Here is a 71,340-nt window from a genome sequence, read left to right as displayed (position 1 = left end):
GCTGGGTGCTCCCCAGTTTGAAACCGGTAATGATCCGTTCGTGTACTTGGAGCGGGTCAAGGCAATTACAGATGAGATAGGGGCGGATGACAGTAGAGCCATTCAGATGGCCGGGTTCACACTTAAGTGCAAAAAGGCACGGGAGTGGTTCAAAAATTATGTGAACCCGAGAGTGGACAGCATGACTTGGGAAGAGTTTGCAAACGAGTTTGCAGGATGGGCTTTTCCTGATAGTTCAAGGGAATTGAAGATGATAGAATTCGAGCAGTTGAGGCAGACTGATGACATGAGTGTAGACGAATATACTGACAGGTTTATGGAGTTGCTGCCATTTGCAGGGCAAGACCTTAGCACAGACCAGAAGAAGTCGAGGAGGTATATCATGAAGCTCCATCCCAGGTATTCCTCCTTGGTACAGTCAGCAGATAGAGAGAGTTTTCACGCCATAGTAGACATGGCTAGGAGAATGGAGGCTAGTGCCATCGTACAGGGGACAGTTAAGCAGACAGTGGCACAAGCTTCTGGTTCTAAAACTCCGGGAGGGGGAAGGGTAGATCCCTCTACCTTGAGTGCAGCAGCTTCAGGCAGTAAGAGATGGGGTAAACCCAAGGGTAAAAAGAACAAGTTCTGGAACAAGGTCAAATCTAGTCTGGGATTTGGGAGTGGCTCAAGCTCTGGTGCGGATAATGCTTTATGTGCGAGGTGTGGAAGGCCACACAGGGGAGTATGTCGGTTTGGGACAAACACTTGCTTCAGATGTGGTCAGGAGGGGCATATGGCTCGAGATTGTCCAAGAGCGGCCCCGATGGCTCAGTCCCAGCAGACAGCTTCAGGCAGTGTAGCACAGCCAGCAGCTCCAGCCATGACTCAGGCCAGTGGCAGAGGCAGAGGGAGAGGAGCAGCCTCTTCTTCAGCGGGTTTCAGAGGTGAAGGTCCGTCAGCCCCAGCACGGATCTTCACAATGACACAGCAGGAGGCAGACGCATCCAACACCGTGGTGGCAGGTAATCTCGTCATTGGATGTTCGGATGTATATGCATTGATGGACCCTGGTGCATCTCATTCATTTATTGCTCCGAGAGCCGTACAGAGGTTGGGGTTGATGATCTCTGAGTTAGAGTGTCCTCTCTGGGTCAGTGGACCCAAGTGTGATCCATCAGTGGCAGAGTCAGTCTGTCAATGTAGTCCTGTGTTTGTTGAGGGGAGATGCATGTCCGCCGACCTTGTGGTTCTAGATTTGACAGATTTTGACGTCATTCTAGGGATGGACTGGTTATCTACCCATGGTGCTACCTTGGACTGCAGGGACAAGGTAGTCAGGTTCAGAGGTCAGGATGGATCAGAGGTTGTCTTCAGAGGAGACAGGAGGGGTACACCTAGAGGTATGATCTCAGCTCTTCAGGCTCGTAGGTTGCTTAGGAAGGGATGTCAGGGGTATTTGGCTCACGTGAGAGAGCTAAATAGTCAGGTTAGAGAGCCCGCCTCGGTGCCAGTGGTTAGAGAGTTCTTAAATGTGTTCCCAGACGAGCTGCCAGGTTTACCACCTGCTAGGGAAATAGAGTTCGAGATAGAACTGATGCCTGGAACCCGACCGATCTCTATCCCTCCCTACAGGATGGCGCCAGCAGAATTGAAAGAGTTGAAGGAGCAGTTACAGGAGCTGGTAGACAAGGGCTTCATCCGACCGAGTACCTCACCCTGGGGTGCTCCAGTTCTGTTTGTGAAAAAGAAGGATGGATCTCTTAGACTTTGTATCGACTACAGGCAGTTGAACAAAGTCACTACCAAGAACAAGTACCCATTGCCAAGGATCGACGATCTATTCGACCAGCTAGCAGGAGCGGGTTGTTTCTCCAAAATAGATCTGAGATCGGGGTACCATCAGTTGAGGATCAGGGAAGAGGATGTGCCAAAGACGGCTTTCAGGACCAGATATGGGCATTTTGAGTTCCTTGTGATGCCGTTCGGGTTAACTAACGCCCCTGCAGCATTCATGGACCTCATGAACAGAGTGTTTAGCCAGTACCTGGATCACTTCGTTATTGTCTTCATAGATGATATCTTAGTGTATTCCAGGAATGCAGAGGAGCATGCCCATCATCTGCGGTTGGTTTTACAGACCTTGAGGGAACATGGCTTGTATGCCAAGTTCTCCAAATGTGAGTTCTGGCTGAGGAGTATTTCATTCTTGGGGCATGTAGTGTCAGAGAATGGGATTGAGGTAGACCCCAAGAAGACAGAAACTGTGGCTAACTGGCCTAGACCCACTTCAGTGACAGAGATCAGGAGTTTCTTGGGTTTGGCAGGTTACTACAGGAGGTTCGTTCAGGACTTCTCAAAGATAGCAGCTCCTCTGACCAGACTAACCAGGAAAAATCAGAAATTTCTGTGGACCGACCAGTGCGAGGAGAGCTTCGAAGAGCTTAAGAAGAGGTTGACTTCAGCACCAGTTTTAACTCTGCCATCTAGTGGAGAGGACTTTACAGTCTTTTGTGATGCGTCCCGTGTGGGACTGGGTTGTGTGCTTATGCAGAACGAACGGGTGATTGCTTATGCTTCTAGGCAGCTAAAGAAGCATGAGTTGAATTACCCCACACATGACCTTGAGATGGCAGCAGTAATCTTTGCACTCAAGATGTGGAGGCATTACCTCTATGGGGTAAAATGTGAGATCTTCACCGATCATAAAAGCCTGCAGTACATCCTGAGTCAAAGAGATTTGAATTTGAGACAGAGGAGATGGGTAGAGTTGCTGAGTGACTATGATTGCAAGATTCAGTATCATCCGGGTAAGGCGAATGTCGTGGCAGACGCCCTAAGCCGGAAGTCACTAGGCAGTCTATCCCACATCACGGCAGAGAGGAGACCAGTGGTGAAGGAGTTTTACAAGCTCATTGAGGAAGGTCTACAGTTGGAGTTGTCTGGTACAGGTGCCTTGGTTGCTCAGATGAAAGTGACACCCGTGTTTCTGGAGCAGGTGGCTCAGAAACAGCATGAGGACCCAGAATTAGTGAAGATTGCCAGGACTGTTCAGTCAGGCAAGGACAGTGAGTTCAGATTCGACAATAAGGGGATCCTCCGCTATGGGAGTCGATTGTGTGTACCAGATGACATTGGGCTAAAAGGAGACATTATGAGAGAGGCTCATAATGCGAGATACAGCATTCACCCCGGAGCCACCAAGATGTATCAGGATCTAAAGAAGGTCTATTGGTGGCCAGCTATGAAGAGAGAAGTGGCACAGTTTGTGTCAGCCTGCGAAGTATGTCAGAGGGTGAAGCTGGAACATCAGAAGCCGGCTGGAATGCTTAACCCGCTACCTATTCCAGAGTGGAAATGGGAAAATATAGCTATGGACTTTGTAGTGGGGTTACCGGCGACGTCCAACAGATTGGACTCCATATGGGTGATTGTGGACAGACTCACCAAATCTGCTCACTTTATCCCTGTCAGGAGTGGCTATTCTGTGGACAAGTTGGCACAGGTGTACGTTGACGAGATAGTCAGACTGCATGGGGTTCCTGTTTCAATAGTGTCAGATAGAGGGCCCCAGTTCACCTCCAGGTTTTGGCGGAGTCTGCAGGATGCCATGGGTACTAGACTGGATTTTAGCACTGCCTTCCATCCACAGACAGACGGACAGTCAGAGAGGACCATCCAGACCATAGAAGATATGCTAAGAATGTGTGCGCTGGACTTTGGCGGTTCTTGGAGGCAGCATCTACCTTTGGTGGAGTTTGCCTACAATAACAGTCATCATGCTAGCATCGGGATGGCTCCATATGAAGCTTTATATGGAAGGAAGTGCAGATCACCTGTTTGCTGGGAAGAGGTAGGAGAGAGGTCCTTAGCAGGACCCGAGCTAGTAGAGATCACCAGCAGGGTGGTGCCCATGATCAGAGAAAGAATCAAGACAGCTGCAAGCAGACAGAAGAGTTATGCAGACATCCGCAGAAGACTAGTAGAATTTCAGGAGGGGGATCTGGTATTGCTCAAGGTGTCTCCAATGAAAGGAGTGGTTCGGTTCGGGAAGAAGGGTAAGCTGGCTCCGCGGTACATCGGACCCTTTGAAGTCTTGCAAAAGATTGGGAATGTATCGTACAAGCTAGATTTGCCTGCTTCAATGGGGAGAATCCATCCGGTTTTCCACGTTTCTATGTTGAGAAAGTTCGTGTCAGATCCGGGCAAGGTTCTTAGTGAGCCTGATGTGGAGATCCAAGAGGATCTCACCTATGTTGAGCAGCCAGTACGGATCCTAGACACCCAGATCAGAAAGCTAAGGAACAAGGAAATCCCGATGGTGAAAGTCCTTTGGAACCACCACAATATTGAGGAGTGTACCTGGGAGACACGGGAGTCCATGCTCCGGCAATATCCTCATCTCTTTTAAGGTTAGTCTCTATGTGTTGTATGTATGTTATGTTGATTGCTATGCATGTGCTAGTTGAGGAACATTCGGGGACGAATGTTCTTAAGGGGGGGAGAATGTAATACCCGGCTAGACTCCGGTATCGGAATTCATACCGTCCGGTGGAATCTCGGATGTTGGAGACCTCTAGAAGGGTAGAGTCATGTTTTTATGAAATGTTTTTATATTTTTAATGGTTTTGAGCATGAAATTTAATGAGTTTTTACATGAAAGGTCTTTGGAGGAAAACCCAGGTTCGGCCGCCGAAAGTCAAGTTCGGCCGCCGAACATGCATGCGTTTTGGAGGCACGTTAGGCCCCCGAAAGCATGAGTTAGGGAAGCAAAGGTTCGGCCGCCGAAAGTCAAGTTCGGCCGCCGAACATTTGCATGGATGCGGAGGCACATTCGGCCCCCGAACGTGGCCTGGCCAGCCACATATAAAAGGGTCCCTTTGGTCCACACGGGCGAGCTTTTCTCTCCCATTGTCGGCCAAGGTGAGTCTCCGCTGCTCCTCCCTCAATCTTGAGTGTTTTCCCTAGGTCTTTCATGGTTTTCACGAGTTTTAACTTCTATTTTAAAGATTTGTGAGCGAAGAGCAAGTTTTGGGTGCTTGGAGGTTCAAGGAGCTCAATCTCTTCATCTCCAAGCTAGGATCGTCTTCCCTCTCATTTCTTCAAGAGGTAAGCTCGGATCCACCCTTATTATGTGTTTTAAATAAGTTTTATGCAAGATCTAAGGGTAGAAATGCATGCTAGGGTATATGTTGATGTTATGGATATATATATTGATGTTTGAAACAATGTAGCTTGTTTGTGTGTGATTGAAGTGTTGTAGATGGGGTATATGTATGTTTGAGGCCCCTAGGAACTTGTATGCATGCTTTGGTTGAAAATATGCATGTTTGGATAGGATTGGAGGCGAGATGTGTTAAGGGAGCCAAGTTTCTGCCCTTTGGCAGAAACCAGGTTCGGCAGCCGAAGGTACTTTCGGCCGCCGAACATGGCTGGGAAGGCAGGCCTTTCGGCTGCCGAAGTTGCCCCCGAAAAGAGACTTTCGTCTCTGTCTGGCACTTTCGGCCGCCGAAGGTGCCGCCGAACCTAGCTGAGTTTCGTCTCTGTCCAGGACTTTCGGCCGCCGAAGGTGCCGCCGAAAGTGCCCTGTTCAGCCATTTCATGCATATTTTCTGTGATGTTTTCAGGATGTTTTAGGGGGTTTTTGGGGAGTAGTTTAGAGTTATGTTCTAGTATGTTTGGTCCCTCATTTGAGTCCACCTGTGTAGGTTCGGACCCGAGGAACCGAGGACCCCAGCAGTGAGTTCAGCTGCGGTGTTGTCAGCGTCAGCCAGAGGTGAGTGGAACTAAACTGAATCCTTTAAATTAAATGTTTTATCATGTTTCATGCATCATGATTATGCAATAGGATGATTGCATTAGTTTTCACGAATATGCCGCATTGCATAAATTGTTGTTGATGTGGGTGAATGTTGGATGACCCAATTAGTCCAAGACAGGAAGACCAGGACCCCATGCTACGGCCTGGCACAGAGTAAGAAAGACCAGGCCCCAGTCTACAGGCCTGGCACAGAGTAATGCACGGTTATGGGACTCGAAGACCAGGAGCCCAGAGGAGGCCCTGGAAAATGGTAAGTAATGTATGTTATGACAGGAAGACCAGGCCCCATTCTACAGGCCTGGCACAGAGTTAACTTGGACTATTTGGTGACAAGTTCACCCAACCCTTATGTGAATTGTCTGTGTTATGATGCATTCCATTTGAGCATAGTATTAATGTGTTTTACTAGCTCTACTCACTGGGCTTTTAGCTCACCCCTCTCCCTTTTCCCCCAGGCTTTCAGGTACAGGATATAGTGCGGGAGTCCGGATAGAGTAAAGAAGTCATGTTTATGTAATAGCTAGCAATGGACATGATCAGATTGTAATGTAAAAGTACAGCATAGTTATGTAATGAGTTTTATGGATGTTAGTATGTGCTTGACCATAGAATGTTGTATCCCTCTTTATACATGATCTTAAAGATTTTGATGATGTTTATGTAAACCAGCTCAACACAGGTTATGTTACCCCTTTGAGGGCACAGATGAGATCCCACAGGGGGATCAAAGTTATGTTAATGTTATGCACAGGTTGAGTTTGGTTGATGTTCACAGGAAAGAAAAGTTTTAAATTTTTATGCTTATTGTTGATCATGTATGGGATTGTACAGGTTTACAGGTCATATGTCAGGCTTGCTACGGGTCCCGGCGGCCTTAAGTCGACCCGGATCCTAGCGCCGGTAGCGGTCCGATTTTCGGGTCGTTACAGCAGGTTCATAATCAGAAGTGCAGTTCACGCCAATCCACCCACATGGTGTATGATCAATGGATTTCCAGTTATTCAAAAGACCAAGTTCATCATGAAGGCCATTCTTTAGATTTGAGAGGTATTGCCCCTCAGAATTCAACCCATCAGAAGTACGAACCAATAGCAAAGTGACAATCCAAAGTCCTGTAAACCCTGCTTCAAAAGTTCTCCTTGCCGACAAGGCATACGCTCATTTCCCCTCCATCTCTCTGAATGTACACTTTTCTTTCTGATTCTCTCTCTTCATGCCCAATATATATAGTAATCAGGTAATGGTATGTTTTTGTTTGCTCTTGCTTGCTCTCTCTCTTTGTGTAGAAGTTGGGACGATGGGCCTGGCTGGTGGCTGTTTTCTTCCATTTCTTTTCTTTTTTCTTTTTTTTTTTCCAGTGCCTTAGCAAAAAGGTTGTCGTGAACCCAACCTGTTTAGCCCTCTCTTGAGATCTGCCAATCGGGTGGCATTATCAGCCTGTACAATCCAATTTTTAATGCTTGACGTCTTAGTGCTAGAGCTGGCCTATTCAATTCGAGGTTGAAGGCTTGCCGACCTGGTAACCTAACCGACCTGTCGAGCTCTTGATTGTCTGACCTACGGGCTTGACCATGAAGATCCCTCGATGCTTCGATCAAGCGTCCCGGTACTAGAGCTAGCCTATTCAATCAGAGGTTGAAGGCTTGCCGACCTGATAACCCAACCGACTTGTCCAGCTCTTGAGTGTCTGACCTACAGACTTGACCATGCAGATCCCTTGATGCCCTGATCAAGCGTCCTTTCGATGCTCTGACCAGCGAAACCATTGGTGGTCCTACTAGTGGTGCTTGATCAATCGTCCTCTCGACGGTCAGACGGACTACTGCCGACCATGCCGACCCGGGTATCTCAGTTCACCTCGTCTTCAAGCTAGACGACATACGGAGTCCGAGTTCGTCCACCTCGGTCAGCCTAGACATTTGATCATTTCTTATTGTCTCCATGTTGCCCCGATATTTGAGGGGCACTACTGTGCAACCAAGTTGGATGTCCATGAATCGTGCCTTATCCGACCTGAAATGCTAGTCCGACCTCGCCTACTTTTCATTTATTAATTTTCTCTCTAACTTGCTAATCTGGGACTTTATAGCCGACCTGCCCATCTCACTTTTACAACATATACGCGGCCGACCTCACAATTTCAACAAATATATACATCAATCATTCCTTTTTTCTTTTTATAGAGAGGATTAAAATTTTATACTCACAGATAATTATTTTGATATGAAGTTTCACTTCACTGCGTTTTAAAGAAAAAGTTAGTAGTAATAAAATTCAATAAATATTAAAATAAACTATCTGAAAGACTATCAAAATATTCCTGAATATTATGAATCTTTTTTTTTTCAGCTGGGTTATTGTAAACCTCCAACTTTCTTTTTGTATAAACTTTCATACATTTATGTGGATCTCAATGGGTGAATTTAGGAACTTTAGAGATAGTAAAAATCTCTTTCGTCCCCACAGACGGTGCCAATTGATAGATCTAGTTTTTTTTTGGTCCATCATATGGGTCCTTCAATACTTGATTCGAAGAAGGAATCTGCAAAATGAAGAAAGATTGTCAGGGGTCTACCGGGGATGCCCCGGTGGAGACCCTCCGACGTTCAAGTCAGATTTTATGAACTAGAGTAGTATGGATAGGCAAGAATTGCAGAGAGAAAAATAATGAAAAATGGAGTCCAGGAAGAAGAGAGGCCTCCCTTCCCGTCTGCTCGTGATGTATATCTGCCTCTCTGCTACAATGCTAGCTGTCTCTGTCACTCAGCTCCGTACGTACGGATGTGTCAGGACTCCTCTCCATATCAGGCGGCCATTTAATTCTCTCCGGCGCGCATTCGGGCAGGGCTGCGAGGTGATTGGACCTACTATTTTTTCTCACATCACTTCACTGGGTTGGACTTCCTCTCATTGGACCCGGGCTCATGGTGGACCCAGCCTACCCCCGTGTCCGGGTCGAGACTTTAAACGCTGGGTCGATCTTGTTTAAGGAGGGCTTAATGGATTTTGGGCTATTGTCTTCCTCTTGGGTCAGGCCTCGTCCAGAATAGAGGAAGTCCGGTGGTCATCAATTTTAATTATTTATTATCTTGTTTTAATTTAAGATATGATTAAGAATTAAAATCGTAACAGAATCGTAGTATAATTCTGATTCAATTCTTTGATTTTAATTCATGAATGTTTAATAATTATATAACATTCAATTATAAAGTGTGTGTATAGATAAAAGCCAGTTTCAAATTCAATAGCAAAAAGAACAGTAACCAATTTTGATTGAGCATTTACAAATTTATCCTCTACTCCTATTGCATACTTTTCTTGCAACATAAGGGCTGTATCGACTTCCTCCTGGTTCTGTGGACCCGCTGCTGAGCTCTCTTTGGTGCTTTGGATCCGAAGGACATTGATGGATACTCAGCAACTTGCCTTGTGTTTACACAGCAAAAACAAGGGCGTCGTCTGCACGATGAGCATACTTTTTTCTCCTTAATGCAAGGTCCCCTGCCCTGCATGTGGTTTTCTTATCGAATTACCAATGCCCTACTGTTCCACATATAATTAGGCCTATGTGATGCCGTTTACGGCCGACTTGCTTCCTTTTCTCACCGATTACAATGCAGGCCATTCACATAGTGCAACCAGCAATAGTTAATCTCATATTTCTTTAAATTTTATTTATTTTATAGAAAATATTTTTTAAAAAAATTATTTAAAAAATATTTTTAAAAAATCATTGATGATCTGAGATTCAATGGAATAGGGTTTTACAAGGGTTTTTCTATTACGGAATAAGGCTTTTTCTTTCTGAGGAGGGGACTCCTCTTTTATACATTGTCTTGCTTGCTGGTGACGTGTAAATGTCTCTCCAGGATTGGGCCACGCGTCTCTGCCATGCGGATTCGGAGGTACTAGGGTATCAGCCGCCTGCTCCATGCATAACGGCCTCTGATTCTCCTCGTGCGTACGTTCGAGCGGATCTGCCAGGCTGTCTGGTGAATATTATTCCGGATCCTGGGCTGGGCTGAGAGTTGGGCCGGATGCTAAGCCTGAGTGGAGAGGGCCTGCTTCGTGCGGGCCGGGCCGGCTTGAGTGAGGAAGATGGGTCGAGCCCGGCCTTGAAGGTTGGATGAGCCAGGCTTGTTATGTATATCAGGTGTGTGGGCCTCTATGTCATGGGCCTTGGGCTGTGGTCAAGCCCCTGGTCCGGGGTGAAGGAATCCAGCGGTCATCAATTGCCCCTTCACCTTCTCGGCAGTTATTGCTCCAACTGCCGAGGGGGTGAATACCAAGAACTATTATGATCGCGTCTGTTCGGGTTCAGGTGCCTTAATAACATCCTTTCATCTTTCAGTCGTTGCGCAGTTTCTGAATTCTATCTGCTCTTTCCTCTTTCTGTCTTTTCTCTATTCTTCTTGTCCTCTGCCGCCTTTACTTTCTTGTCATCATTATCTGGACATCTCCTTTCTTTCCTTTTCTGTGAATATCTTTTAGAAATCTGACACCATTAGCTTAGAGTCTAGTGTAGCTCTGCCCCGTGCTAAGTCCTCAGGCTCCGAGTATATATCAGCGCCAGCTTTTCTTCATTCTTGAGCCTTCTGTTGAAGCGAGAAATTCTTGTTTTATCTGTGGCAGGTCTATCCGACGCCTTCTTCAAACAGATTGCCTTGTGCCCCAGAGGTTTGCCTTGATCGTGTTCTTATCATCTTAAGGGAGAACTGTTTCTGACTTGTCCCTGTTTTGAAACTTTTTGCAGTTCCTGAGATAAAAATGGGTCAGTTCAAAATTCTTGAAAATTTGATGTTACCTCTAAGGCGTCTGGATGGTGCATTGAAGATCCTTCGGGTATGGCAGTCGAAGGGTGGGACCATTCGGCAAGCTGCTGAAACTGCTTTACCCAGGTCGTCTGGCCGGCCTCCTCCTCTGCTTGTTGTCCGGGCTCCAGAGAAGTTCTGGGCTGTTGAGGGGTTCGCTCTAACTTCGCCTTTTCCCGCAGAGAAACAGGAAATTTCCTCGATGCCCCTGTTGTCCTCTTTTGATATAAATGGGAGTGGCGCCGGCGCTCAGCTTGTTGTTCTTTTTGATGTGAAGTACCAGTATTATTATTCCCTTTGGTGTGAAGTACCAGTATTACGTGAGACTGGGATCTGCTGCACTCAGTCAGGTCTCCAGCGATTTCTTCGAATGTGTACTTCGCGATCTCTTAGGGGCCATAGCCTCGAAGACTTATGTTTTTCATGTGTGGTGCATGGCCGGCATACAATATCTGAGCTTGTTCGAATGTACCGTGCATCACACTCGGGCAACCGAACGTTTGCCCAGGGGGACAGTGAGAAATGCTTATGGGAATCAACTTGTTCAGTTCCCCTATAATAGCGGGACAGATCTTGGCCTTTTCTGCTAAACTCACATTCCGAGCTGTGAGAATTCCTCCGGGCTGGAGACCAGAGTAGTAGGATAGGTGATAACGATGTAATCGTAGATGATGATGTATGTGGTTATGTAAATCCTTTAAGGATAGTCTTTCATCCCGTAGTGTAGGCCTTTGTAACGTGCTGTAATGTACTTTTCTTTTAATGAAGTTCTTGTTCTGCTCTCATGCTTAAGCTGTTCTTCTTTTATCATGTGTGAAATACTTTAGATTGCTCGCCTTATAATTTTAACCAACTGAGCTCTGTCCTGCTTTTTCCCGAGCTGATCTAACCTATCTGCGAGCTCTGATGAGTTGAACTCCGGATCCACTTAGCCAACTGGGCTTTCAAGTTTCCGAACTGGACTGTCTGACTGACCTGTGAGCTCGGTCTTTACTTCGATGAATTGAGCTTTGAGTCTCCTTCATCCGACCGGGCTCTCAGGTCATGTTGTCCGAGCCGGACTGACCGACCCGAGAGTTCTGTCTTTGTTTAGTGAAATGAGCTCTGAGTTTCCTTTAGCTGGCCGAGCTCCCAAGTCATGCTGTCCGAGCTGGACTAATCCGACCTCTGAGCTCGGCTTCTGATGAGTTAAACTCTAAGCTCTCAGCTCAGTATGGATCCGAGGTATCCTTGTCGTCTCTTTCCGATCTCGTAACCCTTGTTTTAACAACAAGTCAAATCTTATATGTATTCTACGTGATGAGTAGGTCTAACCTTTATCATGCTTTCATCTGCTTGCATCTTTGAGTTTTTCCTTCTATTTCCTTGATACTTACCACGGATGTGGTGAAGTGATGAATCTTGTGGGTTAAGTTGTCTTGGCTGGAAATCAGGTCCGAACAAGTTGGACTTGCCTGGGCTTTTAAGTGATGGGCTATCATTGTGGACCTGGCCCTTGATAGATGTAGACAAGCCCAGCGATCATCCTTTTGCCCCTTTACCTTCTCTCCGGTTATTACTTAACCGTTGAGAGGGTAAACTTCGAGAGCAATTAATGATCGCGCCGCTCCAAGACAAAACTGTTCAGATCAACGTTCCGTCTCATCATTGCCTTTCATTTCGAATTCTTTCTGTCTTCCGAAGAAATTATCTCTCTTCTGCTCTCTGTCTCCCTGCAACTCCTTCTGCTTTTCTCACCTTATTGCATTTTCAGGTACGCTTCCTTGTTCTTCCATGGCAAGTTTAAAGCTTCCTGATGTTTTTGACCTTGAGTCGCATATTACACCTTCCAACATAACTAATCACATTTCCCGGAGGCTTTTAGATACTCCGTTGTATCTTATTCGAGCACCTCTTCCAAATGAGAGGATAGTTCTTGTAACAGCCCGGAAACCGAACTGCCACCGGCACTAGGATCCAGATCGACTTAAGGTCGCCGGGACCCGTAGTAAGCCTGCTATCCTGTCTGTATACCTGTGAAATCCCATACATGATCATACATTTGCTGTAAAAACATAAAACTTTTCTTCTCTCCAAGGCTTAACTTGTGCATGCACTCTCTCTGTGCTCTACTAATCCCTACTAGAGCTCCTCATGGCTCTAGGCGGATCAATCTCATCATGTTAAGCCTGGTTTTGCTCATAAACATACAACAATAAAGAAACATACATAAACTGATCATGTGACTCCACAAAGGGATTACAAGTCGTGTAAGTCAAGCACTATTCTATACACTATACATAAACCTTATCTCTTTACATTTACAATATCTCTATACAGTTACATGTCCACACTAGCTATTACAATACTCAGTACTCTTCCTGTACCCTGCTGAATTCTCTCTGACCTCTGAACCTGCACAACTGGAATTAGGGGAGAGGGATGAGCTACGATAGCCCAGTGAGTAGAATAGTGATAAAAGAACAGGTGATAAAACATGCTCTCATGGAATGCAACACATAATCACATCACCTCGGCCGGACGGATCAAAACTCCCTCTATCTCATCTGGGGTACCTAAGTACCATGTGCCTGGTCCCCATAGGGCTGTTCCAGGTCTTTGTGTTGTGCCTGGTCCCCGTAGGGCTGTTCCAGGTCTTTCCTCTGAGGGCTAATGAATCCTCACGAAGTCCGTGCCGTCTCACATAAGCAATGTACAAGGAGCAGTGCCAAGTACAAGGATCAATGCAATGCAGCATCTTTGTGTACACTAATGCACTCACCCTAGAGCATAGTCATGATGCATGAAGCATGATAAAATATTCAGTTCTCATATTAAAACATTAAGTTAAATTCCACTCACCTTTGGTTATCTCTGAATAGACTCTGCAGGTTCTAACACTGAACTCACTGCTGACCTCCCTGATTCCTCTGGTCCGTTCCTACACAGGTGGACTCAAATGAGGGACTAAACGCACTCAAGAACATCTCTACGAAACTCCCCAAAACCCCTCTAAACAATCCTCAAACCATCACATAAAACATGCAAAAGAAAGCTGGACAGGGCACTTTCGGCGGCAGATTCGGCGGCCGAAACCCCTCTCCAGAGACGAAACTCATGCATGTTCGGCGGCACCTTCGGCGGCCGAAGGTCTCGTCCAGAGACGAAACTCACACACTTTCGGCGGCCGAACTCCCTCTTTCGGCGGCCGAAAATCCCTTTCTAAACCGAAAGCCTAGCTTTCGGGGGCAACCTTTGGCAGCCGAACTGCCTCCACAAAGGGTTCGGCGGCCGAACCTTCCTTCGGCGGCCGAACCTGGTTTTGCCCGAAGGGCAGAACCCTGCTCTGTTTCATGCAAACTTTGCCCAAAAACCTACAACATGCATAGCAACTACTCCCAACTAGCATATACACATATATATGCACAAAGGGGTCTAAACTACCCTAAAACCCCAAACAAACATAGCACATAACACTTAAACATGTTTGAACACCACAAATCACCAAAAACCTCACCTAAACCTAAACATGCATACTACCCATACAAACTTCATAAAACCTTTCAAAATCATCAAAGAAGCTCAGGATCTTCACTTACCTCTTACACAACTTGAGGATGAAGGATCCTAACGTGGAGATATGAAGAAAAGCTCTTCCAAAGCTCCAAGCTTCAAAACGTGGTTCTTTTGCTCAAAACCTTCTTAAGTCACCAAAACTCTTAAAACTCTTGAAAGATTTGATGAAAATCATGGAAAACATGAAAGTCAACGTGGAAGAGGCTGGAACTCACCTCTGGCTGCAAGTGGAGGAGAAAATACCCTCCTCTCACCGACCTTTGGCCCTTTTATAGGTGGCTGGCCAGACCACCTTCGGCAGCCGAACGTGAAGCCGCAACCATGCAATGTTCGGCGGCCGAAAGTTACCTTCGGCGGCCGAACCTTTGCATTTCTCCCTGATTGCTTTTCTTTCACACCTCAAGTCTTTTAACACTTCAAAACATGAAAACAAGTGAAAAGACTTTGGAAAACATATGCATTACCCTTCTCGAGGGTTCCGACACCCGAGATTCCACCGGACTACAGGAATTCCGATGCCGGACTCGAGCCGGGTATTACAGTTCTTCCTTACCCTCGCCCTCCTGGTTTGGTGGATCCCCAAGAGGTTCGTAGCATAGTGTTTTTCTTGAAGCAGAGAGAATTTGGTCTACCGTTGCCTTTTACCCCTTTCTTTGTTGAGGTCTTTGAATACTTTGGGGTAACTCCTCAAATGTTATCCCCAAATTCCATTTTATTCATGTCCTGTTTCGAGTCTATCTGTCTAGGTTGGGGTTTCGCACCTACGGCCTGTCTGTTTGTCACTTTTTTCCGCCTGGTTAGGGCGAAGCAAAACTTCTATTACTTTTCCCCCCGTAATGGGCTGTCTCTTCTTACGGGCTACAAGGATTCTATAAAGGGATGGGTAGAGAACTTCCTTGTGGCGGAGTTAAAACTAGGGTCCTGCCGATCGTGGGAGGTGGACCTAAGGTGGGGGGAGATCTTTCCGGGCTGCAACGATCTGCCCGAATTGAGTCTTATTGAGCAGGTCGGGCTGCTTCGACTGACTTCCGTTGAGAGGAAGTATGATGTCGAGAAGTGTATGTTTGCGTCCAACCTTAGGGATATTCGGGACACGGGTATAGTGCTTTGTCCGGCTATTCTGTTTCTTCTTTGCTCATAATATCAGGAAGTATGCTGACTCTTTATAACTTCTTGTTTCTTGCAGCTTCTGAGGTTAGAATGGATGGCATCAAATTCCCCAAGAATTTTGACCTGTCTCGGGAGAACATGCATGCAATTTTTGACGCCTTTGGGGATGGGCGTTCTGTAACTGAGATTGCTGCAGAGCTGGCTCAGGCCGCTTCCTCCAGGAAGGTCAGCTGACCTCCCGTTAAAGCTTCTTCTCGAACTTCCAAGCCGAGCTCTCGCAGCATCAAATCAGCTCGGCCATCTAGCCATGGTGGGTCGAGCTCGACCTCGACGCTTGCTGAAGGGTCTAGATCCGTTCCAGCCTCCTCAGAGGTCGTGAGGGAAACTTCCCTAGCTATTGTGGAGCAGACCCAAGCTACTGAACAAGTGGGGCAGGGTGCTGCCCATTCTACTGAGGGGGTGTCAGGGGGAAAATCTAAGTCCCCTGTTGGAGACAATGAGACCTCTGGGACAGGGATGGAGATCATCCTCCTAGAGGATCAAAGCCCAGAGGTTTCTGGTGAAGGTGCCCCTGCCCCTGTGAGGACTGAGCTTGAGGGATCTGAGGGTGTCCCCTCAAAGACTGGGAGCAAGCGTCCGACCCCTTCTGGAACGCCTGTCCCATCTCCTGCTCGGAAGAAATCCAAGACTGCTGCAGGTCCTTCTCCACCTCTTTCTCCCATTGGGAAGGGGAAGGGTGTTTCTGCTGTTCCTTCGTCGTCCCCTACTGACAACATTCTGGACCTGTCAAGCATTTCCTCTGAGTCTCCGGCCTCTGCTGTTGCCGCACTTCTCCGGGAGCGGATGTTCGGCGGGATAACAGAGGCTTCAGATCCTCGTCTTCTGGCCCTGACTGGTCACTTGGCCAGTTCTACCAAGGAGCAGGTGTCCTTCCAATCTCGCTCTCGTGAGGAGCTCGGATCTACGATTGGAGAAATGCTTCTGATGGTAAGTTATTTTTCTTGCCACTTCTCTTTGAGTTTGCTTTGTTTCTTTTCTTGACAATTGTTCTTCCGTACTAGATGTTAGGCCTGGTTATGGAGGTGGATGCCCGCGACCTCTCTCTCCGGGAGTCCGTGGACCGCCGGATCGAAGAAGCGCGTCGCGATGAAAACCTGACTGCCACCAGCGACGCGAGGGGCCACCTGGCAGCCGCCCGGGAGCAGATCCAGTCTCTCCAGGTGGAGTTACATTCTACACTGGAAGCCTCTAAAAGAGCTGAGGACAGAGCGGTTGAGGCGGCAGAGCATAGCAAATCCCTGGAATCAGAGCTGTCTCGTACTCGCAGGGTTCTCCAGGAGTCTGATGAGAGGGCAGCTGAAGTGGAAGCTCGTTGTGTAGAGGTTGTAAAACAGCTGTCCTCTATGACAACGGCCCTTCAGGAGAGGGATGAGGCTGTTGGCCAAAAAGCCGAGGTCCAGCGCCAACATGAGGCCTTAAAGGCTGATTTTGAGGGGCTTCAAGCGCACCTGAATGAGGTGAAGGCTCAGAGGGAAAGTGCCCTAGCCCGGGTGGAGGTCCTTGAGCAGGAATTGGGCACAAGTTCTGAACGTATCAAAGATCTGTCTTCATCGGCTGAAGAGTTCAACCTTCGCCAACAACAGCTAAAAAATGAAGTCAGGGCTTTGGAACGTAAATGTTTAGCCCTGCTTGAGGTGGTAAAGTATGCCGAAGGGAAGGCTCAGCTGAAGCGTGATCAGTATATAGCGGAGTATCAGGAGTCTGATGAGCTGAAGGTTAAAATTGATCAGGCCTGTGAAGCTCATCTTCAGGACTACAAAGACTCTTCTGAGTTTGAGGAATTTGTAGCCGAGGCTTGTGAAGAACATCTTGATGAGTATAAAGCTTCTAGTGAAATGAAACAGGCTATCATTGATAAGGCCTATCGCATGTATGTAACTGGCTACAATCGCGGTTTAAGAGAAGCTAGACAGGCTCCTGATATTCCTTTGGCCAAGCTTCGTAGGCGCGAAGTGGACTCAGATGGCGAGTCAGTGCTATACGGGGAGGATGATTTCCCTTTGCCCCGAGGAGATTCTCGGAGGAACATAGACCGGCCAGCTGAGTCTTCGTCAGGGGAATCCGAGCTAGGGTCGAAGGAAGATGATTCTGATTCTGAGAAAGAAGGCCTCCACCCTGGGTCAGAAGTGGCCCCTACTATTAATGTTGAGAGCTCTGGCCCAAAGGACACCGGGCTTCCTTCGGAGGTGACTGTAAATAGAAATAATGCAGGCGAGGGTGTTCTTACTGATGTAAGTCCTTTAAGGACTATTTATCCTCCTGCCTCGCCGGAGAGATAAATTGTAATAGTCATTAATGAAAGATTAGTTTCCTTCTTGTTCTTAACATTTATCTCTACTCTTCGTATTTGTGACGTAAACTACATATTTTCATTTATAAGCTCTGAATTAATCTTAAGTTGTGAGCTCAGCTCTCAGCTGATAGTCTGAGAGATCAAATCTCATACCGTTTTAATGGCAACTATCATGTCATTTTTTGGCTTTTAGTCCTTCATTCTTGGTTGTGACTTCGTATATTTGTTCCAGATAAACTGATTTAGGCTTTGATTATAGCCTTTTTATCCTCCTAAGGATTTCTTATTTATGAGTCCTTCTATGGAGGGAGCTCGGCCTTTCTCTTTGGCCTTCGTATCTTGATCCTTTAAGGATATGAGTCTATCCGAGCTGAGAGCTCGGTCTTGAGCCTTTGTGAATATTGGCTCGAGCTGGGAGCTCGACCTTGGGTTTTGTAAGAATATAAGGCTATCCGAGCTAGTAGCTCGGCCCCTTTTTTTTTTTTTTTTTTTTAATAGCGCTGGGCTCTTCTCTTTCCGAGGTCGGAATTGGATTTTATAAGTTGTTCCTGTGGAGAAATTTTTCATTTCGGGAGGCTCTTAAGTCCTTCACCGACCTATTTTTGATCCTAGGAGATCTTACGGGATCCTGGTTTTCTTTGGATTTCCGGGACGACCTCAGGGCCTCGCCGGTTGTTTTTGTTTCCAGGAGATCTTACGGGATCTTGTTTTTCTTTGGATTTCCGGGACGACCTCGGGGCCTCGCCGGTTGTTTTTTTGTTTCCAAGAGATCTTACGGGATCCTGTTTTTCTTTTGAATTTCCGGGACGACCTCGGGGCCTCGCCGGTTGTTTTTGACTTCAGGAGATCTTACGGGATCCTGTTTTTCTTTGAATTTCCGGGACGACCTCGGGGCCTCGCCGGTTGTTTTGTTTCCAGGAGATCTTACGGGATCCTGTTTTTCTTTGAATTTCCGGGACGACCTCGGGGCCTCGCCGGTTGTTTTTGACTTCAGGAGATCTTACGGGATCCTGTTTTTCTTTGAATTTTCGGGACGACCTCGGGGCCTCGCCGGTTGTTTTGTTTCCAGGAGATCTTACGGGATCCTATTTTTCTTTGAATTTCCGGGACGACCTCGGGGCCTCGCCGGTTGTTTTTTGTTTCCATGAGATCTTACGGGATCCTGTTTTTTTTGAATTTCCGGGACGACCTCGGGGCCTCGCCGGTTGTTTTTGACTTCAAGAGATCTTACGGGATCCTGTTTTTCTTTGAATTTCCGGGACGACCTCGGGGCCTCGCCGGTTGTTTTTTGTTTCCAGGAGATCTTACGGGATCCTGTTTTTCTTTGAATTTCCGGGACGACCTCGGGGCCTCGCCGGTTATTTTTGACTTCAGGAGATCTTACGGGATCCTGTTTTTCTTTGAATTTCCGGGACGACCTCGGGGCCTCGTCGGTAGTTTTTTGTACAAAATTCAGGCTCATTGGCCTTACTGTCGCTTCGTCATCTCAGTTGGTTTTGTGCCTAGCTGAGGCCTTGTTTCATGTAGAACGTTATTCATAAAGATAATCACATTGTATAAACAATTTTTATTTTCTCATGTCTGTCAAAATACAACGTTTTTCTTTACGAATATTTCAAGAAAAATACCTTTTTAGGTGCTGGATGTTCCAAGCGTGGGGCTCGGGGTTTCCTTGCATATCTTCGATTCGGTATACCCCGGGCTTAACCACTTTTGTCACCTTGAATGGACCTTCCCAGGTCGGTGCTAGCTTGCCTGTGGCTGCTCTTTTTCCTGTAGCTTCCAGGTTTCTTAAAGTCAGGTCTCCCACCTTCAAGCTTCTTTCTCTGACCTTTTGATTGTAATATCTTGCCGCTCGTTGTTGATAAGCAGCAGTTCGGACTTGGGCTTCTTCTCTAACTTCCTCAAGAGCGTCTAGGTTGCTCCTTAATTTGTCCCCATTAGCGTTCTCACTAACGAATTGAACTCGATGAGTGGGGATCTGCAACTCAACTGGGACTACAGCCTCTGTGCCATAAGCAAGTGCAAACGGGGTTTCTTGAGTGGGCGCTCTGGGAGTAGTTCGGAGTGCCCATAGAGTGCTATTGAGTTCTTCTGCCCAATTCTCCTTTGCGCCATCCAGCCGTTTCTTTAATCCTTGAAGGATAGCTCTATTAGTGACTTCCGTTTGGCCATTAGTCTGAGGGTGAGCCACGGAGGAGAACTTATGCCATATGCCCATGTTCGTCGTAAAGGCTCTGAAAGTGCTGCAGTCAAATTGTCTGCCGTTGTCTGAGATAAGTACTCTTGGTATGCCAAATCTGCAGATGATATGTCCCCATACGAAATCTATCATCTTGCGAGCTGTGATTGTGGCTATTGCTTCTGCCTCTGGCCATTTCGAGAAATATTCCACAGCCACCACTACGAATTTCCTTTGCCCCGTAGTCTTGGGGAAAGGTCCCAGGATGTCAATTCCCCATTGTGAGAAAGGCCATGGACTGGATATGCTTGCTTGAGGAGTGGTAGGGGTCCTGATGGCATTAGCAAATCTCTGACATACGTCACACCTCCGGACAAACTCCTCTGCTTCTTTTTTAACAGTGGAACAGTAGTATCCTTGCCTGAATATTTTGTTAGCTAATGTCCCTGCTCCCTCGTGAGCCCCACATAGGCCTCTATGTATTTCCTCCATTACCTTTGCAGCTTCTTCCGGACTCACACACCGGAGCCATGGGCTGGACTTCCCTTTTCTGTATAAAGTTCCCCTTATTACTTGGTAATTGGCAGCTCGAGCTGCTATCTTTTTGGCTTCAACTGTATCTTCGGGGAGTTCGCCCTTTTCCAAGTATCTCAGGTATGGAGTCATCCAAGTTGGGCTTTGCTCCACCTGCAGTACTGTGTTTGTCTTCTTGAAAGCAGGTGTGCTGACATGCTGTATGTATACTTCATCAGGGAGCTGCTCTAACTCTTCTTTGGTCAGTCGACTAAGCAGGTCTGCCTCCTCATTTTCATCTCGAGGTATCCTCTGAAATCTCGTAATAACTCCTCGGCTCGTGAGGTCGGCTTCCACAGTTTTTACTTTATCAAGATAACTCTGCATGATGGGATCTCTAGCCTGATATACTCCCGTCACCTGGTTGATCACCAGCTGAGAGTCACTATTTACTTCGAGGTCGGTTACCCCTATTTCCAAAGCTACCAACATTCCGTTCACCAAGGCTTCATATTCGGCCACATTATTAGAAGCTTTGAATTCTAGCCGTAAGGCATAACATACTTTAAAGCCCTCCGGCCCCTTAAGTATTATCCCAGCGCCACTGCCCTCAGAGCCTGATGCTCCGTCTACATATAGCTTCCAGCTGGACTCTTGGGAAAGCTCTCCCTCTCCTTCTTTTCTTAGTATCTCCGAGGATGATCCTTCCTTCTCCTCGTTGAATGAGCATTCTGCTATGAAGTCAGCCAGCGCTTGAGATTTTATAGCTGTCCGAGGTCGGTACTCCAGACAGTAAGGGCTGATTTCCACGGACCATGCTAACATCCGTCCTGAAGTTTCCGGCCTACGTATGATCTTCTTTAAAGGTTGGTCCGTCATCACAACTCCTTGGTGGCCTTCCAGATAAACTTTGAATTTCCGGACTGCTAACAACAAGGCATACGCCAATTTTTCAATGTTCGAGTATCTGACCTCAGTGTCTCTGAGTACCTTGCTGACGTAGAAAACAGGTTTCTGCTACCCTTCTTCCACTCTTACTAGTACTGCGCTGACTGCTTGCTCTGAGGCTGCCAAGTATATCAGGAGTTCTTCCCCTTTTATGGGGCTGCTGAGCACGTGAGGCGAGCTGAGGTATTCCTTAAGCTCTGTGAAGGCTTTTTGGCAGTCTTCTGTCCATTCAAAATTCGGGACCTTCCTCAATTTTTTGAAGAATGGCAAACACTTTTCTGCCGACCTTGACATAAATCGGTGAAGCGCCACCATTCTCCCGGTTAATCTCTGGACGTCCCTTACACAGGTCGGCTCTGACATATTTAATATGGCTTCCACCTTCTCCGGATTGGGCTCAATGCCTTTTCCACTCACCATGTATCCCAAGAACTTTCCTCCCTTGATGAAGAAAGCACACTTTGCTGGGTTCAACTTCATCCTGTATTGATCTAACACCCCAAATATCTCCCTTAAATCCGTTATGTGTTGTTGAAAAGTTGAACTTTTAACCACCATGTCATCCACATACACTTCTACATTCCTGCCGATCTGGTTCTTAAAGATTTTATTCATTAATCGCTGGTAAGTTGCCCCGGCGTTTCTTAATCCGAAGGGCATAGCTCTGTAGCAGTAAGTCCCATCTTCAGTTATAAATGAGGTCTTCTCCTCATCCGTCTTTTCCATTGGGATTTGGTGGTAACCAGACATAGCATCCAAAGAAGACATATAATCAAAACCGGCCGTTGAGTCGACCATCTTATTAATATCGGGGAGGGGGTAACAATCTTTAGGGCAGGCCTTATTCAGGTCGGTAAAATCTATACACATCCTGTATTTGCCATTGGCTTTTTTGACTAACACAGGATTTGCCAACCACTGTGGGTACATAACCTCCCTAATAAAGCCTGCCTCTTCTAGCTTCTGCACTTCTTCCTGGGTAGCCTGCTGCTTCTCTCTTCCCACTACTCTCTTCTTTTGCTTTACTGGTCTGGCCTCGGGGAGGACATTCAATCGGTGTGTCATCACTTTGGGGTCAATTCCCGGCATGTCTGAGGGCTTCCATGCGAAGGTCGGCGAGTGACTTCGGATCAGGGCCATGGCTTCACCTTTTTGTTCTTTGGTGAGGCCGGCATTGAGACTGAAGACCTTACTCGCTTCTTCTTCTGATAGAGAGAAGGTCTCCAGCTCTCCTACGGGTTCTGTCCGGGCTTCCTTTGTCTCATCCCTGACCTCCAAAACTTCCGAATCAAGCGCTTCTCCGGTTGAGTTTGGTTCCGTCACTGTGGCCAAGTATACTACCCTTGCTTCTTCCTGGCTGCCCCGGACCATTCCCACTCCTCCTTCCGTTGGGAACTTGAGTGCCAGATACCTGATGCTAGTGATAGCTTCGAAGTTGAACAACGCCGGCCTCCCCAAAATCGCATTGTAGCTTAGTGGGAGTTTGACCACCAAAAACACCTCATGATGGGTGCGAGCTCTGGGTGCTTCTCCCAAGGTAAGGGCCAGCTTCACCTTCCCTTCCACAAGTACCGGTGCTCCTCCTATCCCTTTGATGGGTGATTGGTCCCGAACCAGCTGTTCCTCTGGGATTCCCATCTGCTGGAAAACCCGGTATGGCAATAAATTGACCTTACTCCCATCATCCACCAGAACCTTCTTCACCCGAAAATTATGAATGACTGCTTCAATGACAAGCGCGTCATCATGGGGCATCTGAATGCCCTGTGCATCCTCCGAAGAGAAAGCGATGGTCATGGGAGAGTGTTCAACGATCTGCATAACCTCGCCATTGCTGGTCTCCCCTTCCCGGTTTCTCTTCTTTCCTCGACGGTTCATCCGTCCTCCAGTTCCTCCAACAATCATATTAATAGTCCCACTGGACCCATCATTCACTGGTCCAGCTCCAGTTCTCCTGGGCATCTGGGCTGCCGGACCGGGTTGAGGCCTCTGCCCCTCCGGTTTCTTCACAAAATTTTTGAGATGCCCCCTTTTTATCAATCTTTCAATCTCCGCGATTAACTGAAAACAGTTATTTGTATCGTGGCCATGCGTCCGGTGGTATTGACAATACTTGTCAGGATTCCTCTGATCTGCTTCCGACTTCAAAGGTTTGGGCCACTGGAGAAACTCCTTATCCTGGACAGCCATGAGCACCTCGGCTCTGGACGCATTTAATGGAGTCGGTTTCTCCGGGACCCAAGGAGGGAGCACTCTTGGTTCGAGAACCCGAGGAGGAGGAGGCCTTTGATCCCTTCTTTCCCAGGCCTGCTTGTACGGCTCAGGCCTCTTTCCACGCTTCTTCTCGTGTTTCTCCGACCTCCCCTCCTCCGGGGCTTTCTCTTTTCCTTCCACCCCTTTGGCAAATCTACTCGTTACTAAGGCGTCATCCTGCCTTATATACTTTTCCGCCCTCTTCATCAACTCGGCCAGTGAGGTCGGAGGTTTCCTGCTCAGAGAACCAAAGAACTCGGCAGAGGTTGTTCCCTTTTGCATGGCCTCTACCGCCCTTCCTTCGTCAAGCTCGGGAATCTGCAGGGCCTCCGTATTGAAACGGGCGACATACTCTCTGAGGGATTCACCAGCTTTTTGTCTCACTGTTTCCAGATAGCTCGTCTTCCTATCTGCTGGCACCCCGGCTACGAACTGGCTAATGAAGCGGGTGGCCAGATCTCTGAAACTTTTAATGCTTCCGGCCTCCAGGCTGTTGAACCATGCCCTCGCAGGTCCCGAGAGCGTTGTTGGGAACACCTTGCACATCAGAGCATCTGACAGAGTTTGCAACTCCATGAAGGTCTTATAGTTCATGACATGCTCTCTCGGGTTACCAGCCCCATTATAGGCCGCCATCGGCGGCATCATAAACTTTTTGGGAACGGTCTCCTGCTGCATTAACTTTGAGAAGGGAGAAGAAGTAGGCAAGGAGGTTTGACTCTGATCTTTCTTACCTAGCTCGGCTAGGAGCTGCTCCTTCAACCTTTTCAGCTTTTGGTTCATTTTCTCGTCTTCCGGGCTGGATCTTTTGCCCAAACTACATTCTTCCTCCTCTGTTTCAGTTCCCGTTTCCCTGGTTGTTTCAGCAGAATAGTCGTTCACCTCTTCATTTTCTATCAACTCTCTTGCCCTTCTCCCATGAATTCGGGCCTCCGGTTCTTCGTCTTCTCTGGCATCGTGGTTGTTAGTTTGGAGGCGGGCAGAGGTAGGTTGGGGTTCATCGGTTCTGGGTTCCTCCACTACTGGGAGTGTGTTTACTGGGGTGCTAAGTCCCCTTTGTTGCATTATCTGCCCCAACCAGTGAGCAGTGGTTTGTAGCTGGAGAGCCATGGTTTGAATGTCTTGGTTAGACAGGATCATGGTGGGAGTATTCCCCGCCAGGCTTGGCGAGGGATTAAGAGAAATAGGTGTTTGGTTATTCAACGTTGTAGGGCTAGAAAAGGAGAACTGCTGCCCATCTTGGGCAGAGCTCAGGTCATTTGGAATATTAAGGTTATTTTCTTGGTGGTTTGCCATCGTGGATCTCAGTGGGTTTTGAAAGTGAAAACTCCGGTGATGAAAAGATCTCCTTCGTTTCCCACAGACGGCGCCAATTGATGATCTGAGATCCAATGGAATAGGGTTTTACAAGGGTTTTTCTATTACAGAATAAGGCTTTTTCTTTCTGAGGAGGGGACTCCTCTTTTATACATTGTCTTGCTTGCTGGTGACGTGTAAAGGTCTCTCCAGGATTGGGCCACGCGTCTCTGCCATGCGGATTCGGAGGTACTAGGGTATCAGCCGCCTGCTCCATGCGTAACGGCCTCTGATTCTCCTCGTGCGTACGTTCGAGCGGATCTGCCAGGCTGTCTGGTGAATATTATTCCGGATCCTGGGCTGGGCTGAGAGTTGGGCCGGATGCTAAGCCTGAGTGGAGAGGGCTTGCTTCGTGCGGGCCGGGCCGGCTTGAGTGAGAAAGATGGGTCGAGCCCGGCCTTGAAGGTTGGATGAGCCAGGCTTGTTATGTATATCAGGTGTGTGGGCCTCTATGTCATGGGTCTTGGGCTGTGGTCAAGCCCCTGGTCCGGGGTGAAGGAATCCAGCGGTCATCAATCATTATTAATATTTTCATAAAATTTAAAATCCAAACTTTATATAATTTTTTGGTTTGTCGGTTCAAAAAAACTCAACCTTATAAATTTTGATATTTACGGTCTAAATTTTTAATCTTTTATAAAAACTTTAATTTTTAAATTTATTATAATTATAGCAATTTTTTAAATTAATTTTAATTAAATTTAAATTAACTTACACGAAATGTTATATATCATTATTTTTATCATATAAGCAACTTGATCAACTAAAATTAAATCTTAATTAAAATTTTAAACTCTTAATTATATGAAATTTTAAAATTATATAATTGAAATACTTAATTCTTTCATAATTAAATATAAATTTTAATTGATAATTTTAGATAATTAAATATTTAAATTCTTAACTAAATTTTAATTCAAGTTAATCAAGTTGGTAAAAATAATGACATATGATGTCTCACGTTAATTTAAATACAATCAAAATTAATTTAAAAAGTTACTATAATTATAATAAATTTAGAAGTTTAGATTTTTATCTAAAATTAAAAGTTTAGATTATAAATATAAAAAATCGTAAAATTTGAATTTTTTTGAGCCAATAGGCCTAATTTTTTACCATTAAAAACTATATTTAAGATTATTTTTTTAAAAAAAAAATAATATAAGAAATTTATTAATATTAATTGTAAACGCATTAAATATTAATAATTAATACTAAATTTAATTAATATATTAAAAAGCATGTTTGTTTTAAAATAAGTGACCAAAAGGAGTGAATGAGTCACTTATATTAATTTTTCAACTCTTACTACTAAATACAGATACACAAGAATTCAATAGTTCCAATTAGTTAAAATCAAAAATTAAATTGGCAAGTAAATTTTATCAAACGCTTATCCACAGTAATTCAATCTTGCAAATAGATATCTTAGATTAATGATGAGAGTTAAAAGTAAGGAGATTAGAGATAAGAAAATCAAACATAAAGATTAAATACATATATTTTATAAAAATTCGGCAAACTTAATTTATATCCACTCTTTCAAAGTCATTTTTTGAATCTTAACTCTATTAAATATCTTTTAACAGGGTAAAAGATCTTCTTTTCATACAACAACTTTCTTAGTGTTTATAGACCTTTACACATTTGATTTATACTCAAATTTCTGCTTAAACTTTCTTAGTGCTCACCACCTCTATCAATTAATCACATATTTATCAACTTTATATAAGTTTTGATTTAAAAGTAAGCACTTTTAACAAATACAAAAGAAATGCTATTGAGATAAGAGAGAAGTTTTACCAATGAAAATCAGATATATAAATAAAAAACTTTTAATACATGGATTTTGAATACTTTTAAAAAATTAGTACTTTCATCATTCTTTTATGTAGAAATTTAATTCTTTAAATAGATATCTGAAAAAATTTTCTTTTTTAACTGTAGAGATAACTCAACGGTAATAAATTTAAAAATAATAGCCATTAGAACATTAAGATTCATGCGGACTGAAATCAATAAAAATTAAATATCTAAATTTAAAAGGTCTCAATGCCTTTTAGATATTTTATTTTTAATACCGAATATGATTAGATAAATATAATTCATTAAATTTTCATATTATCAAAATCAAGCTCTTTTAAAACTTATGGGGTCAACAGAATAATTATTAATTAAAAAATAAAAAAAATTAAAATTAAAATAAATAAATAAAAAATAAAAAATAAAAAAAATTTCTCAGAACTAAATAATTTTAATATAAATAACCTTAAATGAACACATTTCTTATTATCATCAATTATATATAATAGTAATCAGTATAAAAAAAATTATATGTACAATTTAATTTATTTCGGTGCTATATAATTTCAGTACAATTGCAAATGTTTCAATTCTTTAATATTCACTTAGTGTGAGAGTGGGTGATGGGCTCAGCCCAATATAAGATCTCAACATGTGAAATCCCTTTTGCTTGTTTTAAAGTTTTGACAATCAACGGTTTATAAGCTTTGCTCATATGATATTCTGTGTGTAATTGTTCTATTTTTCTCTCTGAAAATTTCGGAGAAAAGAAAACTCTTCAATACTTATTTCTCATTTTTTTCCTCTCCAATTTAAGCTGGTACTCATCGTTTTCTGTGGCTGCCCTCACTGTCTGAACAGAAGATCTCCTAACATTCTGGAGTGTAGATTTCTCCCTCCCAGTTCTAGGTGAGTGTATACAGTGTTTTCTTACGATTCTAAATCTCAAGTGACATAATGAAAATTACTTTTTAAATTTTTTATTTGCATGGGCTTTTGGTGTTTCTTTGCAAGCTCAGTGAGGAAGAATTTGTGGCTGTGTAGGAAAAGGGTATGATTTCGATTTTCAAGAATTTGATTTACAGGTTCCGTTTTAAGGGTATGGTATCTATTAAAGACGCGCATGATTTCGATTTTTGTATTTGATCTCTTAAATGGCAAAAATAGGTCTACAAAAGTTAGGACCGTATAATCGGCCAATTTAATTTCAAACCCAAACAAAAAAAATTGAAGAATCAAAATTTTTATTTTTCTCAATTCAATAGAACTAAACATTTTAGAGAATTTAATTGAATTAAATTGAAAATTTTAATTTAGTTTAATCAATTTGAACCAAATTGAGTTAGCTTTATTATTTATAAAATGATGGTTCCATTATCTTTTAATCGGTTGATTCAACTAAATACATAACTATAGTCGCTAATCCGTAGTCAATCGAATTAAATCGAATTTTAAAAAATTTAAACTTGATTCATGATTTTATGTAGACTCAAACTCTAATATTAAAATTCAATGGTTCAATTAAATTTTATTAAGTTTGAACTCGATTCGTTAAAAATTCATTTAAACTAAAAGATGAGTTGATTAAAAACTCAAATTGAAACTTCATGATACAAAGTCCAAGTTCAACTTGATTTGAAAATTAAATCAAACTATTTTTTAATAGATTTTTATTTTCATGAGTTATTAATAATATAAATAATATGAAAAATAAAAATATTTTGCATTATATTATAAGAAGATTTTAAAAAATTAATTACAACAACATAAAAGAAATAATTTCATCAAATAATAAAAAATAACTAAAATTAAAAATTTTCAATTATTAGTTATTAAATTATTAACATATTATCATTTGTTTTTTAATTCAAACATATTATATATAATATGGCCGAAACGATGTTGTGTTAGAAAGAAAGTGATGTGATGGTTGCATATGTCAGTCACTTCGACGCTTAAGTCAGTAAACTGAAAAATAGCTAGTGTAATGTAGTGCTTTAAACTCAATGGTAGTTATATAAGAATTGTGTATCTTAATTTTTGTAATCATTAATTTTTATACTATAAAAAGATGATTTTTGTTATCACATCTCCTGAAAATTAGACTAGCACCGGTTAGTGGATATGGAATCTCGCAATTATAGGTGTAGTGCAGATCTGTTAGATTGCATTCTCTAACGGTAACTTCTCATGGAGTCTCGCTCTGTAGTTTGAGAGGGCAAGTCTTGATGAAGAGCTGAGATCTATGATGTTCAGATCTTTTTTTCCACTGATGGGACCGGGTATCATCTGATAAGACCCTTATCACATGGCCCTATCTTCAAGTACCAATTCATGATCTACTTTGGGCAATTGTTATGCTATATCAGAAGTCTCTTTATTGGTCTTCGATTCTTTAGATTCGAAACTTACAACTTTTTTCCACAATTTTAGGACTAACACTCAGTCATGTGCCTGGCGGTTACCCGCTTCGTGGTACTTTTTGACAGAAACTCGCCTCTGTCTTTTGGGGTTAACGCCCGAAGACTCGCTTAGTGGTTACTCACCTTGTAGCACTTTTAGGTAGAAATTTGCCTTTGTCTTTTGGGACTAACGCCCGAAGACTCACCTAGCGGTTACCCGTCTTGTGTCGCTTTTCGACAGAAAACTTGCCTTTGTCTTTTGAAACTAATGCCCGAAGACTCGCGTAGCGGTTACCCGCCTTGTGGCGCTTCTTGGTAAAAACTTGCCTTTGTTTTTTGGGACTAATATCCGAAGACTCGCCTAACAGTTACCCGCCTTATGCCGCTTCTTAGCAGAAAATTTACCTTTGTCTTTTGGAACTAACACCCGAATACTCACATAGCGATTACCTGCCTTGTGGCACTTTTTGGCAGAAATTTGCCTTCGTCTTTTAAGACTGACTCTCGAAGACTCGCCTAACGGTTATCCGACTTGTGGCGCTTTTCGACAGAAAACTTACCTTTGTCTTTTGGGACTAACGCTCAAAGACTCGCTTAGTAGTTACTTGCCTTGTGGCGCTTTTCGGCAGAAATTTACCTTTGTCTTTTGGGACTAATACTCGAAGACTTACCTAGCGGTTACCCGTCTTGTGGTGTTTTTTAGCAGAAATTTGCCTTAGTTTTTTTGGATTAATGCTCCAAAACTCGCCTAGCGGTTATCCACTTTATGGCGCTTTTCGGCAGAAAACTTGTCTTTGTCTTTTGGGACTAACACTTGAAGGCTTGCTTAATGGTTACCCGTCTTGTGGCACTTTTCAGCCGAAATTTGACTTTGTCTTTTAGAACTAACACCCGAAGATCACCTAATGGTTACCCGCCTTATGGCGCTTTTCAGTAGAAATTTACCTTAGTCTTTTGGGACTAACGCCTGAAGACTCGTCTAGCGGTTACCCGCCTTGTGGTGCTTTTCGACAGAAATTTAACTTTGTCTTTTGGGACTAACGCCCGAAGGCTCACCTAGCGGTTGCCCGCCTTGTGGCGCTTTTTGGCATAAATTTGTTTTGTCTTTTGGGACTAACACCCAAAGAATCGCCTAACAGTTACCCATCTAATTGTGCTTTTCAATGAAAATTTGCCTTAGTTAACAGGACTAATCGCCTGGTCATGTGGCCTTAGCATAAAATGCCTTAGGTAGTGAGAGTAGCACTCGAATTATAAGCATGGCAAATACCCACCTTGTGGTCGTGGTATAAAATGCCTTTAGTGGGACTAACACTCGGATTATGTGGCCTGACGGATACCCACTTTTGGCCGTGGCATAAAATCCTTAGACAGTAGGACTAACATCCAGATTATAAGCCTAGCGGATATCCACCTTGTGGCCAAAGTATAAAATGCCTTTAGTGGGACTAACACCCTGTTTATGTGGTCTAACAGATACCTACCTTGTGGCCATATCATAAATTACTTTTAGCGGGACTAACACTCGGATTATATGACCTGGCGGATACCCGCATTGTGCCTATGGCATAAAATGCCTTTAGTGGGACTAACACCCTAATTATGTGTCCTGGCGGATACCCGCCTTGTGACCATGACATAAAATATATTAGGTAGCAGGATTAACACCCAGATTATGAGTCTGGTGAATACCCGCCTTGTAACCATGAAATAAAATGCTTTTAGCGGGACTAACACCCGAATTATATGGTCTGGCGGATACCCGCCTTGTGGCTATAGCATAAAATGCCTTTAGCGCGAGTCACACCCGGATTATATGGCCTAGCAGATACCTGCCATGTGATTGTGGCATAAAATGCCTTTAGCGGGACTAACACTCAGATTATATAGCCTGGCAGATACCCGCCTTGTGGCCATGGCATAAAATGCCTTGCGCGGAAGTAACACCTGGTTTATGTGGTCTGGCAGATACCCGCCATGTGGTCTGGCAGAGGGCTAACTCCCAAATTATGTGGCTTGGAGGTTACTCTCCTTGTGGCCGTATTCTTGTCTCCACACTTTCATCCATCCAACGTTTCTCTGCCTTTTGGTTTTGCTTTTGACTCATCATTTTGTCCTCTCTCGATGCTTGGACTTCATCAATCGACCTGAGATACTTCTGGACTTTGTCCATCAGCTAGTGGTACATAGTAGCTAGATTCTTGATTAGGAAATCCATGAACTTGATGTTGTGTGTCCTTTCTTCAACGCTTCACATGCTATCTCATGATTTAATTTCTCCACCTGCATTGCTTATGCATTAAATCGTGAGATAAAACTCTTTAGACTCACCTTCTCCTTGGTAGATCTTCCACAAGTTAGAGGAGAGCTTTTTAGGAGGTATAGAAGTCATATACCTTGATTTAAATAACATAGCGAATTGGATAAAGTTCTAAATTGAACCTGGACTCAGATGTTGGTACTATTTTTAAGCCAAACCTGTGAGTCTTGACAGAAACACTTGGCACAATACGAAATCGTTGACATCCTGAAGCTGTATTGTGGTCCTAAAGATCGTCAAGTGATTTATGGGATTTGTTGTTCGGTCATATTTGTCCAAACTTGGAAGTTTGAACTTGGTAGGAAGTGTCTCTACCAAGATCTCTTCTGACAGGGGCGAGACATCGTCCAACCCATAATCATCCTCCTGCTCCTTTTGGTACCTTTATATGGCCCGTATTAGTTTCCAATCAACATTTTTTGGAGTCTCGTCTGACGACTCCTCTTCCTCCAGCTTGGCCTTCCCTTGGATTGCCTCTATCCGAGTCCTTGGGGTGTCGATGGAAGCTTCCTCCTTGATCCTGAGAGTTATGAAAGAGGCCTCCTTTCAAACTTTATTTATGTCATCTACTCATTATTTAAGTTGCTCAGATCATCCTTATTGACCATCAATGAGGTGTTTTGTCCACTTCTAGGAGTGAAAGAAATGATTATGCCCTTATTGGGAGCAGCATTGGTAGCAACCTTAGTAGCAACTCATGAATTATCAACTATTTTAGAGTATAGAAGAGGGACACGATTGCTTTTTAAAATGACAATGAATGAAAGACCGGTTTCTACTCCAATTAAACAGAGAAAATACAATGGGATCTCCTGACAGCAGAACCAAATGATATGGCTAAAATGAGGTTGTACTGCGATTAGTCAACCTACAATAAAAAGAAAGCAAGGTGATGGGTGCCTATGGCAATCAATCTGATGCTCAAGTCAGTAAACTTGAAAATGGTGAGTGTAATGTAATGCTTTAGACTCAAGAGTAGTTGTGTAAGATTTGCGTATCTTGATCTCTATGATCATTAGTTTTTATATTGTAAGAAGATAGTGTTAGTTATCACATTTCCTGCAAATCCAACTAGCACCGGCTAGTGGATAAGAGATCCCGCGATTATAGGTATAATAGAGATCTACTGGATTATGTTCTCTAACGGTAATTTCAAATAGAGTCTCGCTCTATAATTTGAGAGAGAAAGTCTTAATGATTAGCTGAAACTTACGACATCCGCATATTCTTTTATGCTTGTGGAACCAAGTATCATCTGATTAGATTTTTGCTACGTGACTCTATTTTCGAGTGCCTACTTATACTCTATTTTCGGGTGCTTACCTAAGTGATTGTTTTATTATATCATTATATATTAAATTATTATACATGAAACAAAAGAATTACCATATATAATATAAAAACAAAATATTATATATGGAGTAAATATACTGATATGATTATAATCAACTTAGTTATATATATATACTTCAATGATTTTATTATATTAATTTATATTTAAATTATAGAACACTTTAATTTATGAAATTAATTACATAATAACAAATATGAAATAATTAATATATATATAGTGACAATAATAATGGCGGAGTGATATTTTTAAAAATAAAAAAAAATGTGTACTTAAAAAGACATATAATGATTCAAAAATATATAAATTAATATTTTAATTATTCAATCAAAGAGAAAAAATATATATATACTAATAATATATATAATTATATAGTTTAATATTATTTAATTTTTTTAAATTTAAAAAAATAAAATAATATAAATATAAATATATTAAAGATTGAGCGGATATTTTTAGAATAATATTACTTACATCATTATTAAGAGAATATTTATAATTTTTTTATTAAAAATTATTTATTGTCTAGTATTTATTATTTTATATTAAGAACATAATGCTAAATTTATTTCTTCTATATTCATAACATTAGTTTAACTTTTTATCATAATTTTAGATTAAATTATAAATAATTACACTTCCTAATGATTATACCGTAATATTAAATAATATTATCTTTAGAAAAAATATAATTTAATTTTAAATTTATAAAATATAAAATTAATATAAATATTTAAGTAAATTGCAAATGATTTAATTTATGGACTTAATTAACGAGTCTATTATTAAATTTGTTTACGAATTTAGTCATGAGTTTAATAAACGAGACTACTCAATTAGTCTATTTATAACTTAAAAAAGAGTCAACCGCATGAATTTTAATTGGATTGATTATTATTAAATTTTAATTTAATTCATTCTTAAATGAACTTACAAATTAAACTCGATTTTAATTCTTTTAAAAAATAAATTAAATTCAATTAAATTTTTATTAAATGAATCTTAAATAATTTATAAATAATTTAGTTGATTTATACGCCGTAACGGCACGTTTGTTTTTGCATTTTATTTGCAGTCCTCTAGGTTTTCAGTTTAAGGGTAAGTTACTATTAAAGACCCATGGTTGTATTCTTTCTGACGACCTAGGTTTGAATGTAATGTTCTGTATCAATGATGAATCTTCATCTATCTTTGGGAGAAAAAGAAAAGTTCTGGACCATCATATTGTTTTAAAAGTTTGGGCCAATTCTCGACTCGCTAATACTTCCTGGCCCAAATTTAACAACTTTTGGGCGAGAGACGAATCAATGGCTTTTTCCATTGCTGGAATTTTGGCAGTTTGCGACGCAAGAATTGGCGAGAAGACTAAAAACGGGGTTGGGTGGCCCTCCATCCTTGCAAGTTTACATCATGGTTGGTGAAGTGAACATGTTAACACAAGGCAAGGTCAACAAGAGGAGTTGTGTGCCGAAAGCTACCTTTCTATATCTATATGACGACATCATGGTGGCATATTCTTGGCGGCTTAGCTTACTATCAAATTATTAATTCTAACAACTATCTTTTCATTACATTAAAAAAAAAGATCCCACTTGGAATAGAAGTTGAGATGCTCACGTTAATATTCTTTTATGCAATAATGACAATAATACACATTGACATAATTTTATATTATTTTCTTTTTAAGGAAATTAAATAATATTTATTTTTTAATTTTAAAAAATACATATCTTGAATTTAAAATAATTACAAGAAAATTAAGGAACAATAACGGTAGAAGCAGTGTGTTGAGATTTTCTTTGTCTGAAAACTCATCAAAAACATGAATGATCTGAAGGAAGACATCAAAACTAACCATGGAAGGGCATGAACTCACCTTTGCCCGAAAATAGAAAAGAAAACTCGCTCATTTTCGGATATGGGGCCTTTTATAGGTGGCTGGCCAGACCACCTTTGGAGGCCAAAGGTGCTCCCTAAACTCCACCATGTTCGGCGGCCAAACATGAGGTTCGGCGGCCGAACCTGACTTTTCTTCCTTGGTGCTTTTCTTTCAAAAACTCAATTTCTTTCTTACTTAAAACCTTAAAACACATGAAAACATTTTAGAAAAACATATTTTACCCTTCTAGAGGTTTCCGACATCCGAGATTCCACCGGAAAATAGAAATTTCGATGCCGCCGAGGTCTAGCCGGGTATTACATTCTCCTTCAGTTTCTATTGTTCAAAGGTTGTGGAAGTTTGTTTGGTCCCTTCAGGTTACGCTCAAGTTGAAATTTTTTCCTTCACTTTGCTTCATAGTGCTTTGTCTGTCTTGAACAATTTAGCAACTCGAGTTATTGTAGCTTACTCTCGATATTTTATTTATTTGTCTCAACCAAAACCTTTAAACATATATTACATATATTTTTTAGTGTCCTTAAGCTAAAGTGGTTTGTTTGTTAGTTCTTGTAGGAATATGTAGAGTTTTCCCAATTTTTTATAGTATATTTGGAAAGAGTGAATAAATGCATATTTGACAAAATTGACTGTGATCTTACAGTTACATCCTGATAGATATCTGCTGACTTATAGCAATTGTAGTAGAGTAGTGTTTTTGTTAATCCTTTTACTTCTATGTTGGCTTCATCTAATACCTTATATATTTTTTATTGTAGTCCACCTCCATATGTGGTTATTAAGTTTATATGTGATATTGCTTGGTGGAATTAGTTTCCCATTGTTATTATTATTAATGCTATTTATATAAAAGGGACTATGGTTCATGGCATTGTTAAAAAAAATTCATTATTTCTTTATTCTTACAAGTGAAGTTCGATCTGTCCTTGTAAGTATTAAATGAGTTTTTGATATAGGCATTTACTTTATTAAGTGTGCGACATACTTTTTATTGTTATACAATACATTTGTGTAAGTCTATATCCTCTTCAATTTGAAAAATCAGTGTGAATATATTGCATTTTAGTCTTTAGATTACGTATATTTTATTCAAGTATATTCCTCAAATAATGAATTGGTTCGCTAAGTCGGTGGTTAAATTTTTTTTAAAAAGTATCTTATCTTGAAATTGTTGAGTTTGATTATCTAAATTACAATAATTTTGTAATAACCTTTACTGTGTTTTGCTTTATTGTGTTTTGCAGCATGGTAATGTATTTTCTTGTATGTTAAAAAAAAATACTACTTAATTCTTATGAAAAAAGTCATTAATATCTCTTAATTTTGAAAATTACATTAAAATATTATTAACGTTTAAAAAATTTACTAATTAGAGTTTCTGTTAATTTTTTCATTGAATGTTTTACTATTTAATTTTTATACTTTTAAAAAATTATTAATTAATCTTTCAAATGTTTTTTAAAATTTATTAATTAAATTTTTATATCAAAAATAAATAATTTTATATCAAGAATATTTAAATTTTTTTATAATATTTAATGGTTAAAATTTTCTATAAATTAATTAATAAAATTTTTAAAATATTAAAAATATTTTAATATATTTTTTAAAATTAATAAATTAATTAATAATTTTTTATTATATTATAAAGTGTAAATAGTAATTCTTATGGAGAAAACAGCAGCGGCACTTCACCGCTTTTTAGGAAACGGCAACGTATCTGCGCATTACCCGAAGGCTCGGGCAGCGAGGGAGATAATCCCATGTCGTCATGTTCGCAACATATGGACGATCCGAAAAACAATGATACACGTAAAAGCAAATTTAAAAAATAAAATAAAGGGAAGAAATATATACAAAAAGTGTCGACATAATCGCGCTCATCCTCTTACGAAAAGCGGCAACTGTAGATACCATCTCTCTCTATTTGGCCACTCCCTCGTCAAACTATGTCGACACTCTCTCTTAATGCCAATGAAATTTCCATCAATTCTCTCTCCCTTTCTCATTTATTCTTTTATCTAAGCTCTGTTACTTGGCGCACGATAAGATCATCCTCGGACGAGCTTCGCTTTATGGACTTTACACATACGATTGGGATTTGAGTTCTTTTCAAAACCCTCATTATTTATATGCGTAGGAACCCATTCGTGATTCATTATCAATGTTTTTCTTTGAGGTTAGTTCTTTGTGTCTCAGATCTTCTCTCAAACACATGGTGGATGATACCTATTGACTCCCTTCTGTACCCATTTTTATATTTTTATGTTTGATAGGATCTCTGGGAGTTGCTTTGCCTCGACCGTTTCAGATTAAAGACTCGAGCTTTCTCAGGTAAATCAACAAATTTGGGATTCTGGGTCTTCTGTTTTTGTGTTATGTAATGTGTTATTGAACTCTGATTCACCCAATTGTTTGTTCTCTTTGTAATTCAACCAAACTGATCATTTTTATCTGTTTTGTGAGTAAAGACTCTTTAATTCAGGGAATTTCCGAACCTATGACGAACACGAAGTGCCTATCCTCCGAAATTGAAGCTTGCCGAGACGACTCGGCCGCACTCGTCCTCAAACTCATTGCCATCGCCTCTATTCTTCTCGCTGGCATAGTTGGCATCGCTATCCCTCTCATTGGAAAGCAACGCCGTTTCCTTCGTACAGACGGCAGCCTCTTTGTTGCTGCAAAGTCCTTCGCGGCTGGCGTGATTCTCGCCACCGGCTTTGTTCATATGCTCTCTGGTGGATCCGAGGCCCTCACGAATCCTTGCCTGCCCAAGTACCCATGGTCCAAGTTCCCATTTTCAGGTTTTTTTGCTATGGTGGCTTCGTTATTGACTCTGCTTGTGGATTTTGTGGGCACTCAATATTACGAAAGAAAGCAGGGCCTGAACAGGGCAAGTGAGGAGCAAGCAAGGGTTGGCTCGGATGATGCTGTTTCTGAATCGGGTATTGTCCCTTTCGCTGGTGCGAAAGAACCCAATGGACCTAATGGAAAGGTGTTTGGGGAAGAGGAAGGCGGTGGGATGCACATTGTGGGGATGCACGCGCATGCGGCGCACCACAGACACAATCATCCTCACGGGCAGGACGCATGTGATGGGCACAAGCACGGGCAAGGGCATGGTCACGGTCACAGTCATGGACATGGACATGGGCATGGTCATGGATTTAGTGAGGGTGACGAGGAGAGTGGTGTACGACATGTCGTAGTCTCGCAGGTGAGTGCATTTTCTATTGGTTTGGTGAGTTTAGAGTAGACTAATGGTGAATTAGTTGGAAGAATTACTTATCTTGATTTCTGAATTTGCAGATACTGGAACTTGGGATTGTTTCTCATTCTGTCATTATTGGATTATCACTGGGAGTTTCACAGAGCCCATGCACTATAAGACCCTTAATAGCAGCATTATCATTTCATCAATTCTTTGAAGGGTTTGCTCTTGGGGGCTGCATCTTGCAGGCACAGTTCAAGACCCTGTCAACTGCACTAATGGCTTGCTTTTTCGCCATAACAACTCCTGCTGGAATTGGAATTGGGACAGGCATCTCTTCATTTTACAATGCACACAGCTCGGGAGCTCTAATTGCCGAAGGCATTTTAGATTCCCTGTCTGCTGGAATTCTTGTTTACATGGCTTTGGTGGACCTGATAGCTGCTGATTTTCTAAGTAAGAGGATGAGCTGCAATTTTAGGCTTCAAGTAGTGTCTTATTTCATGCTCTTTCTTGGAGCAGGATTGATGGCTTCACTTGCAATCTGGGCTTAGGTTATTCTTTTCTTCTTCTTTTTTTTCTCTTTTTAGGTGTTTAGTAATGAATGAGAACATGCAAAAATTCGTTAAATTCATAAGTTTTTGTATTGTGTTCAGGAGAGAAAGGGAAATTAGGAAGGCGATGAACTGTTGTTGTAGTCTTCATATTGTAGTTTCTCTTGAAAAAAATCCTTCCCAAAAAAAAAAAGAAATGACAAAGTGGCAATTCTGATTCGCAAGTGAACACGATTAAGGCTCAATATTTATTATATGTATTATATGATACAGTGAATTTATTTATTTTATTATATGTATTATCTGATATAATTAATTTAATTATATTGAATTAAAATGAAATTTAACACAATTCGATGAAAAAAATTTATTGATATGATTTAATATATTTATATAAATTTAATAATATATTAAAATATAAACTTTGATTATTTAATATTAAAGTATTTAACATTTAATAAATTAATATTTTAATAAAAACTTTATAAAATAATATAATATTATATAAATACATACGTTAAATAAATTTTTAATAAATAAAATAAAAATAATTTATAAAAAATTAATATTTATATTGAATAATATATTTCTTAATAATATAATTATAAATTAATATGTTAAAACATATTAGTAAATTATATTGATGTGATATGAATGATAAAGTGTGTTAAATTTATTAAATCGGATTAATAAGTTAATTGGTGATCTTATTAAATTATTTTTATTGGATTGACGGGATTTTAATATGAATATGAATAAATTTAATTTTAATTTTGTTGTGTTATTTTCACGTGTGTTTACGGTTTTCGTCTAAAATTGCACAAGCAATGTGCAAAGTGTAGTTTGAAAGTGCTTAACTTTAAATCAGCACCAAGCAGTTAAAGGTGTAGTTTCAAAGTCTAATTTATGCTACTCTACTCTTTAGGTTGATACATAGGAATCTTTCGGTCGGGATACTTTTTTTTAATCGAATATTAATTCATTCATAAGCCCTGGATTACACGATGGGCTTAAGCCTAAAACTTCAATTGGACATCCAAAATTTAAAAAAAAAACAAAAAAAAAAAAAAATCAAATAAGAAGTTAAAAGGAAAGACCAAAATCAAAATTATTTACTCAACACCCAATCATTTGAGTGTGATAGAAATCAAAACAAAATTATTTATCCAATACACTTAATTTAAAAAAAAAAGTCTAAATCTATCCTGGATTATATATCTGAAATCAAAATTTTAATATTATTATTACTAAATAAAAATAAGAACTTATTAATATCAAACTAGCAAGCTTTGTGATTCACATGAGCTGTATCGTAAATATTTTGAATAATTCTCTTAAAAAATTATAAGGCTTAATATACTATAATGCATGATTTGATCAAAGTTTCATTTTTACATTTTTAAGATATGTCTTTTGAGAACCATCTATTTTACATAAAGAAAGACAAAGCAAACTGCGCAACAACCAGCCTCTACATTTTCACTCCTTAACCCTAATAGTAAAGGGCGTTGAGTGATTACCAGACAACGATTATAGTCTGTAAAGAAAATATTTTATGATATAATCTCTATTTTTTTAACAATATCCCTGACTGGAGCATCTGAACCTCTTGGTGGAAAAGCTGCTAGAACAAAATCAATTTCTTTTTTTTTTTTTAAATATATTAAAGAAAAAGTAAAAAAAAAATTAATTTACTTGTTTAATCTTAAGATTTATAGTCTTTAGACTTTTTTAATTTTTAATTATTCAAGGGATTTAATTTTTATAATTTAAATTATTTATATTATTTAATCACTCTTATCTTATCGATATTTAAAAAATTAATTAATATTTTATTTAATAAAAATTTATAGCCTCATCTAATTTAAATGATTTACTTTTTAGAAAGTAAATTTTTCATAAATAATTTAATTAGTTGAGAGGAAGTAATCTATTTTCTCTATATTAAAAAGTTAAAATAAAAATATCAATCAAATAAATACAATTTTAACACTTTCTATAAATTTAAAATTTTCTACTTGAATTATTTCAATCAAATAATATCTAAAAGAGTAAGTTAAGAATACAATTTTATAAAATATATAAAAGTTTTAATTTAGATAAAATATTAAAAATTAATTAATTAATTTTAATAAATACAAGAGATAAATAGTAATTTATTTAATATTCTATCCGTTTTATAAAAATAAACCTATTTGCTTTTTCCACATAAATTTAGAAAATAAGTTTATATAGTTAAAAGCAATGAATTCCATATCTTTCTTACTAATATACCTTACAATAACATTTATGGGTGACCATTTGATCGATTTGATTTAAAATTAAATCGAATTGAATAAACTGAAAATTAAAATTCTAGTATTTATGAAAATTGAACCAAATCGATTTTGATCAAAAACCGAATCAAATCGAACCGGTCTGATTCGGTTTGATCGGTTTCAATTTTTAATAATTTTTTTTTTATTTTTTACACTTTATTATTAGTATTTTTAAATTTAATTAAAATATTTAATTTTAATATGATTTAATTTCTCTATATTATTACAAAAAACATATTATTATCGCTAATCAGTTCGGTTCAGTTATTTTAATTTTTTTTTATCAAAATCGAACCGAACTAAAATAACTGAAATTTCTGAAATTAAAAATTGAACCGAACCGAAATGAATAAAAAACTGAATTAAAATTTTAAATTAATTTAATTCGATCGATTTTTTCGATTTGAACCGAATACTGCTCATTCCTATTAACATTACTCAATTACTAGATTGTTATTTGATGAGAAGTTTTATTTATTTATTTATTTATAAGTACATATTAGATAGGGATGTATTAGGAAGCTATCCCACAAATAATTATCCAAAAAAGGTAAATTGCTTATAATTTAAAATCTCTTTGAGTTGCTCTCTTTAAATTTGTCTTTCGGAAGGGAAGGAGAAAACCTTCTCTTTTTTTTTGTTTTCTTTCTTGAGCAAGGTCCTCTACTCTTATTAGATTTCTATGGTTTCTCTTATTCCTTTCGAGTAGGAACGACTCCTCATCTTGTCTAAAGAGTTGGTTTCACTCTCCACCCCTAAGAAGATTATACATATGAATTTCCTTTTGTTTTAGATTTTTTGGTGCAAGTTATGTTTTCCTTTTATCGAGATGATAACAACTTGCCTTGGCCTTCATGTTATTTCTTCCGGATGCTCGATCTCCTAAGATAGGCTTTCTCTGAGGGTTTCAGTTGGTTTGCTTGCTTGCATGTAGCAAAAGAGGACTCAGGGGTTCTTCCACCTAATTCTACTGTGCTCTTTCTTCAATAAAATCTAGAGAAGCTCGGTTGTTCTTTCTATTAAAGATAGTGGCAATCAAGTTAGACGGTGGCAACTGTGTTTTTTTTTTTTTAATTTCTTTAAAACTCCAAAAGGCAACTCAAAAAAAAAGACACAAAACTCAATCCTGTGATCAGGAAGGAGTGCACCACTGCCTTGAGCCACTACAACTAAAATGCCTTAGCTTATTTCCTTAATCCGTAAGCTCTAAGGTTTGTTGTTGTTGGGTCTTAGGCCTTTTATTTGAGTGTGGACTTCAGGTGCTTATATGTAACTTCTTGGGTTAAGACCCTGTTATCAATATTCAATTGTTCACTTTATCTTTCGATAATTAAAAAGTTACCTGCCTGTAACGTTAGACAGTTAAAAAACAAACCAGTCTTAATTCTAGGTTTTTTGTTTTTTTTCGAAAAGTCTTAATTCTAGTTCTAGTACTAGACATCTGGTCTAGAGGAAGACGCTGTCTGTCCAAAACAGACCGGATTTGAAGTTCTAAGCAAATGCCACTCTTCTCTCATCGCCATTCCCCTTCCCTCCCCACATCTTCCTCTAAAACCATCAAGCCCAATAAACCCGTTTTTACTCCTCCCTCCTCTCGTTATCCCTTGCACCTCCTCGTTTTTTCACTTGTTTCCCTTCTCATCGGCCTTGCTGCCATAATATTTGCCATCTCCGCAGTCCGCCGGTCCCGGCCCTTGCCGGTTTTTCGCTGTGGTAGATCCGAAGACACTTTCCGGGAATTCTACTCGAGCTCGGGTTCTAACAAGCTTGGAGATAATAATGAGGCGCTGAATAATCGGCCTAAGCTTCTTGGGTTCGTTGGGATTCAAACTGGGTTCGCTTCCGTTAATCGTCGTGATGCTCTTAGAAGTACTTGGTTCCCTTCTGATCCAGATGGGCTTTTGAGGTATGTTGTGATTTTTTTTTACTGAATTTGAGAAATTTTAAGACATTTAGTGTTCTTGATTAGGATCACTAATGATTTTGCTACTTCTTGTCAATTAAGTTAATTTCTATGCTGCTGTTGCTGCTGGTTGTAGGTTAGAGCAAGCTACTGGTTTAGCATTTAGGTTTGTAATAGGGCGATCAAAAGATACAAAGAAGATGGCACGACTTGAGAAAGAAATTGAGAAGTACAGAGATTTCATGCTGATTGATGTTGAGGAAGAATATCTAAGGCTTCCATACAAAACGTAAGGTCATTTAAAGGTTTCATCTTGTCAATTCACTTAATAGTTTGTCTGATATTACCTTTGATTTCCATCATTTTAGGTTGGCATTTTTCAAGGCAGCATATAAGCTTTTTGAAGCAGAATATTATGTTAAAGCTGATGATGACATCTATTTGCGTCCAGGTATATGAGATGACAAGAAAATCAATTATTATTCAGAAACATTGCTATTAACATTTATGTTTCTGTTTTGTTAGATCGACTTGCAACTCTGCTCGCTAAGGAAAGAACCCATTCAATGACCTATATTGGGTGCATGAAGAAAGGGCCAGTGATCACTGACCCTAAAATGAAGTGGTATGTGTGAATATTGTTGCTTATGATCTATTGCAATATTTTTTGTCAACTCCTGCAGTTCTTTTTACGTCTTTAATGTGAATATGATAGATATATGTATATTTTAGGATTGTTTTGACAAGTGCAAAATTTTCAGGTATGAAAATTCTGGACATCTGATTGGAAATGAGTACTTTTTGCATGCTTATGGCCCTATATATGTTCTTTCAGCAGAGGTTGTGGCTTCTTTAGCTGCTGCTAGAAACAACAGGTCTTTCATTTACATAAAACTTTTTTCTACTGTTTCTATTTGTTTTATCTCTGGAGTCTGGCCAACGAAATATTTGCTTTGCAGTACAGGCATGCATAAATCTGATTAATTAATTGCTGAGCGTGTTGGAGTACTTATAATATATGCTAGCCAAATCATGCTGCTTCTATGTAATTGCTGGCTTTTTGTGTGATGTACAATGTTAAACATCAAGGGCCTGCCAAAACTTTGATGCTGAATTCAAACAAATAGATGTTTGAGAGGCAGCTTGCATGCAAGCATTGTGAGTCCTAGTTGTTTTATTTTAACATTTCAAGATTCTGCCTACATTGGCCATGAGTGTGACTTTCAGTGTCAATGACATGGTGGTATCATGTTTACATCCCTGATATTAAGATGTGTCCAATCCTGTTTAAATATGAAAGCATGACCTTGAACCTTTCTCTCTTGCATTTTTTTTTTCGATTTCTTATTGTTCTCATTTGTTCGTTGTCCTTGAGACTGTTATCCATTCACGGCGCTAGCAAAGAGGTTCTTGGCACGAAAAATATGAATCAAGTGGGTGCACTCAAGTTGCAACATCATCATATTGTTATGCATGTTTTATGTTCTTGCTTTCCAACATATTTTTGCTAAGCTAAATAGATGCATCTCCTAGCTTTCAGTTTGAGAATGTTCAACAATGAGGATGTCACTATTGGTTCATGGATGCTTGCTATGAATGTTCACCATGAAGATAACCGAGCAATCTGTGATCCTCGATGCACTCCGACATCTATCGCAGTTTGGGACATTCCTAAATGTTCAGGTAATATGCATCTTTCGACTCCCCACAGTTGTTTTTTCCTTTTTTTTTTTCCGGCCAAAGGCAATGATGAACAAGACAAATATACATGTGTATATATATATATATACACACGCATAACTTGTCTGGAAATGTGGTATGATGAAGGTGACTTGTTGATCAATCATCTGCAGGATAATAAAAAAAAATGTTAACTTTTCTGTTGAGTTTCAGGAACTTTTTCTTAATGAAATCCAAGAAAAAATATTGTTATTATTTCGTAATATCTGCAGAAAACTCCTTAATTAGTGAATCAATGAAAATTTCAGGTTTATGCAATCCCGCTGCTCGGATGAAAGAGCTTCACAAGATTGATATGTGTTCGAAAAGCCCCACATTGCAGGCCGATGATAGATAGTCTCTCTGTTTTGTTCATCTTCCGTTGTATTCACACATGGCAAGTGGAGCTGTTTTGCTGGGAAAGCAATTATATTCTTGAAACAGCTTTGGGAAGAAAGGTGGCTTCAGCATTCTACCCCAGAATTATTTATGTAAAAAAGTTCTTAAACATAAAAACAGTAAGTATGTACGATATGGATACCAGATCTACATCGGAGCAACCATTATGATCATGACAGACTGGATCAGATCGGAGTTTGATGAAATATATCTACTGTGATCTGATTATTTTTGTCAAGCAGATTTGTCACATGATTTGCATAAATCACGTGTTTATATAAATATTAATTTTTTAGTTATTAATTATGCGATGAATGAATATTGATGATCTGAGATCCAGAAAATAGGGTTTTACAATGGGTTTAGTAAAACTGAAAAAATGTAGACCTAGAGGAGAGTATTTCTCCTTTTATAATGTTTCTTTTGTCTGCTAGTGACGTGTTAACAAAACGTGTATCATTTGACGTGTTAACAAAACGTGTATCATTGGACCACCTGTCCCTGCTACGTTGATACGGACGTACGAGGGAATCAGATCTCTGTCCAATGCGTAACGGCCCCTGGTTCTCTCCGGGCGCGCGTACGGGTGGTCCCAAGTGAAGGATGGGTAGGTCTTCTTCCTGAATCTGGGCCGGACCGAATGATATGATATGGGCTGAACCCGGAGAGGATTTTATTCATCGGGTCCAAAGGGCTAGGCCGGTCTGATTGAGGAGATTGATGGGAGTCCGACCTTCAGGCTGAGTGGGCTAGACTTGATGCATGTGATGAGGCTTGAAGGCCCCTAGAAGAGGACCTGGTGTCGGGTGCATTTGTTTGTTTCTTTCTTCCGATTAGTCAGAGCAATCCAGAGTTTTTATTATTTTTCCTCTCGGGGAGGGCTTTCAATCTTTTCGAGTCATAAAGACTCAATAAAGGGCTGGATGGAGGGCTTTGCAGTAGTGGAGCTCAAGAAGGAGTCCGGGCTCATCTGGGACCTGGAACTCTCCTGGGAGGACGTTTCACTGAACTGCAATGACCTGCCCCAACTGAGCCTTACTGAGCAGGTCAGGTATATTCGACTGACTTCTGTTGAAAAGAAGTATGATGTCGAGAAGTGTATGTTTGTGTCTAATCTTTGTGATATTAAAGACGCGGGTACTTTACTCCACTTAGCTGTGTCGTTTTGCCTTTGTAATCCGTGTGGCTTGTTATCTTACTTTGTATTGATTTTGGATTTTTGCAGCTTCCGACGTGAAGACGAACCAAATCAAGCCCCCGAAGAATCTTATACTGTCCCGAGAGAGCATGGACGCTGCTCTGGATGCTCTCTTGGCTGGGCAATCTATGAAGGAGGCTACTCAAAGGGTAGCCGAGGTTATTTCTTCCAGGTCGGTTACTCGACCTCCTCCTCCCCCAGCATCTTCTCAGGCTCCTAGACCGAGTTCCCGACGTAGCAAGTCGTCTCGGCCCCCTAACCGCAGCAGATCGAGCTCGACTTGCCAATCTTCTGAAGCCCCCCGGCCTCAACGCTCTTCTACTGAGAGGATGGAAGAGGCTCCAGGGGTTATTTCTGAAATGGCTGAGGAAGCCAGGCTGGCGAGGGCGGATCCCATTCTTCCTCCTGTGGATGTTTCTACTGTGGGACTTGAGGTCTCCATTACTGAAGAGGAGGCTTCAGGACAAAGAAAAGAGGTTATTCTTATAGACGAAGATGTTCAGGAGGCTCCTGCCGGAGATGCCCCTGTTCCTGATGAGGTTGGATCCGGCCTTGCTAGTGATGGAGGTGTTATAGATAGGGCTGGGGACAAGCGCCCTGCCTCCCCCGAAATGTTTGCCCTAGCTCCTGCTCGGAAGAAATCTAGGGCTTCCAAGGGGTCGGCTCCAGCTCTCCCTCCTCTTGAGAAGAAAAAGGATGTTTCCACGGTGCCCCTGATGTTTGCTTCCGACAACGACATTTTGAACGTGGAGGACATCACTCATCAGTCTCCTACGAGCGTAGTTGCTGAAATCATCAAGGAGCGAATGTTTGGTGGCGTCGCAGAGGCTTCAGACCCACGCCTGCTTCCTCTCACTGGTCTTCTAGCTAGTTCTACCAGGGAGCAGGCAGCGTTCCGGTCTCGACCTCGGGGGGAGCTGGGAGATACGATCAGGGAGATGCTCCTGATGGTAAGTCGTTCGTTCTGGTTTCTGCTTGTATTCTAATTTTCTTTGTTTCTTTGTTATGACAGCTTTTTCTTTTTGCGCTAGGTGATGGGCCTCTTCATGGAGGTGGACGCTCGTGACCACTCTCTCCGGGAGTCTGTGGATCGCCGGGTTGAGGAGGCCCGTTTAGAGGAAAATCTGTCTGCCACCAGCGACGCCCAGAGTAATCTGGCCGCAGCCCATGAGCACGCCAAGTCCCTTGAGGCGGAGTTATCTCATGCCAGAAGGGTTCTTAAAGAGTCCGACGAGAGGGCAGCTGCAGCAGAGGTCCATTGTGAGGAAGTTTTGAAGCAGCTGTCCTCTGCAGTGGATGCTCTACGTGAGAGGGACGAGGCTGTGAGCCAGAAGGAGGAGGTCCAGCGCCAGTACGAGCAGCTGAAGGTAAAATTTGATGCCGTTCTGGCTCAAAAGAGTGAAGCCGTAGCTCGGGTTGTGGTCCTGAAGCAGGAGCTAAGCAAACAAGCTGATAGTGTTAAGGGCTTGACTTTGGTGGCAGAGGAGTCCAAACTTCAGAATCAGCAACTCTGCCAACAAGTCGAATCCTTGGAGACGAGGTGCTCAGCTCTGCTTGAAGAAGTTAAATTGGCTGAGGACAGGGTCCAGCTGGAGGTCGAGAAGTGTTTAAGGGAGTATAAGGAGTCCCCTGAGCTGAAGAAGGAGATCCAGCAGGCCTGTGAAGCTCACCTCCAGGACTATACAAGTTCTTCTGAATTTAAAGCCAAGATAGCTGAGGCCTGTGAGAGGCGACTTGCGGAATTTCAAGGCTCTAAGGAAATGAAGACTGCCATATGGAATAAGGGCTTCCGCATGTTCGTCTCTGGGTACAATCGGGGCCTAAGGACAGCCAGATATGCTCCCTCTACCCCATTGGCTGAACTCCGAGCTGCAGAGGAAGACTCTGATGGCGAGGCGGTGCTTTATGGGGAGGATGACAGGCCTTTGCCCAAAGGGGGTCCTCGTACTGCAGCTGGGCCTTCTGAGGCAGGCGCCGAGCTGGGAGATGGAGATGCTGGACCTCGGGGGCTGGAGGTCGTGCCTTTTGTGGGCATTGGGGGGTCCGAGCCAGAAGGTGCTGGGCCTTCCACAGATAGTAATGTAAATAATGTAAATGTAGGTAGTACAGAAAGTAATGTAGATGTTAATGCCCCTAGACATGTAAGTCCTTTAAGGACTGTTTTTCCTTCAGTAGAGTAGACTGTAGAGTAGGTTGTAATTACTTTTCTTTTTAATGAAATTTAATTTTCGAGTTATGTTCGTATTTTGAGTTATTTTGATTGTTATTTATTTCTCTGGCTTTATTTATACTTGAGCTGTTCTTGCCTCTGCTTGTTCTTCCCTCCTCATCGGGCTACTTATTCTGCTTAAATAGTTTGACTTGTTTAATTTTAAAGATTCGAAAATAAAACACTTAAACTATGTGCTTCGTAATTTTTCTAAGGAATCCACTATACTGTCTTTCCTTTTTGCCTTCAAGCCCGTCAGAACTGAAATTCTATCCATTGACTGAACTTTTGACTTATAAATTATCTATTTCACTAAGGCATTCTTATCCGTAAGCTTTTTTCGAGCTGGACTAACTGTACTTGTGAGCTTTGTTTTTAACAGTAGGCTGAACTCTCAACCTTCAAGTTTTTATGATTCTTGTAAGGACATCCTTATTTTTCTCTTATTACTTCGTTACTATGAGCTCGGGCATACAACCTTTGTTTAATAATAATAAGTCAGATCATGTACCTTTGAAGGTGATGAACAGGGCTGGCTTTTGTTGCCTTTAGTTCTGATTTGATAAGAGCTAAAGCTGGGGTCTTATCTGCTTACGCCATTGGATTTCTTCTCGAGTTGCCCCTTTACCTCCTCAACATTTATTACATGAGTGGTGAGGGGGTAAATCCCTAAACTTTATTTGTAACAGTGCAGCTTCATTTTAGACGATTTTACCGCTCTCTCTGGTTATGAGCTCGGATATCTGGTCCCTCTAGAAGTGACCCTTTATCAGTTGGTGCGGTCTGGGCTGTATGCTCCACTGGGATGGGGAGTTCAGCTTTTTTGTCATTTTCCTCTCCCAGGGTCATTTTTGCTAAGTGTTTATTTACTGTGAGTAAATCCGAGCTGTGGGCAGGATTTCTTACTTTTGTCGTGAATCCATCCATTCAGCAGATTAAGGAGCTCAGATTTTTGTTCTTTGCTTAGGCTTTTGCCTGTATCGCGAGCTTGTGAGTACGGAATTTCACTGTCTTCACTTTGGTGCCCCGAGCTCCTTTGTGTCGTTTTTTTTTTTTTTTTGAGCCTTATGCAGCTATGTCTCAGTCTGACTGCTTATTAGTTCGACTTCAGCTTTCCTTTTATAAACTTGTAGCCTCGCTTTAATTCGGTCTGCCTATTGGATTTATCAGTACCGAGCACATTTTCTTGAGATTGGCATGGTGCTTTGGCGCTTTTGGCTATTGTGTGAGATCAAAGTCTGTTTACCTTACGACTCGAGCTCCTTTGGGAGGTTGGAGTTTTAGCTTTTTATTTATGATCTCGTGCCCCAATCTTTTATGTGAGGCCGGAACTTTTGTTTTTGCGTGTGGTTGCTGTGTACCTCTGTGAGCATGTGATACTGGAAGATCTCTGGGGATCCCGGTTTTTGTTGCCTCGAGGGATCTTTGAGATCCTTGCCGGCTGTTTTTGCTCCAGGAGATCTTTACGGGATCCTGGCTGTTTTTTGCTCCGGGGAGACCTTTTTGAGATCCTCGCCGGCCGTTTTTGCTCCAGGAGATCTTACGGGATCCTGGCCGTTTTTGCTCTGGGAGGTCTTTTTGAGATCCTCGCCGGCCGTTTTTGCTCCAGGAGATCTTACGGGATCCTGGCCGTTTTTGCTCCGGGAGGTCTTTTTGAGATCCTCGCCGGCCGTTTTTGCTCCGGGGAGATCTTGTTGATCCCGCCGGCCTTCTACCTCCAGGAGGTCTCTATGTTTCAAGGAAGTCTTCTGGTATCTGTTCTTTTTCTTTTCCTGAGAGGGTTAGCACTATAATAATAGAGATAATCATTGCATTACTACAAGATGGTGTTATTCATGCTTTTATAATACAAGAATTTTCTTTTCACAAACATTCTAAGGAAAGTACCTTTTCTGCTTTACCAGTCTATTCAGCTTTTTGTTCCTCCAACGATCACATTGATGGTTCCGCTGGACCCATCGTTTACTGGCCCTGTTCCCATTTTTCTGGATGTCTGCGCTGCTGGGTTCGAATGAGGTCCTTGTCCTTCCGGTTTCTTTATAAAGTTCTTGAGGTGTCCCCTCTTTATTAGCCTCTCGATCTCAGCAATCAACTGGAAGCAGTCATTGGTGTCATGGCCGTGCGTGCGATGGTATTGACAATATTTATCAGGATTTCGCTGGTTTGCTTTCGTTTTCATAGGTCTGGGCCATTGGAGGAACTCCTGGTCCTGGACGGCCATGAGCACTTCGGCTCTAGAGGCATTGAGTGGGGTCAGCTTCTCTGGAACCACCAAAGGGAGTGGCCTCTGCTCAGGGACCTGAGGAGGAAGAGGTCTTTGGTCCCTGCGCTCCCAGGGTTGTCTATACGGTTCAGGTCTCTTGCCATGTTTTTTCTCGTATCTCTCCGGCCTTCCTTCCTCCGGTGCTTTTTCTTTATATGTCGCTCCCCTGGCGAACCTGCTTGTCACTAAGGCATCATCCTGCCTTATGTATTTTTCAGCCCGCTTCATTAGCTCGGCCAGTGAGGTCGGAGACTTCCTACTCAATGAACCAAAGAACTCAGCTGAGGTCGTCCCCTTCTGCCTGGCTTCTACAGCCCTTCCCTCATCGAGCTCGGAAATTTGCAAGACTTTCGTGTTGAAACGGGCGACGTACTCCCTGAGCGATTTGTCTCTCCTCTGCCTGATTGTTTCCAGGTAGCTCATCTTCCTGTCTTCGGGCACTCCGGCTATAAACCGGCTGATGAAGCGAGTGGCCAGATCTCCAAAGCTGCTGATACCTCCAGCCTCGAGGCTGTTGAACCACGCCTGTGCTGGCCCCGAGAGCGTCGTAGGGAATACCTTGCACATCAGGGCATCTGACAAAGTTTGCAGCTCCATGAAGGTCTTGTAGTTCAAGACATGCTCCCTGGGGTTTCCGGCCCCGTCGTAGGCGGCCATAGGCGGCATCATAAACTTCTTGGGGACAGTCTCTTGCTGCACCCACTTCGAGAAGGGTGAAGAGGTGGGTAGGAGGGCCTGGTTCTGATCCTTCGTTCCTAGCTCGGCCAAGAGTTGCTCTCTCATCTTTTGCAACTTCTGGTCTACACTTTCTTCTTCCCGCCTGGGCTTCCTCTCCTGGCGGCCCTCCTCTTCCCACGTCTCGCTCCCCACTCTTCTGGTGGTTCCGGCGGAGTAGCTATCGACTTCATCGTTCTCTATCAGCTCCCTCACCTTCCTTCCATGAACTCGAGCTTTTGGCTCTTCCTCTTCTCCGGCTCTCCTCCTCCCGTCTCCGGTTTCTTGGCTGAAAGTTCTGGGGTGGTTGAAGGTAGGCTGAGGTTCGTTGGTCTGGGGTTCTTCTACTACTGGTGACACGTTTGTGGGGGTGCTAAGGCCCCGCTGCTGCATTATCTGCCCCAACCAGTGGGCGGTGCTTTGTAGTTGGAGGGCCATGGTTTGAAGGTCTTGGTTGGATAAGGTAGCGGCGGGAGCATTCCCCGCCAGGCTTGGCGAGGAGTTGAAAGGAATGGGTGTTTGGTTGTTTGGTGTTGTAGGACTAGAAAAAGAGAACTGCTGCCCCTCTTGGGCAGAGCTCAAGTCATTTGGAGTGACGTTGTTTTTCGTTATGGTTAGCCATTGTGGATCTCAGTGGGTATTTGTGAGAGTGGAACTCCGGCGATGAAAAGATCTCCTTCGTTCCCACAGACGGCGCCAATTGATGATCTGAGATCCAGAAAATAGGGTTTTACAATAGGTTTAGTAAAACTGGAAAAACTTAGACCTAGAGGAGAGTATTTCTCTTTTTATATGTTTCCTTTTGTCTGCTAGTGACGTGTTAATAGAACGTGTATCATTGGACCACCTGTCCCTGCTACGTTAATACAGACGTACGAGGGAATCAGATCTCTGTCCAATGCGTAATGGCCCCTGATTCTCTCCGGGCGCGCGTACGGGTGGTCCCAAGTGAAGGATGGGTAGGTCTTCTTCCTGATTCTGGGCCGGACCGAATGATATGATATGGGCTGAACCCGGAGAGGATTTTATTCATCGGGCCCAAAGGGCTAGGCCGACCTGATTGAGGAGATTGATGGGAGTCCGACCTTCAGGCTGAGTGGGCCAGACTTGATGCATGTGATGAGGCTTGAAGGTCCCTAGAAGAGGACCTGGTGTCGTGGGCCTGATCCCAGACCGGGGTGAAGAAATCCAGCGGTCATCAAATATAATAAAAAAATATAATACTCATATAATGTGTATTATTGAAAAATTAATATGCATATAATGTAAGCGTTGTTAACCGAAAAATAAAATTTTAAATGTTGAATGCATTTTTGGCGTTCAACTTTACACTAAAATCAAATGGCAATTAATTAACGTTAAACATTTAAATTTTATAAAAGATTTTAATAATTTAAATATGTTTTAATTTTTCATTAAACTTTTATATTTTAATAATAAATAGCATACATGTTAACTACGAATAATTAAAAACAAACAATAATAATAAAAATATAAATACTTCTTATTTTTAATTACGTATAATTGGATTTGATCGAGTTAAAACTTATTCATAAATAATAATAATAATAATAATTATTATTATTATTATTATTATTATTATTATTATTATATTGTGAATAAAGTTATAATTTATATATCAATTAGTAATACAAAATTAATTAGTTTAATTATTAAATTAAAAGCTAATTGATAGAATTAAAATTCAATTTGAACGTAATTTTATTAATTTAATTATTTGATTACCTCCTACTTCAAGTGCAATTATTCTATTTAGCAAAATTTTAGTTTGGATTGCTTTTATTGCTCTAGTTAACATTAGCAATATGAAAGAAAGTAAATACTTGAAAATCATGTCTGAAATTGTGTTTTTCTTTTTGTTAAATGAACTTACAAATTTATTTTAATCTTAACATTTTTTTTACAGAAGATTAAGATAATAGTTTAAAATTTTATATAATAAAATATTAGTTTATGTTTTTATAATTTATTTTATTATTTTAATTAAAAAAAGTTGTTATTCTAATTAAACAAAAATAAAAAGGAGATTATTTATAAGAAAGCATTGGCTTATCTAGCTGTGTTATTAGCCCCCATTCATTTCATAAGAAAATAATTAAATAAATTTTAATAAAATTATGTATAATTTTATTTTTAAATAAAAATTTTAAAAATTAAAAAAAATTCTAATTTTAAATAAAAAAATAAATAAATTGAATTAAAATTTTATAAAATTTTTTATTTCAAATAAATCGTGATATAACGCAATAATCGGTCAAAGTAAACCATGATTTAGTACTCGAAAACAAGCCACATGGTAAGGGTCGAATCAAATGATACTCAATTTCATCGATGAAAAAGAAGTTTTCTGTCAAAAACTTGCCCTTCAACTACAAGGTAAACTCCATGGAAGTTAGAGAATACAATCTAACAGATCCCATTACACCTATAATTACGAGATCCTTTATCTACTAATAGGTGTTAGTCAAATTTTCAAGAGATGCGATAACTAATTTCATCTTTTTACAGTATAAAAACTAATAATCACATAATTTAAGGTACACATTTTTACACAATTACTCTTGAGTTCAAAGTATCTCATTATACTTGTGCTTTTTGAGTTTACTTACTTGAGTGTTGGAGTGGCTGCCATAGGCGCCAATCACTTTGCTTGCTTTTTCTTATAGATTGACCAGTCGCAGCACAGCTCTATTTCAACCGCATCATTTGGTTACATTATTAGAAAATTTCATTAGAGTCTCTCTGTTCAATTGGATTAAAAGTCGGCCTTTCATTAATTTTTTTTTCAAAAAGAAATCTTTTTCCTTTTCCATTCTCTAAAATGGCTAACAATTCACAAACTGCTACCAACAAGAGCATAATTATTTCTTTCACTCCTGGTAGAGGACAAAACTCACCCTCAATGGTCAATGACATTGATCTGAGCAATCTAAATAATGAGCAGATGCTCTAATACATAAAAAGACTACAGGCCACTCTTGAGCAGTATAAAGTTTGGGAGGAGACCTTCTTCATGACTCATAGAATAAGGGAGGAAGCTTCCATTGACACCCCAAGGACTCAGACTGAAGCAATCCAAATACAGTCGAAGAGGAAGGCCAAGAGGGAGGAAGAGGAGTCATCAGATGAGGCACCAAAGGACATTGATTAAAAGTTGAATGGGCCATACAAAGGTATCAGAAGGAGCAGGAGGAGGATTATGGGCTGGATGATACCTCGCCCTTGTTAGAAGAGATCTTGGCATAAACATTTCCTGCCAAGTTCAAACTTTCAAATTTGGACAAATGCGACGGAACAACAGATTTCAGAAGTCACCTGGCGATCTTTAGGATGACAATACAATTTCAAGATATCAACGATTTTATGTTGTGCCAAGTGCTTCCATCAACACTCACAGGTTTGGCTTAGAAATGGTACCAACATCTGAATCTAGATTCAATTCAAAACTTTACCCAATTAACTATATTATTTAAATTCATATTTATTACTTGCATACCTCCTAAAAATCTCTCCTCTGACTTGTAGAAGATCTGCCAAGGAGAGGACCAGTCTTTAAGGAGATTTATCTAATAGTTTAATGCAGAAGTAATACAGGTAGAGGAATTAAATTATGAGACAGTATGTGAAGCATCAAAGAAAGAAACTCGTAACATCAAGTTCATAGATTCCCTAATCAAGAACCCGACCGCTACGTATCAAAAACTAATGGATAAAGTCTAGAAGTACATCAGGTTGAATAATGAAGTCCAAGTATTGAGAGAGGATAAAAAGACAAGTCAAAAGTAAATCAAAAGTCAGAGAGGCGAGGATATGAAAGAGACCGCAGAAGTTATCCAGTCTCCTGAAGAATGGATGACTAAGGTAAGTATAAGAATTATACTCCACTGAATGGCTCATGAATGCACATACTTATATGGATCAGGAAAAACGGCAAAGCGGTTAGGCCTTGAGAAACGTTGGATGGATGAAAGTGTGGAGACAAGAACAATGCCACAAGGCGGGTATCTACCAGGCCCATAACTGGGTATTAGACTCGCTAACTAATGCATTTTATGTCAAGGCCACAAGGCGAGTATCCGGCAGGCTGATAACTGGGTGTTAGTCCCACTAACAAAGGCATTTTATGCCACGGCTATAAGACAGGTATCCACCAGGTCAATAACCGAGTGTTAGTCCCGCTAACTAAAGTATTTTATGTCACGACCACAAGGTAGATATTCGCCAGGTCAATAACCGGGTGTTAGTCCCGCTAACTAATACATTTTATGCCAAGGCCAAAAGACGGGTATCCGCCAGACTCATAACTGGGTGTTAGTCCCGCTAATTAAGATATTTTATGCCACGGCTACAAGGCGGGTAACTATGGACGAGTCTTTGGGTGTTATCTCAAAAGACAAAGACAAGTTTCTGCCGAAAAGCGTTACAATGAGGGTAATCGCGAGACGAGTCTTCAAGTGTTAGTCCCAAAAGACAAAGACAAGTTTCTGCCGAAAAGCGTTACAATGAGGGTAATCGCGAGACGAGTCTTCGAGTGTTAGTCCCAAAAGACAAAGACAAGTTTCTACCAAAAAGCGCTACGAGGTGGATAACCGCCAGGCACATGACCAGGTGTTAGTTCCAAAGTTGTAGAAAAATAGTTATAAGTTTCAAATATGAAGAATCAAACACTGAGGAGGGACTTCTAATATAACATAATAATCGCCCAAAGTAAGTCATGAACTGGCACTCAAAGATGGGGCCACGTGGCAATGGTCGAATCAGATGGTATTCGATCCCATCAATAGAAAAGAAGATTCAGACACAGTAGGTCTCAGCTTTTCGTCAAAGGCTCGCCCTTTGAAACTATAAGGCGAGACTCCGGGGAAAGTTACCATTAGAGAACGCAATCCAGTAGATCCCCATTATACCTATAATCACAGAATCCCTTATCTACTAGTTGGTGCTAGTCGGATTTTCAGGAAATGCGATAACTAACTTTATCTTTTTACAGTATAAAAATTAATAATCACAGAGTTCAAGGTACACATTCTTACATAATTACTTTTGAGTTTAAAGTATCTCATTACATTCGCTCTTTTTCAATTTACTAACATGAGCGTCAAAGTGGCCCGTATAGACATCAATCACTTCTCTTTCTTTTTCGTGCAGATTGACCAATCATAGCACAGTTCTGTTTCAGCTAGGGGTGAGCAGTATTCAGTTCAAACCGAAAAAACCGACCGAACTTAATTAATTTGAAAATTAGGTTTGGTTTTTTATTCAATTCGATTTGGTTCAATTTTTAATTTTAGAAATTTAGGTTATTTCGATTCAGTTCGGTTCAGTTTTGATCAGAAAAAATTAAAAAAATCGAACCGAACCGATTGGTGATAATAATATGTTATTTTCAATAATATAGAGAAATTAAATCATATTAAGATTAAAATATTTTAATTAAATTTTAAAATACTAAAAATAAAGTGTAAAAAATAAAAAAATTATTAAAAATCGAAACTGATTAAATCAAACCGAACTGAATCAAATCAGACCGATTTGATTTGATTTAATTTCTAATCAAAATCAATTCGGTTTGATTTTTATAAATACTAAAATTTTAATTTTTAATTTATTCAGTTCGATTCGATTTTATATCCAACCGATCGAATGGTACTGCTAATTTCAGCCACACCATTGTGAATATTTAATGTAGTGATATAGATTTTTGATTTAATAGTTTTGATTTTTTGATTTTTAATTTTTAATATTTATTTTTAATATATATTATTTAATATTCAAAATGCATTTATTTAATTAATTTAAATTTATATGGAACAAATCTAATAAAGTTAAAAACACTCCCTTTAAATTTAAAAAATTCTCAGTATCAAGGCACCAACTTAAGATTTTTTATTAAGGTGAAATGGGTTTGTTTGATTTTTTTTTTTTTTTTATGTATTTAACATTTGATATTATGTTTCTCGTCATTCAGATTTTGATGTTCATAATTTAAATCCTTATGTTAATCATGCGTATTTTTTGACAAAAAAAATGTGTATTCTTATTTGTTGAGTTTCTATTAAAAATTTAAGTAATTTTAATAATTTTTTAAAAAAGTCACTAAAAGTAATTATTATTTAAGTTATTTAAGTAACTAATTAAATTCTTAATTTTACAAAATTTATTAAAATATTTTTGTGATTTGTAAAATAGTCGCACAATAATTTTAGCAATTGGTGAAGCATGATAATTTTGAAATGATAAGGTTAAAGGGAAAAAAATTATCATCTAAACGTAATGATACAGTATGAACCATTTAATAGATATTTTAAAATTATAGGAACATTTTAATTTATTTTTAAAAAATTAAAAAATTAATTAATTTGTTTTTTTATGACACATCTAATAAATTAACAATTTTTCCAAAATAATATTTTTCATATTAGAACTAATTAAAAATTAATTACAAAATTATTAAATTTATTTAGCCAAAAAATCATTTTGAGCTTCTTTGTTTTTACCGAAAAGTTCTGTCCACAATACAGTTTCAACAGTCCTGCAAGGGATAGAACTGTAAATTTTCCTACACCATGTTTCTCGATGCAATGTTGACGATGTGTTGTCTTTTTGCGCTGGAACTTAGTCATATTCTTAAGCTTTTTCAGCAACTTGTCTATTCGTCGTTTGATTTTCATAAATTTGTGTTCATCAAAAAGATCCGCTGGTCTAACATGGCTAAGCCCATACACTTGAGCATCACCTAAACATTGCCTCTCTTCCCAAAACTCAATACCGACAGAGTTATGGCTGTAGTGCAAGCTAGTTACCATTCATAAGTTACTACAGAATCTCGCCACGTCATCGAATCTGTACCTAACATCCTACGTGGCTCTATTTCATGCCAGCGTGTCTCTTACCTTTCAAAATCTTTTTGGCCCTTTATAAACGTTGTTCTCCTTATAACATCTCTCTCTTCTACAGTCACCCACAGTACAGATTCTCTCATTTCACGCATGGAAGGATCTTCGATGCCTCCTCCGACGAATGACGTCGTTGCAGGGATTTTTCCGGAGTTTTTAGTGGAAACTGACTTGGAAGCGGACCTCTCTCCGGAGTTTCCTATCAAAGAAGAGATGATAGAAGAGGTAATGCAAGAGTTGTACAGAGAGATTACATGCACAGAGACAGCCGCCTCGCCGTCGTCGGAGACTATTCTCTTAGCATCACCTTTGCCACCTCCTCCTCATTTATCAGCTCCATCTTTTGTTAACAGTGGGAAGAGCGAAAGCTGCGGGGCTTCAGTATCAAACTCTACATCGTCAGTGATGGCTGGAGTGGAGTTCGCCGGATGCGTGTTCGGAAACGGAGCCGTAGATAGCGTTGAACTGAGAGATGCAGAGGAGAAAAGGTGCAACAGTGAGGAGGAGGAGGAGGAGTATTATTTCCTAGGGAAGAGATTGATGGACGGCTGTGATGGGATTAAGTTCGGTGATGAGTGGCTGGAGAAAGTGATGGGATGGGCCCCGCTGGAGCTTGAAGGGTGGAGTTGAATGATGTGCATGATCTTGTGGGTCCAAATGAAATTTCCATATAACTGATAGGATAATCCACAAAGGTTTGTGTATGCAGTACAGGAGTAGGTTTTGTTTTGTTTTTCCCTTTTTTGTTATTACCAATTAAGAGAAACTATGAACTTTTAGCCTTAGGTATAGTAAGGAGTAGGCTTGTAGCTATGTGAATTTGCCGTATATGTTTCTCCTCTAATATATATTTTTTTTTAAATGGTATCGAAAATTGAAATAGTAAAATTTAAAATCTTTTAAATTTATTTATAATATGTGAGTATGATGGTACTCTTATTCTCTTCTTGAATGAACACAAACTGTGATCCCATAGGAAATGAATTTGACATATTTGAAATTGGCTCATATAATAATTTAAAAAAATTAGTATGCAGAGGAAAAATAAAGGTGTGGTTTTTGAAATAGTAGTTTATGAAAATGGAAAGAAAGTGTAGAGTGAAGAGCAATTTATGTCAGATTAGACAAGTGGCAGCTTATTCAACAAATTGGTCAATTTCTTTTATAGCATTTAAAATATGTAGCATTGGTGGTTGGTTGTGATACAGTTGGCACTCGGAAAAATTAAGAATCACAATTAGTTTATGAAAAACTCAGAAAATGCTGACTAATAAGGTATTGCTCATTTGTTAAATGTGGAGTGAGCGTTCGGTATGAGTTTATACAAGTGATTGATCCCTTGTATAATGACTTCATATCAACAACCTTAATATTAATTTTTTGTTTTCCTTGTAAAAAGTTAAACTTTTATTTTTTTACTTTTTGCTAGAGGATTGAGGAAAACATAATTTATAATTATATATATATTAATTTTTTTTATATTTTTAATATTTATTAATTATATTTTTTTTTATTTTTAGATTAATACATTATAATTTATAATTATAATAATAAACAACTATAATATATTATAAAAAATAAGTAAATTATTATGCTTCAAAGAAAAATAGTTATAATTCTATAATTGAAATAAATTATTATCTGAATAATAAAAAAAATAATTTAAATAAATTTCACCCAAATTTCAAACAGTTTCGAAATTAGTCTAGTAGTATTACGATTTTATCATAATTATTAATTATAATAAAATTTTTATATATTTTAATTTTTTTTTAAAAAATAATTTCTCAAGAAATAGTTTTTTTTTTATTTTCTTCAATGTGAAAAAATATATATATAATTTAATTTAATTAATTTTTTTATTAATTTCTTATTTAAAATAAAAAAATCAACTCAGTTGAATTTTGTGAATTTTTTTGTCACCAGATAATGGAAAAATGTTAAAGTTTTAAAGATTCTAATACCACGTTTGAATTAGAGGTGTAGATGAATCTAACTGTTTGTGAGTTATTCGAGACTCGATTCGATAAAAATTTGATTAGGTTCAACTTATTTTCTAAACGAGACGAGTTCGAACTCACCTTTTAGGCTCGTTTAATAGATGAGTCGAGTTTGAACTTAATAGTATTCGACTCGTTTAAGTTCGCGAGCTCAGTTCGTTTTCAGTCTCGCGAACAAGCTCGTGAGCAGGCTCGCGAACATGCTCGTGAGCAGACTCGCGAATATGCTCGTGAGCAGACTCGCGAATATACTCGTTTGCCGATATCAATCCCACATCAAAAGTTGAAGGGATATGAGGGATTGAGACTTTTCTATTAAATAAAAAAATTTAATTTAAAATTTTTTTAATATCTTTATAATTTAAAATTTATTTTTAATTTAAATTTATTTATAATTTAAATGATTTTAATTTATATTAAGTTTATTTATAATATAATCGAGTTCAAATTCAAGTTTTATAATCGAATTTAAATTCGAGTCTAAATAAATTTAAATTTGAATTTTTTTAGTGGAGTTTGAGTTGGTTCGTTAATGTAATAAACAAGTTAATTACGAATTGAGTTCAAATTTAATATTTATTTTATAAATCGAGTTTGATCTTATAAATAAATTTCGAGTCGAGCTCGAGTTTGAAGTCAAATTTTTAAATTTATTTTCTAATCGAGTCTGAACTTATCAAAATTCGACTCGATTCGATTCGATTACAGCCTTAGTTTGAATTAAAATGCATTAATTATTTTCTCTCCATCGTTAATAAAAAATATTATGGAAGGAATTTTTTTATAAAAAAAAAGCATAAATAAAGACTCACTTTTCAGTAATAGATTTTATTTTGATTAGTATAAATCATTACATATAAATTGGAGATTATTTGAATAGAAAAATTATATAATTAAAATATCATAAAATAATGAACTTATATATTTATTAAAATAGAGTTCCATATATCAATTGGATTGGTTCTAAAAGATAAAATTCCAAAATTATATATTTATTTACAAACAAGTGTTTAAATTAAGATAAAATTCTAAAATTAATTAAGGACAAAATTACGAAAATAAGAAAGAATTTTAATTATTTTCCAAGATAAAATTATTAGTTATTATTTTTTATTTTTAAAATTAAAATTAAAAAAATTATTTTTTAAAAAAATATTTTTCACGAAATTATTTTCCTAAAATACATTTTTATCAAAAATAATTTTTAAATTGGAAGTTATCTTTTGCAAATGAGTGTAGCCTTAAAAAATAGAGCCTCTTCATCTAGAATTGTACACTCAGTTAATCATGTTTGTTTTTTAACTTGAAATTACGAGTCTCTAGAGATTCATGAGAATTACAAGTCTCTAGAGATTGTTGAAATTCACCAAACTATCTTCCCTCGGTACTCCTAAATACACCAGCATAGGCAGCTGGTCCAGGATTTCTAGTTTTACTACCATCTGTGTTCAAGATCACACAATAATCATCATCTGGAGGTTTCCAAGAAATAAAAGTTATTCCTTTGTTAGCTGGATTTTACTAAATCCCAGGCATTGAATATGGCTTTTGCCTGAACTCGAATCATCTCAAAAACCTCTGTTGATTGCAAGAAATCTGTTCCAAATACCTTTGGATTTCTGTTCTTCCAAATGTACCAGATAACCAGGGAAAAGATGACATCCCATGGTATGCCTTCCACTTGTCTTCGAAAACAATTTCAAATTAGAAAGAAGTCAGGATTGAACATTAGAAATATTGAAGAAATCACCCCAAATGTTAGTTGGCCTAAATGCTGACAATCTCTGAGGACGTGCAAAATATCATCCAGTTGCAAATTACACAGATTACACACATCATTAGCTACAACCTGCCTCTTTTTCTTCTCTACATTACACATAATTTTGCCATGGCTCACTTTCTATAAAAACGTGCAGATTCTCTGAGGAACCTTAACATAGAGGACCCAAAGGGTGCCATGGATCAATCCAAAGCTTGGTATTCATACCATTCTGTACATCCACATCCTCATCCTGTTTGATTAGTTCCATTCCCTCGACCACTGCCTTCCATATCACTGAACTATTAGTTGTTCTACCTAATGGGATGACAAAACTTCCAAAGAGTATTTTTTAATAAGACACTGTGCCCATAAGGAATTGCTATGTCGAGAAAGCCTCCAGCTCAGTTTAGCTACCAATACACAATTCATGAGCTTCAAATCACAAATCCCCAGGCCTTCCTCAACTCTGGGTCTTTGAATATCTTTTGGATCCGTTTGTCCTCCCCAGCTCCATGCCATATAAAACTCTTACAAATTCTCTCCATTTCCTGAATTAAAAAACAGGGAAGCAAACTGATCTGCATAAGATAGATGGGAATAGCGTTAAGAACAGAGCTAGTCAATGTGATTCGGCCCACCCTGGACAAAGTCTTTGCTTTCCACCTCTCCAATCGTGCTCGCATATGTTCCAAAATATAATCATCGGTATTTGATCCTATTTTACCATGAAAAGAAGGAACACCCAAGTATTTTCCCAGATTTTCTATAATAGGAATACCACCCATCTTAGAGAGTGCAGCAGCAAGAGAAGCATATGTGTTTGGGGATACAAAAATTGAGGATTTTGACAAATTCACCTTCTGACTAGACACTTTCCCGAAAACGTCAATAATAGCCAAAATATTCTGTAATTGTCTGACTAAGGCCTCTACAAATAATACCGTATCATCCACAAACATCAAATGAGTAAGGAAAGGCCCTCGTCGGCTTACCGGTAAAGGCTTCCAAGTACCATTGGAAGATGAATGTCAAATCAAGTGAGCCAAGTGTTCAATATAAAGCACAAAAAGATAAGGACATAAACCATCCCCTTGCCTCACCCCTCTACTGGGTTGAAAAGGTTCTAATCTGTCTCCATTCCACAGAACTGTCATTGAAGAAGACAGAACGCACTGCATGTTGGTGGAGATTAAGGAAGCAAGAAATCTAGCCACCTTAAGAACCCACCTGATGAAGTTCCAGTTAAGCTTATCGTATACTTTTTCCAGGTCAATCTTAAAAGTCATATAGCATTTCGAGCCCTTGAGTTTAGACATGGTATGTAAAGCTTCCTAATAAATAACAATATTGTCCACAATCTGTCTCCCTGGAATGAAGCTGCTTTGTTCTAGACCCACCAAGAAGTGCAAACTATTCTTGAGCCTGTTGACAATCGATTTAGTAATCATCTTGTATAGGACGTTGCAGAGGCTTATAGGTCGAAATTGAGAAGCCAATTCTGGATGTGACACTTTAGGAATGAGAACTAATAGAGTCTCATTAAGCTTTCTCGGAATAGGAGTACCATACAATATAGAAAAAACAAAATTGAAAATATCATCTCCCATAACATCCCATGTCTTTTGGTAGAAAGTAGCCTGGAAACCGTCAAGACTTGGTGCCTTGTAAGGAGCCATTGAAGATAGAACCATAAACACTTCATCTTTAATAAATTGCTTGTTTAGTTCCTCAAGAAGAGACTCTGTCAAAACCGGATAATCTATAGGAGGCAGCATTGAAAAATTCGATGAAAATTCCTTGTGGAAGAGACTTAGAAGAAGTTTCGAACCAATAACTTGACTTCAGTATTTTGCTCAACCCAAGATCCATTCTGTCCTTTAATCTGGAAACATTATAGTTTCACTTCTTAGCAATAGCCGACAATACCGGGTATTTCGGTCGCCTGAGATAATCCAGTCTTCCTTAGCCTTTTGGAACCAGCGAAGCTCCTTTTGAGCGAAGACTTGCTCCAGTTGGTTCCTGAGATTATAATCAAGCTTTACCCACTTCGGATGGTAAGAAGATGCTAATCGATCTTGGACTCCCCTAATCCGATTGAGTAGTCTCCTTTTTCACTGTTCTGAATACTTGATCATTCCACTCTTTCAGCTTATTCGAAAGTCTTTTATGGGATTCCAAAGGACATAATCCCCTAGTTCAAGTTTGTTTAATCAAATCCGAGAAGCCCCTATGTTATAGCCACGAAAATTGAAACCTGAAGTGTCTAGGTCCATTCGTTGCATGCCCATGCAGAGAGACAATTAATAGCATATGGTCCGAATATAATTTAACAGGATGATTAACTTGTGCTTCAGGAAACTTCAACCTCCATTACATAGGGCCCTATCCAATCTTGCCATCTTGAGATTGCGAGCCTCCCTTCTCTGCTCCAAGTATAAGGATTACCAGAAAAAACCCATATCTATAAGAGAATTGTTGAAAGGCGAAACCTCACATGTGATGAACTGTTGATGAGTCTCCACAAGTGACAATATGAATCCAACATCATTCCTAAGAACCCAAATGCCGCCACTATATCCAACTACCTCCACTCTAATCCAGAAATCATAACCTAGCTTTTTGCAAGTAGAAGTAGCACGAGATCCACTTGCTGGGGATTCAAGAAGACAAAAGATGTCAGGCTTAAATAATCTTTTGTACTCTTTAAACGCTCTGCGAAATTATGGAGAGCAAGATCCTTGACAATTCCAACAACTAATTAGCATTATATAAATTGAAAATAAAGACAAATCACATTCACCATCAAAAAATCCGTAGAACATGGAGACATCACAATAATTAGGATTCCATATCCTCAGGTTGAGGAAATGGAACCCTATCCTTCATTTGCTTGTCACCCTCCTTATTAAAAACTTCAAGGAAGGTTCTTGCCACAACATGCACAGCTTCAACCACGTCAACATCCTGGCTCATTTGTGAATTAGGCTCTACTGGATAGGGACAATTTGGATCCTTGAAATTCTCCTTAGAAAGAGAAGAATGTTCATTTAATAAGTCTAATTCCATATTTTGCTCATGATTGACCACCCATCTTTTCTCCACATCAACAGATTGGCTTCCCATGACCACCACATGTTCAGGCTCAGATGCAGCTTTCTTAGACTCATTAGCTACTCTCCTGGTAGACAAATTGACATTATTTCTAGCTTGGACTCTACTAGTATTACTAACCTTGTTTATGGTATTTTTCAGTATGGATTTGGGCAATTGGCAATAACTTTGGTTCACAATACCTTTACCTTTTTCCTTCCTCATCCTATCATTATCTGATCTTAATTGCATGTCACTCTCATTCTCTTGCACGCGACTCAGAGTAAACAAATCCTCTTCTACTTCATTTAATAACTGAAATTTGTTATAAGAAGTCCCAACATGAGAAGTCTCTTTGTTGTTCCCCCAATAGTTCTTATCCATACCCAGATTACTATGACCCGGTCTCTTCCTTTGGTTTTTCCTCTCTCTCTTGACTACCATCCAATCACCGAAATCCTCTGATAAAGGACTATTTAGACTCCGTCAGGAGTTTCAACCAGTATCGTTTGGCTAAGACGAAATAAAAGAAAAGATAGGATGAAAGACTAAAAGTCTTATTGAAATTCCTCAAAAATTGAAAAGTATTTTTCTAATAGCCAAGGGAGGCTATTTAGAATAGAAACAAAACCTAATGTGCAAAATTATGAAAATACCCAAAATATCCAAAAATAATAATTAAAATATAAAAATTAGCCCCGGTCCAAGTCTGCCATAAAATCTAAGGCTAGTTGCTCCATGTCATTCCCTTCCACTTGTAAAGAACTCGACCTCGAGTTGTCATCAGCAGGGTAGTACTGAAATAGATCTGCCACATTAAACGTCTTGGAAATTTTCATCTCATGTGGGAGGTCAAGAACATAGAGATTGTCATTGATCTTCTGAATGATCTGGAATGGACCAATCTTCTTGGTGTCAAGTTTTTTATGTCCTCCACCACGCTCCTTGCGTAAATACACCATAACTTGGTCACCGACATTGAAGGACTTGAAACGCCTATGTTTATCAGCTGTAGCTTTATATTTGTCATTGGCTTCTGTAAGGCATTGTTGTACCTGTTTGGAAACATCCACATGCTACTTTGCCAAGTTGCTTGCTACAATACTGTTGTGAGAACCTGTGGGAAGGGCAACAAGATCAACTGGATGCGCTAGGACTTTCCTGTACGCAACAGCAAATGGTGACATCTTTGCGAAGCTATGGACAACACTGTTGTTAGCAAATTCCACCAGGTCTTGGAGGATTTCACTCTCCTTTGGACTCATCTTGTAATGAGGCAGATTCAATAGTTTTGATCTAGGAATGAGATCAATCTGATATTGAATATCCTGCAGAGGTGGAAGCTTGGATGATTCCTCCACTATCTTAGGAAACTCCTTCAACAGCTCTTTGACGGGTGGTGTTAAAGATGGTGCATCCTCCATTGTACATTTTGCTCTTACCAATAAGGCCAGTGTGCCTTTAGATTTCTCAACTGTGTCTGATAGCCTCTGTACTCCCGTGGAAACAACAACAACATTCTTCCCTTCCACTTTAGAATGTTTAACAGAACCGGAATGCAAGATAGTAATCTTCTTTTGATTCCACGTGAACATGTATGAATTCTTTTTTTCTTTGTGCAACACATCAACATCGAACTGCCAAGGGCGACCTAGCAAAATTCCACAGCAATCCATATCCACAACATCACAATTAACAAGTTCAGCATAAGATTTACCGATCGAGATAGGCACGCTGCAGATTTTATTGAACTCAATTGTCGGACCTTCCTTAATCCATCCGACTTTGTATGGCGAAGGGTGCGGCTATGTAGGCAACTGCAATTTCTCCACCAATTGCTTAGCTATCAGATTCTCACAACTGCAGCTATCTATGATTAACCTGCAAATTGCCTCTCATACTCGACACTTTGCCTGGAAAATCTTCCTCCTTTGCGTCTCATCCTCCTGTTTTGTTGAACATAAGATTTTCTTCACCACATAGGTGACCTCAGGATTGGCGGCCACAGGATTGGCGACTAACTGGGGGTGTGCGGCGGCGGCGGCGGGTTGGTAGATTCCCTGCTGTAGGGTTAATTGTCCGATCATCTCCCTCAATTCTGCCAAAGATGCCTCAATCGCAGCAAGTCGCGCCCCTTGATTATCTGCCATGGTCGAACTTTGCTCTGATACCAATATGATAAAGGACTATTTAGACTCTGTCAGAAGTTTCAACCAATATCGTTTGGCTAAGACGAAATAAGAGAAAAGATAGGATGAAAGACTAAAAGTCTTATTGAAATTCCTTGAAGATTGAAAAAGTATCTTTCTAATAGTCAAGGGAGGCTATTTATAATAGAAACAAAACCTAATGTGCAAAATTATGAAAATACCCAAAATATCCAAAAATAATAATTAAAATACAAAAGTTAGTTTCGGTCCAAGTCTGCCGTAAAATTCAAGGCTAGTTGCTCCATGTCATCCTCAAGCACCGTCGGATCAGCTGGACGATCCTCTTTCTACCTCCCATCCTAATGGCCAACTTCAGGAATATTATCAAAATTATTTCTTAAGGAACAGTACTCAGTGCTGTGATCATATTTGCCACATTCAAAACAGATTAAGTGAAGGCCCTCATACTGAATTTGATAAACTCTTCGCCTGAGCTTAAACTTTGAGAGTAGAGGCTTGTTCATGTCAACTTCTACACATAAGCATGCTAAATGTTCCCTAGATACTAGGCTTGTGTTCAAATCAATCTTAATTGGCTTGCTAACCTTTTCCCCTATTTTCATAAGAAACTTCATATCATAGTACTCAATAGGTAAACAGGAAAAACGTATCTAGATTGCTTGTCAAGAATATCTGTGTATGGATCAAAGTCCAGACACCATCTCCGAACCATCAAATAATGGTCTACAATCATCCATGGCCCCTTAAGGGCATGTTCATAGTCATCAGAATCACTGAATTTCGCTAGGAAATATTCATTGTGCAGTGTTATAATTTCAAGTGAATGCTTAGGCTTCCACAGTTCATTAAGCCTCTTAGAGAGGTACCCATATCCTATGCTCATACCAAGTAACTTGACCAGCAAGGCTTTCCTCCATGGCTTATACATCCTTAAGCGATCCTCCCTTGTCACTCTAATTGTCAGGCAGAGAGGGTCATCTTCTCCTTCACCCTCTAATTCATCATCATCGACATCATAACCCTCCATAAAATCATCATCCATAAGTTCCTGCTTAGGGACAGTTCCCTCCAACAGAGAGTACTTGAACGATTTGACACCCTCGCCTCCAGATGGAGGAGAAGAAGGCTCGACAGTATCATCATCTAGCTTTTTATTAATGATTAAAATTAATAAAAAAATTTAATTAATAAATTTTTTATAATATTAAAAATTTTAATATATTTTTTTAAAATAAAAAAAATCAAGTTTTGACGTATTATATGGATGAAGTAATACTTTTTTTTATTTTAGTTTTATTTTTAATAATGAGAATGTCTCTATCATCACATTTGTGCATGTATGCATCTAATCATGTAAACTAGGTGAAGCTGAAGGTGATAGAAAATATAGGAGTGACTCAGATGGCTCATACGTAGCGTGTCTCTTCATCTTACAAAAATAAATATATCAATCCGAAAGTAATATTTAAAAAATGGGTACAGGTCAACCAAACGTTATCATGAATAATAATTTCATAAAATTAATATACATACAATATAAAAGCAGTATTTAATTAAACGTTTTAAAATATTTTTAAAAAATATCTATTTTTAGAAAACGTGTTCAATATAAATTTAAATTAATCAAATTAAATAGCTCTTCGTGTACTTCTCGCTTTTTAATGATTATTTTTCAGGCAATTTTGAAAGGTAGATTTCAACAACAAACATGATATCGATGAATCTTTCTTGACCAATGAGAAACTTATTTGGGATAACTTTTTGTTTTTTTCCTTTCCACTATCACAAATGTCTTATTGGATCATTTTAATATTCTCAAAAACTAAATTCCCTTTATTTATAATTTATTATTATATTGGCTATCTCTCTTTTCATTGTAAAAATACATAAATAATTTATAAGAATATTCGAACTTAAAAAAATTAATAATTTATTTACTTTTTTTATGATAGATAAAAATAGTTACTATACTTAAAATTAAATTTTATTTTGCAATATTTTTAAATTTAAGTAATTTTTAGATAATAATCTTACATCCGCCGCTAAAATTCTAATCGTTAAATCTTAAAATATAATAGTATATATATGAATAATTATGAATTTTGAAAAAGAATTTAAATTAATACTACATCAAAACTTTTATAAATATCTTTTTGTTGGTAATCTTTTACAAATATCTTTTAGCATTGGCTGTGTTCAATTCGATCTCTCATTGTGTGCTCATGCTATTCAGGAAAATTGTAAGAAATAAAAAATATTCTTAAAAAATTTAACTTTGCTATTACGCAAAGCAATAGGATCCAAGGGAGTTGATCGACATGGTCGATCGTGTCACTATAGAAAGTGGTAGGAGCAGACAATAACAACTTGTAATATTGCCAGGCTGATAGATTGGAACAAATCATCACTGTATCACACAGATCAAGTTATCATTGTTTCTAAGAAAAGAAAAGAAAAGAAAAGAAAATAGGAGACAAAATGAGAGATCAGAAGAGAAAAAGCAGAAGGTGGTAATTAAACGAAAAGAAATTGATGAAAGGGTCAAATCATGAAAAATGGTGTGGGGGCTAAAGAAGAGGGTGTCATTATCATGGGCTGAACCAGCATTTGATGCTTTTTGGCAAGGCTAAGAAATGAAGATATACATAAGCTTCCATGAAAATCTTATACCCATCTCTTCATATCTTCACAAACCTCTAAAAAAACCCCTCTCCTTCCTTCCAAACTCCATTAATTGATGGAATTTTTTACCGTGCTAAAGTTGACAGAAATTGTAATGCAACACATAATCCCATGCAGGTTGATGTATGGCTCACTAAAAGTTTTCCTTTGAGGTCCCAAAGAGGATAAAAGATCCTAAAATGGTCAACTGATAGATCGCCTTCATACTTGGATTTTTCATTTTTATTTACTCTTGTGTGGTCCTTCCCTTGCTACAGAATTCATCCTAAATTAACTCCAGTCAATTTCATTAATTTTTATTTTACAACTCCATCGATTTGTATGAATAACTAATCTTTTATTTATTTATATAAATAATTAATTTTTTATTTATTAAAATAAACGCACAACAATAAAATACATACATTATAATAGATACATGTACTCACAATCGCAATATTAGAGAATAAGACAAAAAATACAAAGTGATTCGACTGTAAAATTTATATTAGTTCATGAATAAAGCTGAGCAAAATTCTACTATGATAAAAAAAAGTAATACAATTTTAGAGATCTTAAAATTCTAATATTATTTTTTGAAATCTCACTTATACAAGTACGACATGAAAAATTATAAATATTTATAATCTTTCGTACATGAAATCAGACTATAAATTTAAACCTATCAATATTTGACCTCCGTTCCCATACATATTTTTATTTTTTATTTAATTTAAATTATAATATAAAATTTATTCGGTGTATAAAACAATATACTCAAAATTTAAACTCCATAATTAACACTATTCAATTTTTTTTTGGGTCGGGATTAACACTATTCAATTTAATAGCTTGGGTTCACTAGCTTGATGAAATATGCATTTAATGGGTTGATGGATGAGCTTGAGGAGAAATAAAGGCATATGAAGAGTAGGGTATATCAACCTTAAATTCTCAATTGGGCAACTTACAACACTTGATATTTGTCTGTGTGGAGGTTTGAGGTTTGAACTGTTAATAGAGAGAATGCTGCTGATAGGGTTGTCATAATGGGGTCGAATGGTAGCATTCTACACCTCCTTTTAATTTGTCTTGTTTTAGCATGTTTTGTTTGGGTGACATGAAGTCACGTGAATGGCTTTCAGGCCGCTTCTTCTCTCCCATCCCCTTATAAGACATTTTTATACTATTAATTAGGCCTTTTGGCCTTGTTATTTCACTGCCCCTATCCCCTTTCTCTATACTTGTCCTTCTTTTACTGGACAACATCTCTCTCTCTCCATGACTCCATTCTATCTGAATCCACCGACCTCTTCTCCTTTTCCAGTTGTGGAGATTAGAGAAGATCAGCAACATCTGCAACTCTTCCTGTCACCCCATCAAGCAGCTGCTTCTCTCTCTTCTGCTCCTGCTTTTTTTGATACAACTGGTCATGATCAAGATCAAAGAGGAGCCCAACTTGGGGGGTCTAGACAGCATCATCAGGAGGCAAGAACTCTTGATCTAATTGCTTTGAAAAATGTTTTGTTTTGTTCTTACAGTTAATTATGATAGATGCATGATCCGTTATTGCATGATCATGTGCAATTTACAATTT

General features: G+C 39.4%; 5 protein-coding genes across 7 annotated transcripts in view; 4 read left to right on the top strand and 1 right to left on the bottom strand.

The window, feature by feature from the left end:
• The first annotated feature begins 36,544 nt into the window (after positions 1-36,544).
• Positions 36,545-38,616, top strand: LOC110604181 (zinc transporter 4, chloroplastic). Its single transcript, XM_021742311.2, has 4 exons — positions 36,545-36,833; positions 36,931-36,988; positions 37,126-37,871; positions 37,964-38,616. The coding sequence occupies exons 1-4, from the start codon at positions 36,819-36,821 to the stop codon at positions 38,417-38,419; spliced, it is 1,275 nt and encodes a 424-aa protein (XP_021598003.1). The 5' UTR covers positions 36,545-36,818; the 3' UTR covers positions 38,420-38,616.
• Positions 38,617-42,157: 3,541 nt separating this feature from the next.
• On the top strand, positions 42,158-45,080 carry LOC110603086 (probable beta-1,3-galactosyltransferase 12). Of its 2 annotated transcripts, none has more exons than XR_002486088.2 (7): positions 42,158-42,643; positions 42,777-42,929; positions 43,009-43,091; positions 43,166-43,265; positions 43,402-43,515; positions 44,174-44,323; positions 44,629-45,080. XR_002486088.2 is itself a non-coding variant. In XM_021740760.2 (7 exons), the coding sequence occupies exons 1-7, from the start codon at positions 42,237-42,239 to the stop codon at positions 44,715-44,717; spliced, it is 1,089 nt and encodes a 362-aa protein (XP_021596452.1). In that variant the 5' UTR covers positions 42,159-42,236; the 3' UTR covers positions 44,718-45,080. The 2 variants fall into 2 exon arrangements, 1 of the variants encoding a protein (XP_021596452.1); XM_021740760.2 differs by having other exon boundaries at positions 42,159-42,643; positions 44,181-44,323.
• Positions 45,081-46,045: 965 nt separating this feature from the next.
• On the top strand, positions 46,046-48,136 carry LOC122722095. Its single transcript, XM_043951755.1, has 2 exons — positions 46,046-46,906; positions 47,039-48,136. Exons 1-2 carry the CDS (start codon positions 46,046-46,048, stop codon positions 48,134-48,136), a joined length of 1,959 nt encoding a protein of 652 aa, XP_043807690.1.
• A 13,294-nt stretch (positions 48,137-61,430) lies between these two features.
• Positions 61,431-63,107, bottom strand: LOC110603281. The gene is made up of 5 exons (XM_021740980.1): positions 62,906-63,107; positions 62,460-62,749; positions 62,265-62,369; positions 61,669-61,744; positions 61,431-61,531 (listed from the first exon to the last, which is right to left on the bottom strand). Exons 1-5 carry the CDS (start codon positions 63,105-63,107, stop codon positions 61,431-61,433), a joined length of 774 nt encoding a protein of 257 aa, XP_021596672.1.
• Positions 63,108-70,804: 7,697 nt separating this feature from the next.
• Positions 70,805-71,340, top strand: part of LOC110603465 (putative GATA transcription factor 22) — a 1,599-nt gene continuing 1,063 nt past the window's right edge. The window contains exon 1 of one of the 2 annotated variants that reach the window (XM_043951707.1): positions 70,805-71,231. In XM_043951707.1, the coding sequence (XP_043807642.1) occupies positions 71,025-71,231 (207 nt within the window). In that variant the 5' untranslated portion in view covers positions 70,805-71,024. The remainder of the gene's footprint in view (positions 71,232-71,340) is intronic. The other variant, XM_021741199.2, reaches the window with a different exon arrangement.

The sequence above is a fragment of the Manihot esculenta genome, chromosome 16 (assembly GCF_001659605.2).
Source record: "Manihot esculenta cultivar AM560-2 chromosome 16, M.esculenta_v8, whole genome shotgun sequence".
Lineage (NCBI taxonomy): Eukaryota > Viridiplantae > Streptophyta > Magnoliopsida > Malpighiales > Euphorbiaceae > Manihot > Manihot esculenta.
The sequence above is the reverse complement of the archived record's forward strand: the minus strand, read 5'-3'. Positions and strand labels throughout refer to the sequence as shown.

Coding starts and splice junctions, on each gene's coding strand:
- LOC110603086 (XM_021740760.2), top strand. CDS start 42,237: ATGCCACTCTTCTCTCATCGCCATTCCCCTTCCCTCCCCACATCTTCC. Junction 42,644..42,776: donor GATCCAGATGGGCTTTTGAG/GTATGTTGTGAT, acceptor TGCTGGTTGTAG/GTTAGAGCAAGCTACTGGTT. Junction 42,930..43,008: donor CTAAGGCTTCCATACAAAAC/GTAAGGTCATTT, acceptor CCATCATTTTAG/GTTGGCATTTTTCAAGGCAG.
- LOC110603281 (XM_021740980.1), bottom strand. CDS start 63,107: ATGACTTTTAAGATTGACCTGGAAAAAGTATACGATAAGCTTAACTGG. Junction 62,750..62,905: donor AGGGGTGAGGCAAGGGGATG/GTTTATGTCCTT, acceptor TATTATTTGTAG/AGGCCTTAGTCAGACAATTA. Junction 61,532..61,668: donor GGAAGAACAGAAATCCAAAG/GTATTTGGAACA, acceptor GGAAACCTCCAG/ATGATGATTATTGTGTGATC.
- LOC110604181 (XM_021742311.2), top strand. Junction 36,989..37,125: donor AAAGACTCGAGCTTTCTCAG/GTAAATCAACAA, acceptor TTGTGAGTAAAG/ACTCTTTAATTCAGGGAATT. Junction 37,872..37,963: donor GACATGTCGTAGTCTCGCAG/GTGAGTGCATTT, acceptor CTGAATTTGCAG/ATACTGGAACTTGGGATTGT.
- LOC122722095 (XM_043951755.1), top strand. CDS start 46,046: ATGGACGCTGCTCTGGATGCTCTCTTGGCTGGGCAATCTATGAAGGAG. Junction 46,907..47,038: donor TCAGGGAGATGCTCCTGATG/GTAAGTCGTTCG, acceptor TCTCTCCGGGAG/TCTGTGGATCGCCGGGTTGA.